At 45.7% G+C, this 63,875-nt stretch overlaps 2 protein-coding genes across 3 annotated transcripts; both read right to left on the bottom strand.

Annotated features, from left to right (window-relative positions):
* Positions 1 to 3,293: 3,293 nt before the first annotated feature.
* gid4 (GID complex subunit 4 homolog) lies at positions 3,294 to 53,425 on the bottom strand. Of its 2 annotated transcripts, XM_038820387.1 has the most exons (6): positions 53,207 to 53,425; positions 36,940 to 36,999; positions 32,270 to 32,377; positions 30,037 to 30,138; positions 6,156 to 6,291; positions 3,294 to 3,449 (listed from the first exon to the last, which is right to left on the bottom strand). In XM_038820387.1, the coding sequence occupies exons 1-6, from the start codon at positions 53,360 to 53,362 to the stop codon at positions 3,430 to 3,432; spliced, it is 582 nt and encodes a 193-aa protein (XP_038676315.1). In that variant the 5' UTR covers positions 53,363 to 53,425; the 3' UTR covers positions 3,294 to 3,429. The 2 variants fall into 2 exon arrangements, with proteins under 2 accessions (XP_038676315.1, XP_038676316.1); XM_038820388.1 differs by lacking the exon at positions 6,156 to 6,291 and having other exon boundaries at positions 3,295 to 3,449.
* Positions 53,426 to 57,605: 4,180 nt separating this feature from the next.
* On the bottom strand, positions 57,606 to 58,487 carry LOC119978960 (nucleosome assembly protein 1-like 1). Its single transcript, XM_038820910.1, has one exon. The coding sequence runs from the start codon at positions 58,485 to 58,487 to the stop codon at positions 57,606 to 57,608; it is 882 nt and encodes a 293-aa protein (XP_038676838.1).
* Between the last annotated feature and the right edge of the window lie 5,388 nt (positions 58,488 to 63,875).

Here is a 63,875-nt window from a genome sequence, read left to right as displayed (position 1 = left end):
CTTAATTCAGCTGAAGGTGCTGCATAGGGCGCACATGACTGGGGCCAGGATGAGCCGGTTCTTTGGGGGAGAGGACAGGTGTGGGAGGTGTTCGGGGGGCCCGGCGAACCACACGTTCTGGGCGTGTCCGGCGTTGATGGGGTTTTGGAATGGGGTGGCGGGGACTTTGTCCAGGGTGGTCGGTTCCAGGGTGGAGCCAGGCTGGGGCTCGCGATCTTTGGGGTGGCATCGGAGCCAGGAGTGCAGGAGGCGAGAGAGGCTGGTATCCTGGGTTCGGGATCTGTTAAGGGGGTTTGTTTTTGCGACGGTGTGTTTGCTATTTTCTTCTTTTTTGTATTGTTATTAAGTTATTAATTTATTGCTTTGTATTGGGGGGATTTCTCTTTCTGTTTATTTCTACGCTTTGTTTACTTCATTGTTGGGAGAAAATGTGTTGTTGAAAAATTTGAAGAAAAATTATTTAAAATAAATAAGGCGGCATACAGCATGCTTGCCTTCACTGGACGAGGTATTGAGTACAAGAGTCGGCAGGTCATGTTACAGTTGTATGGGACTTTGGTTAGGCCACATTTGGAATACTGCGTGCAGTTCTGTTCGCCACATTGCCAGAAGGATGTGGATGCTTTAGAGAGGGTGCAGAGGAGGTTCACCAGGATGTTGCTTGGTATGGAGGGTGCTAGCTATGAAGAAAGGTTGAGTAGATTAGGATTGTTTTCGTTGGAAAGACGGAGGTTGAGGGGGGTCCTGATTGGGGTCTACAAAATTATGAGAGATATGGACAGGGTGGATAGCAACAAACTTTTTCCAAGAGTGGGGGTGTCAATTACAAGGGTCACGATTTCAAGGTGATAGGGGAAAAGTTTAAGGGAGATGTGCGTGGAAAGTTTTTTACGCAGAGGGTGGTGGGTGCCTGGAACGCTTTGCCAGCGGAGGTGGTAGAGGCGGGCACGATAGCATCCCCGCTTGGGTCAATGTCTGTGTGGAGCCTCCACGTTCTCCCCATGTCAGTGTGTGTTTCCTCCGGGAGCTCCGGTTTCCTCCCACAAGTCTCGCAAAACGTGCTCGTTAGGCGAATTGGACATTCTGAATTCTCCCTCAGTCTACCTGAACAGGCGCCGAAGTGTGGCAACTAGAGGCTTTTCACAGTAACTTCATTGCAGTGTTAATGTAAACCTACTTATGACAATAATAAAGATTATTATTATAACTAATTCTATCCACATGACAGTAGGGAGGCAAAATTCCCCCGTCACTGTCATTATGTTTTTGCACCTCTTAGAAATTTGCCTCCATATTTGGTCTTCTATCTCCCTCTGACTGTTTGGGGGACTCCTAATAGTGTGATAGTGCCTCTTCTTGTTCTTCAGTTTGACCTATATAACCTGATTTAATGATGCTTCCAACATACCATCCCTCCACCCAGCTGCAATGGTTTTGCTAACCACTACTGTAATCTTCCACTTTTTAAAGCCTCTTTTTCATCTGAAAACCCGACGATCATGAATGCTCAGCTACCATTCATGTCATTTTCAAGTGATGTTTCAGTCATTACCAGACTATTATACAAATCTCTGTGTCCTCCATTTATTTGCCTTATTCATTAGATACCTTACATGTGCTATAAAGCACTGCTCAACTCCTTTGCGATGCAATTTTTAGGTCTCATTTCTCCCCCTTTCACACATACTCACTAATTTTCTGTCTTCCATTTCTAGATCAGCTTCTCTTCTTCTAAATCTACAATCAGATTCCCATCTCCATGCCAAGCTACTTTAAATCTTCATCAAACCTAAGCTCAATGTGCTGATTTCCTCGTTCATCTGGCTTGCACAGGTCTCACCTCAACAGGATCAAACCAATGGCCCCAAAATCTAAACCCTTTCATCTGCACCATCTCCCCAGTCATGCATCCATCTGCACAATCTCCCATTTCTGTACTCTCTGGCACAAGGAACAGGGAGTAGTTCAGAGTTAACAAATTGTTTATTAAGTTCTTTCCGAGCTCCCCAAAATGTGCCTACAGTACCTCATCCTATCCAGGTAATCAATTTTGACATGGACCACAATATCTGGCTGTTCACCCTCCCCTCTCAGACTGTTCTGCAGTTGCTCAGTGACATCCTTGATTCTGACACCAGGAGGCAAGATGCCAACTTAGAATCACTGCCATTATCACGGTCACGCTAATTGAAAAATCCTACTAAAAATGTGACTTCATCAGAAAACAATAGCATGACGTTCAGTTAAAATTAAAGAGCATGGAATTGGTGATAACCTTATGACATGGGGTGGCAATCAGCTGGGAACTAATTATTTGCAATCATTATTTGATTGGAGGAATGTGACAAATGGTGTTATTTAGGGATCAGTTCCGTGACTTAGCTTTTTTTTAAACCACGTATATTAATTGCTTGGATGAAGGAAGATGGCTGTATATCAAGAGTTTCCAGATTACACCAAGCTAAAAAAAAGTATAATAGGTTGGGAGCAGGAAGTTACAAGGAGACACAGGTAGATGAAATAAATGGCTGAAACTAATTGGATAGTTCTTCCAAAGTACTGGCACAGGCACGATGGGGTGACTGACCTCCTTCTGTACTGGATTATTCTATACTGGATGGAGTTCACTATGGAAAGAGGGAGATAATCTATTTGGGATCCAAGAAAGACAAATTGGTGTTCTTTCTTAATGATGATACCAGATGTTGCAAAGGAGGAAATAGATTTAGGGATCTATGTATACAATTATTGAAAAGCTAGCCGGCAGGCATGGAAAGAAATCAAAAAAAGGTTAATGGTATATTGACAATCATTCTCAGGACAAAAAGGCATAAAGTTGGATTGTGTTCCCGTGAGCAGAAAGTTAAGCAGTGATCTAATTATGCTGTTTAAAATGACAAAAGAGTTTTGATAGAGTGTATGCAGAGAAATTGTTTCCTCTCGTGGGAAATTTAAGAGCTAGGACCATCAGGAGTGTAAGCCATGAAGTACCTTTGCATACAACAGAGTTATTGAATTTGCATCCCAAAAAGCTGTGGATTCTGGGAGTAATTTGGAATTTTCTAAACGGAGATCAATAGATTTTTGTTAGGCAAGGATATCTGAAGATATGGAGAAAGGCTGGGTAAAGTTCAGCTGAGGTACAACATGAAAAGAATTCAATGGTGGAACAGACTCAAGGCCTCCTCCTGTTCCTACATTTATACCATCAATATAATGAGTCAGGATGAATTAATTGTAATATGTCGATGATTTCTGCAGTCCTGCATGAATGTACCAAGATTCATCTAAATTTAAATGTTTACTAGTTCTTCTCACCATTCTGAACTTCTGTGGTAATAATAGCCTTCTATTGAAGCTGTGGACTTTTGGAAGCAAATATAATAAAAGCCTGCGAAGGAAGCACCGCTGATGTCTTTGATTGTATGATCAGGGACCAGAAACTGTTCCTGTTGGCAGAGAAGAAAGAAAAACTGGGTACAATTAAATCAATTTACAGAATAATCTAACAATACATCATCAACAAGATTGTAATTTATTTCTCAATAGATCATACATGCTGAGAGTTTTGGAATTATTGCATTGAATGAATGAATCAAAGACAATTGCATTGGCCAAAAGGCTGATGACTGCAAAGGAAACATGGTACACTTTGCACATTTAGTACCAAACAAATGAGGAGACACTTGCATAGATTAGTGTAGTTAAAATACCCTGAAAAGCAATCTGCTTCTTGCATAGGTATGCTGTGAGGGAAAGCAACTAGTGCAGAGTACCAACATACAAAATCAACAAGTTTTAATGGTGGGGAAACATTACACTGAATTTCCCATATGAGAAGCAAAGTTACATAACAAAAGAAAATGAGAGAAAAGGTCCTCAAGAAAAATACATTTCTTTGATAAAGCAAAGATAAACTGTACAAGGGGACAAAATGCTTGCTTATGGCTGCAAAAGCGCATAGGTAACATTCTACATAACGGGGAAATAAACCTGTCCAATAAACGGAAACAGCAGCATGGTTATATATAAATCCACTCCGCTTCGTGATTTAATTCCCATCTAAATTACAGCATTTTAAACTTGAAATTAGAGAAAGTACTTTTTGCTTAAAGTAGTCTCCCAATATCTCACTGAAAAAAAGCTGTAAAACTTGGCTACCATTTATAAAATTGGAGTGGAAAGGGCAAGCAAAATGCTATGTACAAAAACAACAAAAGAAGGAACTTCCTGTATTTATGAAGCACCTCAACATATCCTCAAGAGTTCCCAGAACACTTCACAACCAATTTTAAATCCAGTCTCAGTTTTGCAGGCATAGATTAACATTTCATGTGTAGATCCTTTACCAGATCTCCAGTTGAAATGAAAGGTTCCTCGTAAAACATGAACATATTAGGTGTCAGATTGGGCTCAAATCAGAACACTTGTGCTGCTTAGTTAGAATATTCTTGGTTCAAATTCCAATCCAGAGATCCAAGCATTCACGTAACCACATTACTTTCAAACTGAGGGCATGCTCCAATGTTGGGAGGTGTCTGGCCAACATTTATCCCCAACCAACATCATTCCTGTTTGTTGTGTACAACCGGCTTATTTACAACATCACAAAAGTAACTACATTTCAAAAGTCCTTTCCTGGCTGTGAAGCACTTTGGGATATCCTAAAGTTAGGAAAGACACGGTATAAATGAAATTCCGCCTGTTCTTACTCTCTCGTTTTGGCTGCTGTTATACCAGTTGTGTTTGCAGTATTCGGTTTCCATTACAGATTTTTAGCACATTGTTTTTCTTTTAAGTATTTCATTTGTGTTTACCTCTATTCAACTGAACTTCCATTCTGCTGTAATATTGGTAGTGAAGCCCTCTTCTCCTAATCTTGTACCCTTCTGCCCAAACCCTTCACCTTGTGATATTATCTTCAAACCTCCGATATGGCTACTATTCTTTTTTGACCATTTTTTCAACCAATTTCCTTTGTGCTTCTGCAGTCTTAACTCAACGTTAAATTTAAATTGGATAATTAAAAATAATTCTGCCATCAAATTCCCACTTTCCTATGTTATTTACCTTAAAAAAATAATCCAATAATTTGAATTTAATTAGAAGAGTTAAAGTATAAGACCATAAGACATAGGAGTGGAAGTAAGGCCATTCGGCCCATCGAGTCCACTCCACCATTCAATCATGGTTATCACAATCTAAAAAATATTATATACTTTTTTTTAATTTAAAAGTGCTATTAGGAAATCTGGCACTTCAGGCCTTTTTCTCCTTGGAATCGCTCTGATAATGACAAGTGTTGAGATATTTAGGCATTAGAACTTTTCACGACAAAAATCTGTCTTGAATCTGTAGCTATGGTGCTTTTCTGTAAAATATTGCACCTCATATCCCCTTTTTTGAGTTTAAAGATCGTAACCATTGCAATTTGTAAAAGATGTTACTGATAAAAATATACTGAGAGATTTAGATTTGTAACATACAATGTTGCATCAATTATTTTGCCTGCCTAATTTACAAGGAACAACATGATCACATTGGTTATCATTGAATTGAAGTTCTGGACAAAAGTCACCTAAATCGGAAAATAGTTCAGTTTGTTTCAGAACTGATCTGGAACTATCTGAACTGGACAATCATTACAGAGCAGCTCCAAGCAGAAGAGGAGTCCTCCTAGTCAGCATTACCTGAGCAGCTTTGTAGGGAAAGGGACCTGAAATGGATGACCTCCACAAAACAATCAAATCGAATGTGGTAAATAAGGACAAAAGCCAGCCAAAGAAAACACCATTCAGCTTATTCAGCTCATTTCATCATGGACTTGCTTCAACTATCAGCTGTAGATCACCGATTTTAAAAAGGGGTGTTAAGCTCCTTTCCCTAAAAATAAATAAAGTAGTCCTGTTGCATCTATACTTCAATCCCCTTCTCACGTATTGATCTAGCTACAAAAAGGTTGTTAATTTATCATGAAACAATTCCCTTGTCTGGCAATCTATTCCACATGTCCACTGTCCTGGTGTGACACTTTAACAAATTATTTTTTGGACAAATTGGGAAAAGTACCATGAATAAAACATATTCACCTAGATTCCTTTCCCTCTAGTGTGTTTTTACTGTAATTAATACAGACTTTTAATTTATACACTTACTGTGCTGGCAGCCTTTGCGCACGAAGGATACTTTGAGGTCCTGTGTTTCGGGGTCGCAATCATGGAGGGAAGCTGCTGTGCATCGGCTGGTAGAGGCAGGCATGGCATCCACGTCGTGGAGCGGTTGTAGACGGGACTAAAAAGAGGTGTTGAGATTTATTTGAGTTGGAGGACTTTTACGGAGCAGTTGCAGAAGGATGAAGTCAAAACATTAATGAGTTCAACATCCTGGAAATCCTTTGCAATTGAGGCATTTTAGTAGAAAATTTAGTTTGTTTATGTTGTGAGGAAAAAAAGATCACCATGGTTCCACTGCACCAGTATTCCTTTGTGTACATAGTGCACACGTGGTAGTCATGGGATAACAGTGCCCCAAAATTGTGACTCTGGGTGACTCTCACTCCCTCCTAATGGAGAAGTGCCTTGCCTCTGGATGCCAGCCTGTTCCTCTCTTTCTTTCCACTTCCCTCCTGCTCTTTCCCCTCCCCCACAAAGCAAATATTAATTGTGGGTCAAATGAAATGGAGTTTCATAGAAAATGAGAATGGATGCAATTTATTGATGGTTCAAACATAAAGTCAGTTTGCCTCATCATAATGCAGCATCACATCTTGAAAACAAATCAGTAGTGACTGACAGTAAATATTGGAAGTTATGAGAAAAATCGACTGATTGTTAAAATGTTAAACTTTCTGACCAAAACAAGAAATTGCAATTCTGTTAAATAAAATACTCTCAAAGTCAAACATACCATCTCATTTATAAAAATAATATAAAAGCAGGAGTAAACCATTTGGCCCTTTTAGCCTGCTTCACCATTCTGTAAGATCATGGCTGATCAGCTGCCTCAGCTACATTTTCCCACACTATCCTTGTATCCAAAATGAGTCCGTCTCAGACTTGAATACATTCAACAACTTGAACACCCACAGCTTTCTTGTGTAGAATTCCAAAAATTTACAACTCCCTGAAGTGAAGAAATTTCTTCTCATCTCATTCCTAAGTGGCCAATCCTTTATTCTGAGACTCATAGTTCTAGATTCCCCAGTCAGGGGAAATATCCTTCCAGCATCTACCCTATCAAGCCTTAAAAATATTTATGTTTCAATAAGATCACCTCTCATTCTTCTACATTTTGAGGAATATAGGCCTAGTCTACTCAAGCTCTCCTCGTACGACAATCCCCATTACTCTAGGATTCAATCTTATGAAACTTTATTGCATACCCCCCAAAGATAGGAGATCGATCCTGTACAAATATTCCGATATCATACTGTCGAAGCCTTGTATTACACTAAAACTCCTTTGCTTTTACACTTCAATCCCTTTGTAATAATGGCTAACATACCATTTGCTTTCCTATTGCTTGCATTATGTGCATATCAACTCTCTGCGATTCATGTACAAGAACACTTAGGGACCTCTGAAAACCATCATATTCTAGTCTCACCAAGTGAAAAATATTATTTATTTCCCTCCCAAAATGGATAATTTCACATTTCTCTACATTATATTCCACCTACGATATTTCTTTGAATTCACGTAGCCTGCCTATGCAGCATCTTTGCATCCTTCTGCTATTTGTTTTCCCCAAAAGGCCGAAGACATAGGAGCAGGACGTAGACCATACAACCCATCAAGCCTGCTCCGCCATTCGATACAGTTATGGCTGATCTTGGGCTTCAACACCACTTCCCATATCCCTCAATTCCCTGAAGGACCAAATATCTGTTTAACCCATCCTCAAGTGCAGGTAGAGTATCCTTCACCTGTAAATCCGAAAACCCAACACATTCAACAACCACACCTTTTATGAACTTCATTGATTTTAGTGTGGTAAGTCAGTGACGCGATTCACAACACTATTTGAGTGAAGTGATTTCTCATCTCAGTCCTAAACCTTTATTCTGAGCTTGTGACCCATTGTCCTAGATACCCAGCCAGCAGAACAAATCTCTATGTATACCCTGTCAAGCCATTTCTGAATCTTTCGAGAATATAGGCCCAATTTACTGAACCTCTCATTATGGAGCAAACCGCTCATCCCAAGGATCAATCTAATGAACCTTTGCTGCACTGCTTCCAAAGCAAGTAAATCCTTCCTTAAACATGGAGGCCAAAACTGCAGTATCCCAAATGCAGCAAGACTTAATTGAATTTATTTTTGTACTCCAAATTCTCTTGCTATAAAACCAACATGCTGTTTTCCACATCAATTGCTTGTTCTACCTACAAGTGAACTTTGGGTCCTTGTACAAACACACCCAACCCCCTCTGAACATCAACATTTACAAATTTTATGCCTTTTAAAAACCATTCTGTTTTTTGATTCTTACAACCAAAGTAAATAATCTCACACTTCCCCACATTATAGTCCATCTGCCATCTTATTGCCCACTCACAAAACCTGTCTCTATCTCTTGCAGCTGCTGTGCCCTCCTGACACCTCCGACATTTCCACCTAGCTCTGCGTAGTCAGCAAACTCAGGTACATTACATCTTGTCTCTTCACCTCAATCATATAGACTGCAAATAGCTGAAGCCCCAGCAGTGATTCTTGCGGTACTTCACTAGTCACAGCCTAACATTAAAATGGCCCATTTGTGCTACCGTTTGCTTCCTGGTCATTTACCAATCCTCTATCCACGTTAATGTATTACCTCCAACTCCATGAGCCCTTCTCTAATCTACAACCTTTTGTGTGGCACTTTATCATAGAACATAGAACAGTACAGCACAGAACAGGCCCTTCGGCCCTCGATGTTGTGCCGAGCAATGATCACCCTACTCAAACCCACGTATCCACCCTATACCCGTAACCCAACAACCCCCCTCTTAACCTTACTTTTTAGGACACTACGGGCAATTTAGCATAGTAAATCCACCTAATCCGCACATCTTTGGACTGTGGGAGGAAACCGGAGCACCCGGAGGAAACCCACGCACACACGGGGAGGACGTGCAGACTCCGCACAGACAGTGACCCAGCCGGGAATCGAACTTGGAACCCTGGAGCTGTGAAGCATTTATGCTAACCACCATGCTACATTCTATTGGTTCCCCTTTATCTATTGCACTGGCTACATTCTCAAAACACTCTAGCTTGTCAAATACGATTTCCCTTTCATAAAACCATGCTCACTTTGTCTGGTTATACCATGATTTTCTAAGTGCATTGTTGAGATTTCCTTAACAGCTCCCGCTTTAAAAGGACTTAAGGACCCCAAACGGCGCTGATTTGACGATTCCCGGTGGATAAAGGGGTCTGGAGCAAAACCTCCCGGGATTTATGGTGCGGACTCGGAGTGGGGCGAGGAGAAAAACGGCAGCAGCTCCCCTGGAAAAGCGGGGGAAGGTGGACAAAATGGCGGCAGGTGGAGCCCCTGAGGAGTGGAGGCAGTGGGCGGAGGAGCAGCAGGCGGCCCTTCTGCGCTATTTTACGGAGCTGAAAGGGGAGTTGTTGGAATCCCTGAAGGTGACGACGAGTAAGCTGCTGGAGACCCAGACAACCCATGGTGCAGCGATACTTGAGTTGCAGCAGCAGGCCTCTGAACGCGAGGATGAGGTTTCGGCCCTCGTGGGGAAGGTGGAGATACACGAGGCGCTTCATAAAAAATGGCAAGATCGGTTCGAGGAGATGGAGTTTCGGTCACGGAGGAAGAACCTGCGGATCCTGGGCCTCGAGGAGGGGCTGGATGGGTCGGACCTGCTGGCCTATGTGGCCGTGATGCAGAACTCGCTGGTGGGGGCGGGATCCTTCCATCTGCCCCTGGAGCTGGAGGGGCCCCACAGAGTACTGGCCAGGCGGCCTAAGGCGAATGAACCCCCACGGGCGGTGCTGGTGCGGTTCCATCAGTTCAGTGACCGGGAGTGTGTTCTGCGATGGGCCAAGAAGGTGAGGAGTAGCAAGTGGGAGAATTCGGTAGTGCGTATCTACCAGGACTGGAGTGCGGAGGTGGCCAAGCGGAGAGCCGGGTTTAACCAGACGAAGGCGGTGCTCCACAGAAAGCAGGTGAAGTTCGGCATGTTGCCGCCTGCGCGCCTCCTACAAGGACCGGCATTACTACTTTGAGTCCCCAGAGGAAGCGTGGGCCTTTGTGCAGGCTGAAAAGTTGGACTCGAACTAGAGATTGGGGGCTGTGGGAGTTTTTCTATTTCTGTATCACTGTTTATGCTGTTGCTGGCTATTCTGTTTGTTTCTGTTTTTTCTCTCGCTTTAGGATGATTTTGGTTATGGTTTTGTGTTTTCAGGGGAGGTATTGGGGCTTGTGGTTGATCTGTGTCTTTGTTTGTACGGAGTTGGTGGATGGGTTGGGACTGCTGTTTGGGAGCTGCGTTGGTGGGGTGGGGCAGTGTGAAAGCGCAGGCTTTTCTCTAGTTTCCCGCGCTGCGGGACGAGGGGAGTGGAGCTGGTGGCGAGGTTATCAGATCCGTTTTCCCGTGCTGAAGCGGTGCCAAGGAGCTGATGCAGGGGAGGAGGGGGGACCTCATATCGGGAGGGGTCGGAGTTAGGGCGGGAGCTGCCGGGGTTAGCAGAAGTCAGCTGGCTCACGGGAGTACTGTGGAGGGAGCGTCGCAGCTAGGAGGGGTCCTAGCCTGGGGGGTGGGGGGTCGACGGGGGAGGGGGGGGGGGGGCGGGGTGCCCCCTGATCCGGCTGTTTACGTGGAACGTGAGGGGGTTGAATGGGCCGGTTAAGTGGGCCCGGGTGTTTTCGCATCTGAAGGGGCTGAAGGCGGACACGGCCATGCTCCAGGAGACCCACCTGAAGGTGGCGGACCTGGTCCGTCTGAGGAAGAGGTGGGTGGGGCAGGTTTTCCATTCAGGGCTCGACTCGAAGAACCGGGGGATGGCGATCCTGGTGGGGAAGAGGGTGGCATTTGAGGCGTCTGAGGTTGTGGCTGATAGTGGCGGCAGATATGTGATGGAGAGCGGAAAGCTGCAGGGGGAGAGGGTGGTGTTGGTAAATGTGTACGCCCCAAATTGGGATGATGCTGATTTCATGAGGCGTATGTTGGGCCGCATTCCTGGCCTGGAGGTGGGGGGCTTGATCATGGGGGGGGGGGGGACTTCAATACGGTGCTGGATCCCCTACTGGATCGTTCTAGTTCAAGGACAGTCAAGAGGCCGGCGGCGGACAAGGTGTTGAGGGGGTTTATGGACCAGATGGGAGGCGTGGATCCCTGGAGGTTTGGGAGGCCGAGGGCTCGGGAGTACTCTTTTTTCTCCCATGTCCACAGGGTTTATTCCCACATTGATTTCTTTGTTCTAAGTAGGGGACTGGTCCCGAGGGTGGAGGAGGCCGAGTATTCGGCTATTGCGATTTCGGACCATGCTCCGCATTGGGTGGATCTGGAGAAGGGGGAGGTGCGGGATCAGTGCCCGCTTTGGCGTCTGGACGTGGGGTTGTTGGCTGATGAGGAGGTGTGTAGGAGGGTTCGGGGATATATCAAGAGGTACCTCGAGGTCAATGATACTGGGGAGATCCAGGTGGGGATGGTGTGGGAGGCTCTGAAGGCAGTGATTAGGAAGGAGCTGATCTCCATCCGAACCCATAGGGAGAGGGGGGAGAGGAAGGGGAGGGAGAGACTGGTGGGGGAGCTGTCGAGTGTAGATAGGAGGTACGCGGAGGCCCCGGAGGAGGGATTGCTGGGGGAACGGCGTAGCTTGCAGGCCAAGTTTGATTTATTGACCTCCAGAAAGGTGGAAACACAGTGGAGGAAGGCGCTGGGAGCGGTCTATGAGTATGGAGAGAAGGCGAGCAGGATGCTGGCGCATCAGTTTCGTAAGCGGGACGCGGCTAGGGAGATTGGTGGAGTGAAGGATAGGGGTGGGAATGTGGTGCGGCAGGGGGCAGAGGTCAATGAGGTCTTTAGGGACTTTTACAGGGAACTCTACCGGTTGGAGCCGCCGGCGGTGGGAGGGGGAATGGAGAGCTTCTTGGACAGGCTGCGATTTCCAAGGGTGTAGGAGGAGCGGGTGGAGGTACTGGGGGCGCCGATCGAGTTGGAGGAGCTGGTCAGTGGGATTGGCCACATGCAGTCGGGGAAGGCGCCAGGACCGGATGGGTTCCCGGTTGAATTTTATAAGAAATACGCGGACCTGCTGGGGCCTTGTTGGTTAGGACCTTCAACGAGGCATGGGAGGGGGGGTGTTTTGCCCCCGACGATGTCTCGGGCGCTGATTTCCCTGATCCTGAAGCGTGATAAGGACCCCTTGCAGTGCGGATCATACAGGCCAATTTAACTGCAGAATGTGGACGCCAAGTTGCTGGCGAAGATCTTGGCCACTAGAATAGAGGACTGGGTGCCAGGGGTGGTACATGAAGATCAGACGGGGTTAGTGAAGGGGAGGCAGCTGAACACTAACGTGCGAAGGCTGCTAAATGTGATAATGATGCCGGCAGCAGAAGGAGGCGGAGATTGTGGTGGCATTGGATGCGGAGAAGGCCTTTGACAGGGTTGAGAGGGGGTACTTGTGGGAGGTGTTGGAGAGGTTCGGGTTTGGGGTGGGGTTTATTAAATGGGTGAGGTTGCTGTACGAGGCCCCGATGACGAGTATAGCGACAAATGGGAGGAGGTCCGAGTACTTCAGGTTCCACCGTGGGACGAGGCAGGGGTGCCCCCTGTCCCCCTTGCTTTTTACGTTGGCAATTGAGCCTCTTGCCATGGCTCTCAGGGAGTCGGGGAGGTGGAGGGGTTTTGTGCGAGGTGGGGAGGAGCACCGAGTGTCGCTGTATGCAGACGACTTGCTGCTGTATGTAGCAGACCCGGTGGGGGGAATGCCGGAGGTGATGGAGATTCTTGCTGAGTTCGGGAGTTTCTCGGACTATAAATTGAACCTGGGCAAGAGTGAGCTGTTTGTTGTACACCCGGGAGATCAGGAGGGGATTGATAGGCTCCCGCTAAAGAGGGCAGTGAGGAGTTTTAGGTACCTGGGGGTTCAGGTGGCTAGGAGCTGGGGGACTCTGCACAAGCTCAATTTTACTAGGTTGGTGGAGCAGATGGAGGAGGAATTTAAACGGTGGGATATGCTGCCGTTGTCGTTGGCGGGTAGAGTACAGTCCGTTAAAATGACGGTGCTCCCGAGGTTTTTGTTTTTGTTTCAGTGCCTCCCCATTTTCATTCCGAGGGCCTTTTTTAGGAGGGTGAACAGCAGCATTCTGGGATTTGTTTGGGCGCACAGGACTCCGAGGGTAAGGAGGGTAATTTTGGAGCGGGGCAGGGATAGATGGGGGCTGGCGCTGCCCAACCTCTCTGTGTACTATTGGGCGGCTAACGTCTCGATGGTACGTAAGTGGGTAATGGATGGGGAGGGGGCAGCATGGAAACGATGGAGATGGCATCCTGTGGAGGCACGAGCCTGAAGGCACTGGTAATGGCGCCGCTGCCGCTCCCTCCAACGAGGTACACCACGAGCCCGGTGGTGGCGGCTACCCTCAAAATTTGGGGGCAGTGGAGGCGACACAGGGGGGAAGTGGGGGGCACGGTGGAGGCCCCGCTGCGGGCTTATCCTCATCCAGTTTAAGGGGCTGCACCGGGCCCACATGTCCGGGTCTAGGATGAGTAGGTTCTTTGGGGGCGAAGACAGGTGTGTCAGGTGTTCGGGGAGCCCAGCGAACCATGCCCATATGTTCTGGGCATGCCCGGCACTGGAGGAGTTCTGGAAGGGGGTGGCGAGGACGGTGTCGAGGGTGGTAGGATCCAGGGTCAAGCCAGGCTGGGGACTCGCGATATTTGGGGTTGGGGTGGAGCTGGGAGTGCAGGAGGCGAAAGAGGCCGATGTTTTGGCCTTTGCGTCCATAGTAGCCCGGCGGAGGATCTTGCTGCAGTGGAAAGATACGAGACCTCCGAGCGTGGGGATCTGGATTAATGACATGGCGGGATTCATTAAGCTGGAGAGGGTAAAGTTCGCCCTGAGAGGGTTCTTTAAGAGGTGGCAGCCTTTCCTCGACTTTCTGGCTCAGCGATAAGGAACTAGGTCAGCAGTTTTAGGGGGATAGTGTTTAAGTTAATTTGTTTATTGTTAATTTATTTTGTTGTTTATTGGGCTTGGCTTGGGGGAGGTGGGGGGGTTTGTTATATGCGTTGTTACAGGTGCCGGGGGATGTTTATTATTGTCATTGCTATTATTGTTTTGTTGATATTTATTTTTCAAAAATCCCAATAAAAATTACTCACAAAAAAAAGAGATTGCCTCAATAATAGATTCCATCACTTTCCCGACAACTGTTGTCAGATTAACTGGCCTGTAGTTATGAGGGGCATAGACAGAGTGGGTAGTCAGGGACTTTTTCCCCAGGATAGAGGGGTCAATTAGTAGGGGGCACAGGTTTAAGGTGCGAGGCGCAAGGTTTAATGGAGATGTACAAGGTAAGTTTTTTTCCCACAGAGGGTAGTGGGTGCCTGGAACTCACTGCCGGAGGAGGTGGTGGAAGCAGGGACGATAGTGACGTTTAAGGGGCATCTTGACAAATACATGAATAGGATGGGAATAGAGGGATACAGACCCCTGTCTAGTTTAGACAGGCAGCATGGTCAGTGCAGGCTTGGAGGGCCGAAGGGCCTGTTCCTGTGCTGTACTTTTCTTTGTTCTTTGTAGTTCTTGGATTTCTCGCCCTTTCTTGACTAAATGTGTGACATTTTCTAACTTCAAATCTGCAGGGACCAGTCCAAAACCTAGGAATCTGGGGGAAACTTGGCTGTAGAGATAGTGGATGTTCTGGTTATCTCTTTTAGAACTAGGTTGTAAGTCAATAGACCTTGGAGATATTTTGAATTTTAGTTCCTTAGGTTTCTCCAGTACTCCTTCTCTGCTGATATTAATTTCCCTATTACTCTTAGCTGCTAGGTAATTCTCTATTACTGGTATGCAGCTTGTATCTTCTACTATACAAATTGTGAAAACAGACACAATGGCCGGGATATAACAGCTTTGTCGTTTGCGGGCACAAATCATGCAATGGATTTTGTTTATTGTCACGTGTACCGAGGTACAGTGAAAAGTATTTTTCTGCGAGTAGCTCAACAGATCATGAAGTACATTAAAAGAAAAGGAAATAAAAGAAAATACATAATAAGGCAACACAAGGTACACAATGTAACTACATAACACCGGTATCGGGTGAAGCATACAGGGGTGTAGTGTTAATCAGGTCAGTCCATAAGAGGGTCATTTAGGAGTCTGGCAACAGTGGGGAAGAAGCTGTTTTTGAGTCTGCTCATGCGAGTTCTCAGACTTTTGGATCTCCTGCCCGATGGAAGAAGTTGGAAGAGTGAGTAAGCCAGGTGGGAGGGGTCTTTGATTATGCTGCCTGCTTTCCCCAGGCAGCGGAAGGTGTAGATGAAGTCAATTGATCGGAGGCAGGTTCATGTGATGGACTGGGCTGTGTCCACGACTCGCTGAAGTTTCTTGCGGTCTTGGGCCGAGCAGTTGCCATACCAGACTGTGATGCAGCCAGATAGGATGCTTTCTATGGTGCATCCGTAAAAGTTGGTAAGAGTTAATGTGGACATGCCGAATTTCCTTAGTTTCCTGAGGAAGGAATCTCATGAGCTTTTCCCTCCTATTTATTAACTTCTTGTGGCCCTTTACTGGTTTCTAAACACCTCCAATCCTCAAACACGCTATTCTTTGCAACCTTGTAAGCCTCTTATTTTAATCTAATACTATAATCATCTTCCTGAGTAAGCTAGGGATTGATCTTTTTTGTGGAGATTTGTGTTGTTAGTAAACTTACATTAGATCTCGTCAGCTAAGTAATTGAAAGTTTGTAAATAGCTGAGGCCCAATCACTGGGTACCTTGCAGCATCCCATGAGTTACAACCTGTCAATATGAAAATTACTTGTTAACATTCACTCTGTTTTTTGTTGATTAACAAATTCTCAATCCATGCTAATCCATTACTCTCAATTCAATGAGCCCTAAATTTGTGTAATTAAAAAAAAAAATCCAAACACTCCTTCGCCACCTTACTAGTTATATCCTTAAAAACAAACAGATATGTCAAACATAATATCCCTTCCATAAATATGTGTTCGGTGTGACCTTCATTTTTTTCTAAATGGCCTGTTGTCATGTTCCTAATAAAATATTCTAGCATTTTCCCTAATATTGATGCCAAGCTAACGAGTCTATGATCTTTCCTCCCTGTGGATTCAAAGATTTGAGCGCATAATCTAGGCTGACACTGCAGTGAGTACTGAAGGAGTGCTAGATATTTTGGGGGTGCCATCTTTTGGATGAAACATTACACTGATTACCTGCTTAGATGGATGTATAAGACCAAACAATACTCCCTTTAAAGATCAGCAGGGAGTTCTTCTGATGTTTAAACCCGCATTTGCCTCTCAATCAACATAGATTAACTAGTATCCACTTCAATGCTGTGCACAAATTGGCTGCACTAAGCTACAAAACAACAGGCAACGACACATAAAATGTAACAATTAGCTATATGGCATGGGTTGCAGATGTAAAAGGTGCTATTTATATGCTTACTCCTAATTCTTGTGTTTATATATGCAATTAGTTCTTCCTTTGGCAGAATTCAGAAATTATGCTATTTTGAAATTCTCCCAACTTCCAAAGCAGAAAACATTCATATATACAGTGAAATAATATATTAGGACACAAACAGATACAGAAATCTGATCAAACAGATCTGATTGCATGGAGGACTCATGGGATCCAGTGATAAGACTCAATTTTAAAAACCTCTTATCTTAATCCTCCGAGAGCTGACAAAACTTTCCAACGGTACATTGAAGTTAGCATTTTCCACATAATGTCATAAACGCAAACAGGGATTTACTTTTCACTATGATTCCATGTTACATTTCAAAAAACAAATCTTTTATATTTTTTTGAGCTTGACAAAGAGTCCCAGAATCGATTGGGTTCTTGCTGATCCTGTTGTCAGCTGCAGATGTCTAATTTTTTGAAAAGTAACCAAATTAATAACTAAAAATAAAATTTTCAATCTGACCCAAAGGACAAAAACAGATCACTAAGAGCTATTTATAGCCTTAGGTGAAAGGCTGGGAGCAGCCATTCCCACACAGAAGAACTGAAATCCACCTACTCAACAATAGAATCAATGGGCAGGGTTTTGGGCGGGGGGGGGGGGTCATCTTTTTAATCCTTTACTTTATCCTTGCGCGCATTTCATAATTGTCTCTTTTCAGGACATATGCTTGGTAATATGGCCTTGGATGAGCCTGATTGGAGTTTTGCGATGAAGAGCTGAGTTAAATCATAAAGAAGCCTGGTGTGATTTGAGTCGAGGCGGTCGGTGTTGGCTGGGATGGGGCCCAGGTTGCAGTGGCATAGTTGCTGATGAGCAGGCCTACGACCAAGAAGTGCAGTGGGCATCGGGATGATGACCACCTCTGACAGTGTTGAGTCTGTATGATGAACTCGGCTCCGTGTTGCACATCTTTGGTGCTCACCTTGGGGAACCGTGAAGTATCCTTGAGAGACTGATGGAGGCGCAGGAGAGAATCCGTGTACCCCTTGATAGTGGATTTTCTCTGGTTAAGGCCAGACTTTGGTTCATTGAGATCCTGCTACATAGTGTGTTGCACATTCTGACGGATTCGGAAGGCAGGGCTGGACAATGAGTGTCCATGTGACTGGTTTCTGGTAGGAAGTGAGAGGTGCCTTCCTGACGGAGTTTGAAGATTGGCCGCCATACTTCAGTCATCCTGATTTGGAAGGCAGGCAGATCTGGTTTGATGGATCACAGCATATCCGGTTTTGAGGCCTGTGGCCAGTTTGCCCCTCCCCTCTCTACTATCCTGTAAAGTGAAGGTGTTTCATTCGTTGGAATCCTCGAGTACTCCTGAGAAGTGTTCGATGATCTGGTCATGACTTTGACATTTCAAGCAACATAGATGGTGTTATTATGCTGCGGTTCTTCAATAATTCTGGACGTTATTCCCTTATGATTATTTGTTGTCTTTTCTCCTGTAAGCAAGTGCGAGGTGTGAGCATGGGGGCAAAAGTTATATATTATCCTGCTTTTGCAAAAACCATATTAAGATGATTATGTGATTTATGGTCTGTGCAGTTTTACTCCTTTCTTTTCATGTGCAGTTATCCTTACGGTTACGGGAAGGTGAATATTTGGACACCTCTTCTCTCGTTGATAGTGAAGATGAGTGGAGCCACAGCAGTGTGATGAGTGGATGGTTGGTGTGCAGTTGGGTGGTAGGGTGAAGTCCTCACTGAGATTGAAGATAGTCCCCCAGTTAGAGCTAACCGTATCGGGCGTTTATTTAGATTTTTGTTCATAGAATTTACAGCGCAGGAGGCCATTCGGCCCATCGAGTCTGCACCGGCCCTTGGAAAGAGCACCCTACCCAAGCCCACACTTCCACCCAATTCCCGTAATCCAGTAACCCCACCCCACCTTTTGGACACTAAGGACAATTTAGCAGGCCAATCCACCTAACCTGCACATCTTTGCACTGTGGGAGGACACCGGAACAAACCCACGCAAACACAGGGAGAACGTCCAGACTCCGCACAGACAGTGACCCAAGCCGGGAATCGAACCTGGGACCCTGGAGCTGTGAAGCAACTATGCTAATCACTAAGCTGTTATTTTGAATTTAAGAATCTGTGCCTATCTCCTTCGATGGCCTGGGCAGATTATGTATCCTGGGAACGACTGGCTGCCTCCTGACTTTTCCTTGAGGTCCGTGTTGTTAGGGAAAGAGTGATGGCGCACATCAAGATGGATTCGGTTAATCATTGATTGACTTTTTGCTCGTGTGGGTGTTTTTCCCCCGAATGGCTTTTTTCTTCCTCTCTTCATCAAGGCGCTGTTATAAGTCCTGATTTGGTTTAGTGGTCCAATGGTGGGCCTTCCCAGGGCACCCGATTGTTGGATGTCTGGACGATTCTTTGGCTCTCGGTGATGGGGTTTCCCCAGTTGAGGTTAACGTAATCTTTTTTTTTTAAAGTAGCAGTGGGAGCGGTGCCCTTCTCTGGGTGTGGTTGAGGAGGTGCAGGACTGGTTGGGGTATAGGCTTTGGGGTGTTCTGGAGATCTTGGGGATGCTTTGAGTCTTTTGTGAGTCAGAGTATGCTGGGCTAGGCCAGGTCCAGTGCTATGGTTGGTGTCCTGTGGTCCCCTGGAGCTTGCCCTGGCCCTTCTCAAAGGCACTTATTAGGGATATCCTGAGTAGACTCTTCAGTGCACGGGTGCCTGGGTTGAGTCGAGATCTGTACTTCAGTTGATCTCCTGTTGCCCCCTCATGGTTTGTTTTGTTTGAAACAGTAGTTTTATTCCTCCTTCTCATCAACGAAGGTTACTGTGCACCAGGGGAATTCGGACTCATGGTTGAGCTCTGACACTTTGTTATCCAATGATCCACATCTGGTAGTACTCTGTCCCTTTTGTGGTGAGGATTTAATGGCACAGATCATAACACGTATAGCTGCTGGTTCTCTCTGCAAAATTGTATGAAATGATGCTGGTTCTGTCTGTTTCTGAGATTGGGGTATGTTGAGTAGTGTGGTATATATGTCACATTCTTATAGAACTGGGGTCTTGTGAATTTTCTCTGTTTTTTATTGTTAGGAATAAAGAATCTGTGATTATCCGGGGGAAGGAGGTGTCGGTGTGTCACTGGTGCCGCTGGCACTGCTGGGGTTGAGGGCAATATATATTGGTGCGCACCCAAACACGGCATGAAATATGTATCCTGATCTCTCAAGGTAACTGCAAGCAATTGCCACGTGGGATGATGCGAACCATTTTACAATGTTTTCCTGGCTTTATCCGGTTCTCCCTTCTTCTCCAGTTTGGGCTTTTAGAGGTGTCAAGTTATGTCTAATGATTGTATAGACCCAAAAAGAAAATGCTGGAAAATCTCAGCGGGTCTAGCAGCATCCGTAGGGAGAATATACAGCGAATGTTTCGAGTCCACATGACCCTTTGTCAAAGCTAAAGACAGAGAAAGTGGAAAATATTTATACTGTGGAGTAAGAATGAAAGATGAGTCACAGCCACAGAAACCCAGGGAAATGGGATGCTAATAGCCACAGAAAGCAAGGGGAAAGAGTGCTAATGGCATTCCCCAGAGAGAACAAAAGGTGTAAACGGCCAAACTGCAGAGAAACTGTGACAGATGTAGCTGCGGGGGAGGGGAAGGGGTAAGCAAAGGGTACGGATGGGTGGATAAAATGGGGGTGGGTTAAATATATATATATATAAAGACAAGAAAGAAAGAAATGGTAAAACACAGTTAAAATGAAATGGGATGAAAACAAATGGGTCGAGGTGGGGTAGAGCCAATCATCTGAAATTATTAAACTCGATGTTGAGACCAGAAGGCTGTAGAGTGCCTAACCAGCACCAGAAGGCTGTAGCGTGCCAACCGGTAAGGACTCCATTCCCTGTAAGGACTCCATTCCTTTCTCTCAACTCCTTCGTCTCCACCGCATTTGCTCCGATGATGCCACTTTCCAAAATGGCGCTTCGAAAATGTGTTACTTCTTCCTCAACCGTGATTTCCCACCTACAGTTGTGGACGGGGCCCGCAACAGTGTGCGGTCTCCCGTGCCACTACCCTCGCCCCCTCCACTCCCTCCCAGAACAAGGATAGTCCCCCCCATTCTCACATTTCATCCCATCAGCCTCCGTATGCAAAGCATAATCCTGCCATTTTCGGCAACTCCAGAGTGATGCCACTACCAAACACATCTTCCCTTCGCTCCCTCTGTCAGCATTCCGCAGAGACCGTTCCCTCCGAGACAATCTATTCCACTCCTCCACCATACCCAACACCTCTCCCAACACCCAGGGGACCTTCCCATGCAATCACAGAAGGTGTAACATCTGTCCCTTTACCTCTTCCATGCTTAACATCCCAAGCCCAAAACACTCATTCCAGGTTCAGCACCGTTTCACTTGCACCTCTTCCAATTTGGTCTATTGCATTCGCTGCTCCCAATGTGGTCTCCTCTATATCGGAGACCAAACACAGACTGGGTGATTGCTTTGCTGAGCATCTTCGGTCTGTGCTCATTCAGGACCTGGACCTTCCCGTTGCTTGCCATTTTGACGCAAGACCCTGTTCCCATGCCCACATGTCTGTCCTTGGCCTGCTGCAATGTTCCAGTGAAGCTGAACACAAACTGGAGGAACAACATCTCATTTTCCGGTTAGGCACAATACAACCTTCCGGTCTCAACATCGAATTCAACAACTTCAGATGATTAGCTCTACCCCACCACGACCAATTTGTTTTCATCTCATTTCATTTTAACTGTCTTTTACCATTTCTTTCTTTCTTAATATATAATAACCACCCCTCCCCCTACCTTATCCACCTTTCCTTACCCTTTCTCCTCTTTGCTTCCTGCTTCCCCTCTCCCCACATCTACAGTTCACCATCTGATGTTAGTTTCTCTGCTGTTTGGCCTTTCACATCTTTTGTTCTCTCTGGGGGTTGCCATTAGCACTCTTTCCCCTTGCTTTCTGTGGCCATTAGCACTCAGTTTCCCTGGGTTTCTGTGGCTCTGACTCATCTTTCATTCTCACTCCACAGTATAAATATTTCCCACTTTCTCTGTCTGTTAGCTTTGACAAAGTCATCGGACTCGAAACGTTAGCTCTTTTCTCTCCCTACAGATGCTGCCAGACCTGCTGAGATATTCTAGCATTTCCTCTTTCTATACTGGAGTAACACTAGTCTAAAGCTAAATCTTTAAATGGTGCATTCATACATACAAGCTTCTCCAAGATGAAATGAAATGAAACAAAATGAAAATTGCTTATTGTCACAAGTAGGCTTTAAATGAAGTTACTGTGGAAAGCCCTTAGTCACCACATTCCAGCGCCTGATCGGGGAGGCTGGTACGGGAATCTGCCTGTCTTCTGTGCAAAATCATATTCACAGCCTTGCAGACTGGTTACAATGGGTATAACACATCCCTAATGCTGGGAGCTGTTAGTTGAAATGGGAACTTGTTTCATTTGATTTGGGAATACCCCATAATATAGAATTATTGAAATAAAGTTAAAATGCTGGCTAGGCCGAGCGGAAGTGTGTGTACAGTTCTGGTCACATTAAAAAAAAAAGTACAAATTTTCTCAGGAGAGAGTGGAGATTTACAAGAATGTTGCCAGGGCTTGAACACTGCAGCTATGAGGAAAGATTGAATAGGCTGGGCTTGTCTTCCTTAGAACAAAGAAAGCAGGGGGGGCGGGACCTAATTGAGGAGTACAAAGTTACGAGGGACTGAGTTAGGATAGACAGGAAAGACCAATTTCCTTTACCCAAGAGGTCAATTACTATGGGGCATAGACTGAAGGTGATTGGCAGAAGGATTAGAGAGGACATGACAAAAAAAAGATTTTTCACCCAGCGGGTGCTGGTTGTATGAAATTCACTGCCTGGGTTGGTGGTTGAGGCCGAAAGAATCAACTCATTTAAAAGGTACCTGGATCAGCACGTGAGGTGCTGCGAGGTGCTAGAAAGTGGGGCTAAGTGGCGAGTTTATTTTACTCTTTTATTGCTGGCATAGACATGATGGGTAGAATGGCCTCTTTCTGTGCTATAACTTTTCTGTAGTTCTCAGGATCTTTTTTAGAAGTATTTTTATTAAAGTTTTGCAGAATTTTTCATAAAGTAACAGTGGTAGCCATAATAAAACAAACTAGAGTGAACATTAACATAGTGCAAAAAGAGAATATACAATAACAATTAAATAAACATTACCCCACGCGACCCACACCATCCTAATGAAGCACTCACCCCCTCCGCCCCCCCCCCCCCCCCCCATGGATTGCTGCTGCTGCTGACATTTTAATTTTCCCCGAGAAAGTCGATGAACGGCTGCCACCTCTGAGAGAACCCTAGCGTAGACCATCTTAAGACAAACTTTATTTTCTTGAGGCTGAGAAACCCAGCCATGTCGGTAACCCAAGTCTCTACACTCGGGGGCTTTGAGTCCCTCCACATTAATAAAATCCGTCTCCGGGCTACGAGGGAGGCAAAGACGTCGGCCTCTTTCACCCCCTGAAGTCCCGGGTCTTCTGACATTCCAAAGATCGCTATCTCTGGACTCAGCGCCACCCGTGTGTTAAGCACCTTGGACATTGCCCTCACGAACCCTTGCCAGAACATTCCAAGCTCCGGGCATGCCCAAAACATGTGGACATGGTTGGCAGGGCTGCCCTTGCACCTCAAACAACTGTCTTCTACCCCAAAAAACTTGCGCATTCTCGCTGCCGTCATGTGTGCCCGGTGGACCACATTAAATTGAATTAGACTGAGCCTGGCACATGATGAGGAGGAATTAACCCTGCCCAGGACCTCTGCCCACAGACCCGTTTCCAACTCCTCACCTAGCTCTTGCTTCCACTTGCCCTTGAGCTCCTCCACCGGGGTTTCCTCCACCTCCTGTAGTTCCTGGTAGATATCCGACACCCTCCCCTCCCCCACCCAGGTGCTGGAGACCACCCTGTCCTGTATCCTCAGTGACGGCAGCGTCGGAAAGGCCACTACTTGTTTTTTCAGGCAGGCTCGTAGTTGCAGATCTTTAAAGGCGTTTCCTGGCGGCAGGTTAAATTTGGCCTCGAGCACCTTCAAACTGGGAAAGCTTCCGTCTATGAACAGATATCCCATCCTTCTGATACCTACCCTCTGCCAGCTCTGGAACCCACCATCCATCCTACCCGGGACAAACCTGTGATTGTTGCATATCGGGGTCCAGTCCGACGCTCCCTCCACCCTCTTGTACCTCCTCCACTGTCCCCAGATCGGCAGTGTCGCCACCACCACTGGACTTGTGGAGTAACGGGTTGGCGAGAATGACAAAGGAGCTGCTATGAAAGCTCCCAGACTAGTACCTTTATATGATGCTGCCTCCAGCTACACCCCCCCCCCCCCCCCCCCCCCCCCCCCCCGGTGCTCCAACAGCAATCTCCTTACTGGCGGGGTCTTATTCGCCCACACAAAGCCGGGAATGATCCTACTCATCCGCTTAAAAAAGGCCTAAGGGATGAAGATGGGGAGGCACTGAAAGACAAACAAAAATATGGGGAGGAGTGTCATTTTCATGGTCTGCACCCTCCCTGCTAGTGACAGCGGGAGCATGTCCCACCTTTTAAAGTCCCCTTCCATTTGCTCCACCAACCGGGTCAGGTTGAGCCTGTGCAGAGCATCCCATTTCCTGGCCACCTGTATACCCAGGTAACGAAAACTTTTCTCTACCATCCTGAGCGGCAGTTCTTTGAGTCTCTCCTCCTGCCCCTTGGCCTGGATCACAAACAACTCGCTCTTTCCCATGTTGTTTGTACCCTGAGAAACTACCAAAATCCCTCAGGATCCGCAGAACCTCCCCCATCTCCTCCACAGCGTCCGAAATGTACAGGAGAAAATCATCCGCGTATAGCGAGACCCGATGTTCCACCCACCCCCCGAACCAGTCCTCACCAGTTTCTCGAGGCTCTCAGCACCATAGCTAGTGGTTCTATAGCTAGGGAAAATAGTAATGGGGAGAGGGGACACCCCTGCCTTGTTCCCCGGTGAAGCTCGAAGTATCCCGACCTCAGCTGGTTTGTACATACAATTGCTGATACAGCAATTTCACCCAGCCAATAAAGCCCTCACCAAACCCGAACCTTCCCAGCGTTTCCCAGAGGTACTCCCACTCCACCCAGTCAAAGGCTTTCTCTGCGTCCATCGCTATTGCCACCTCTGCCTCCCCATCCTCTGAGGGCATCATAATAATATTCAAAAGTCTCCGGACATTGGTATTGAGTTGTCTGCCTTAACAAACCCAATCTGGTCTTCCTCTATCACCCCGGGATGCAATCCTTAATTCTTGTGGCCAGAATCTTAGCTAGCAATTTGGCATCCACGTTTAAAAGCAAAATCGGCCTGTATGACCCGCAATGTTCCAGGTCCTTCCCTCGTTTGAGAATGAGTGAGATCAAAGCCTGTGACGTTGTTGGGGGGAGGGTTCCTTTCTCTCTAGCCTCATTAAAGGTCCTCATCAGGAGTGGGCTCAATATTTCCGAAAATTTCTTATAGAATTCTACCTGGTAACCGTCCGGCCCCAGGGCTTTACCTGATTGCATGCCCTCTACACCCTTGACAATCTCCTCCAATTCAATCGGGGCCCCCAGCCCCTCCACCAGGTCCTCTTCCACCTTTGGAAACTTCAACTGGTCCAAAAATTGCCTCATTCCTTCTGCTCCCGTCGGGGGCTCCGACTCGTATAGCTTACTATAGAATTCCTTAGAGACTCCTTTCACCCCCCCAGATCCAAGACCGTGTTACCCTCCTTATTCTTTACTCCCCCGATTTCCCTGGCCGCCTCCCTCTTGCGCAGTTGGTGTGCCAGCATTCTACTCGCTTTTTCCCCATACTCATAGACTGCCCCCCTTGCCTTCCTCAGCTGTGCAACCGCTTTCCCTGTGGTCAGCAGTTCAAATTCCACCTGCAGACTCCGCCGCTCTCTCAGTAGCCCCGCCTCGGGGGCCTCCGCGTATCTCCTGTCCACTCGGAGTATCTCCTCCACCAATCTCTCCCTCTCGGCTCTTTCTCTCTTTTCCCTATGGGATCGAATTGAGATGAGTTCCCCTCTGACAACTGCCTTCAGAGCCTCCCAGACCGTTGCCGCTGCTACCTCACCCGTATTGTTTGTTTCCAGGTAATCCTGGATGTTCCTGCTAATCCGTCCGCAAACCTCTTCCTCTGCCAGCAGCCCCACATCCAGGCTCCAGAGTGGGCACTGCCCTCTCTCCTCACTAAGACTCAGGTCCACCCAGTGCGGGGCATGGTCCGAGACTGTGATTGCTGAGTATTCTGTCCCCGCCACCTTTGGGATTAACACCCTGCTCAAGACAAAGAAGTCTATGCGTGAATAAACCTTATGAACGTGGGAGAAAAAACGAGAACTCCTTCACTGGTTCTCAGGATCTTAGCTGAAAACAACAACGCCCAACAGCATAAGATTCAGGAGCTGGAATTATTTTCAATATTTTTTGAGAGAAGTAGAAATCTAAGTCTATTAACATGCAAGAGAAGCTTTACCTTGAAATCATACATCCAACAGGCGCCTGATACAGTGACCACCTACCAATACGAAGGTCAACTCCATACCTCAAATTGCATCCAGGGCACAATTAGTACCCCCAAATTGCCATTTATTGGAACATTATGCCAGCAAACAGCCCTAATAAGAATGATTGGTCGACTAGAAAATGGAAAAAAGGGACAATGGTACCCTTTGTTGCTTGTTTTGACAACAAATTATTCTCACTCTGGGCAGGGATAACAAAATAAAGGTGTCAAAAATACAGAGCAAACAGGATTTCCTAAGTAATGTTTGATAATCAATTATACTCTGGAAAGTACAACTTTCAGTCTCGAAGAACTGTGAACTAACATAAAAAGCCCCATATTATATAGAGACAGGGATTCTGTGATTCTCTAATATAAGGAAGTGTAGATGGTATTTGGAAGAGTATATAGATAATATGTACTGTGGATTGCTAAATTGCTTTTGTCAACCAACCTGAAGTTATTCCTTTTTCAAGGACAAAAATCAATGTTTACCTATTTTGGCATTAACACATACAGGCGCGGTGATAAAGGGTGCAATTCACCCAAAAAATGACAAAGTGTCATTTTGGATGGGTTTGGCGGGTGTTTCCTGCTGGCTTTTTGGGCGATATGTGGGGTGGGGGGGGGGGGGGGGGGGGGGGTTCTCCCCAGTCTAGCGCACACTTAGGGCGCGATTCTCCGGATAAATTTCTACGTTCATTTGTGAAGGTTTTTTTCAGGGAGTTCTCCACCGCGAATCAATGACACTTGGTCACTTTTTGAGGCCCTGGGGAATTTCTCACTGGTTTAGCCCACACTTAGAATTTTCACCACTGGGAGCTGAACTCAGAGATCGGGCCGCCATTTTGAAAGGGGACCCTGATCTAAATGAGCTTGTGGGTCCCCCACCCATGGGAAATGTCACCCCGTACACACATGGGCATTACCCCACAGCCCCCAAGAGACGACACCCTGCTATGGGCTCCCTGGGGGCCCCCCTCTTCAGGCCCCTCCAAGACCCCTTACAGCATCTCCTCACTTCCAGGAGTCAACCCCAATCTCCCCAAGACCCCTACTCATCAGCCCTGCACACACCCACCCTTCAAACCCCCCTCCACCTTCCTTTCATGGGCATGGGCCCCCTCAGCCCCTGATCCTTGGCACTGCCACCGTGGCACCTTTGCACTAGCTCCCTGGCAGTGCTCCTGCCAGCTTGGCAGTGGGCAGTGTCAAAGTGCCCACTTCCAAGGGGATCCCTGGAGCTACCCTGCGCTGACCCAGGCATCTCCGATAGCCTGCCCACTCCCTGGTGCTGTTCTGACTGATCCACATTCTTGTGGACCAGTACCGGCTGGTGCCCGGCTGCAGCCTCACTGGGGCAGCTGGTGAATCGAGGGAATCCGATGTATCCCGGGTAAGTAGGCTTTACGATCTACTTCTGCGAGCGTTGTTTGGTCCTGTCCCTTTTGGGTTGAGTTCCGATTCCGACACCTCGTGAGACTTGGGCGCAACGATGACAGAGAATCACACCCGTAGAAATGTTTTCAATAGTGGGGAGCTGAACCGCCAGCGAGATTGGCTCCTCAGAAATAGGGGCACCGTTTTGAAAGGGTGCCCCAATCTCTAAATGAGCTTGAGCGTCCCCCACAACCCTACCCACAGACAATGCCACCCCCTCCCCAAGTGGGCAACCATGCTGCTATGAGGTCTCTAAGGGGCCTCCTTCCCTTTCAGTTCCCTCCACCCCCAACCTTTATAAAGCCCTTTCAGACCTCCCTTCACGGGCATGACCCCCCTCAGGCCCCAGCTCCTTTTCAGTGCCAATCTGGCACCTAGCCAGTGTGAACCGGTCACCCTGGCAGTGTCAGGCTGCATTGCCAGGGTTCCTAGGTTCTAGGAGTGCCAGGGTACTGCCTTGCCCCATCCTGGCCACGCAAGGGGCTCCAATGGACTCAGACTCACAAAGTGCCATTACGCTTGATCTCTGCTTGTGGAGATCAGAACTAATTGGCATCCAATTACAGGCCTAGCCAGTGCAGCCGGTGGCTCCACGGTGCTGGGAGAATGCGGCCTCAAATGGGCTGTGCATATTTAAATGAGCCATAATATGATTATCTGGATCACACCCAGCGAGGGCGTGATCCAGATTGTGCCAGGCACCATGGGTTAAGTGACTTGCGTGCAGTTTTGCACCTGGCATGAAGCCCAATTTGGGCCTCCTCTGTGATGCACCTGCTGAGCCCAGATCAGCGCCAGATGCAACACAGTAGGAAAATTGCACCCATGACCTGGCTTTTCTCCCACAAAGTGGTCCCCATGTCAGTTGGCATTTTTTTTGAGGGGATTAGAACCCCTGGGTTGGGGACAGTAGAGTAGATGAAATTGAAGTATATGTCAGAACAAATTAAAGTTAAGGTTTATGAAAAATAGACCACTACCAAGATTCATTTCAGAGCAGCAACAACAAATGCCTGGTCACAGGTCATGTAGCCCCCTTTGAGAGGGACTTTTTTTTTGCTGTAAAAGGACCGAGGAAATGAATGTTACTTCTGACCTTTTTCTCGAAGTTTTGTCTTCTATTCTTTCTGCAAACTTACATAACACAGCACTTCTATGCTTTGTACATCATATAATTGGATTAAACATAAGGATTCGCCTGAAAACATGCATTCCTCACAATACACATCTATGCAAGTGCTCTTCAGGATAAGAAAACCTCCCTGGGTTATCATCTCCCTTCTTTGGGAGAGCATTTCGATGTGCATTTTTTGGGCTATTGAGGGGGTGAAGTTCCTCAGAGCTTCTTGGGCATCACTGTCGTAACTTCAGTGGATGTCCTGCTAATGCACAAATGTAGGATTTACACCAAAGTCACAGTGGCAGAGCAGAAGTGCCATGGAAAGTCACCCCGACACTGTTCTACATTTAGTATTTTTCAGACATATATTTGGTGCAAATTATAGTGATCCAGTTCAGCAGCCTAAAGAAAAAAATCTGTTGTTCTTTAAAACAAAAATATTAACAGCCCGGAGTGATGTAGCCATACAACATGCTAGTGCACAAACTCTGCTGCATTGCAGATTTGATAGAACAATTCATTTTCTATCACAGGATCTCCAGCTTGAACAAATCAACCCGAACAATCTGCACATAATATCGGCAAAGAAGTTTAAACAACATTTCTCCTGCTTGCAGAACTCTTTCCAGTATCATTAGAAAATATTGCCTCATAAAGACAGCAATTATACCAGTAATTATTCATTTGATAATTGCATTATCAAGTGTACAGAGACACATGGGTCATGAAGTCCCCAGCTTCAATCCCTCACTATGCCAAGTCAGTCGGTGAGGGCATTGCAATTGGGAAAATTAATCGAAGTTCTTGCTCCTGATCACTATCTAGTGACTGCATTGGGAATGTGCATCTCTGTGGACAAGACCTTGGTGCATTTGAATTGTCAAATAGCCTGGCACATTGTTCCCAAGGTATCATAGCACGTCAGCATTTAAGAGAGGAAATGTAACTACCAAGATCCGATCATCTATTAAGTCAGGTTGTTGGATTATGCAAGAGGCCAAGGAAAGGCTTTAAATTTGTCCCTTGGAAGATCAGTACAAGTTTATCAGGCCATTTTCCTGCTCACAGCAGCAATCTTAGCGATCTGAAAAAGTATTCTGAAATCTTTACCCTGGCTTCACTCGGTTATGCAGCAAATTAAAATTACAGTGCTAGAATTGGGTCACAGATCCTCTTTATTTGCCTGTTAGGATAACACATAGGTTTCAACACACATACTTAATAATCTGTGTTACCTTCCACCTCATGAAGACAAAATCACTGTTCTTTAACTCTTCATAATCAAACTCATCCGAGTTAAATGTTTTTGCATATTGGTAAAATGCCAAAAATTTCCCCTGTAAAAAATAATAATAATAATAACAAAAAGGTAAACAGATTCAAAAGCCAAAGCACTGCATACACAACACTAAAATCCTACAGCATAGGAGACATAAGGATTGAAGATGCAAAATTCTTGTCACTGTGCAGGAAGGTTAAAATTCAGAAACGGGCCTAAAATGACAGAGCAAGGCTTCAATAAGAAAATAACACTGCTAAGTGGTAACATTTGTGATTTTCTTAAGTACTACAGTCTGCTTTGCTACTTAGGAGAACTAATTCAAACTTTAATTGAAAATTTTCTTCCAAGAAGTTTCTCAACCAAATAATGTTCGAAGCTGTAAAGATTGAGTCACATCACAGACATAACCACTTCAACTTTTGCCATGTTTTGAAGTATCAAAACAGGAAGAGCCACCAAAGAACAAGTTATCCTATGCGTGATTCTGTCAGACTAACCATAACCCGATTCCTATAGCATGACTGATTTATTTGTTAAATTTCACTTTCCAGAGGTGCTGGGTTTTTCCATAAATTTTCTGGATAAAATTCTTTCAACGTGCTCACTTGCAGTCTTATAAAAATGCCCAATTTAGCTCCCAAAAATGTTTAACACTCCTGATTCAAGCTAAGTTTCTGGTACTTTTGCACGGTTGAAATGCAATGTTTTTTCTTGGAACTCAAGAACCAGCAACTTTCTAACAAACATCATTCTTTCCATATAACAGAATCAGTTATACAGCAAAAGTGGACTTTTTCATGAAGATCACAAAAACCTCATGGGACACTCCTTTTTGTAACAAAGGACAAATGAAGCACTTCTGACAGCAAGGAGGTAAAGATACTGCCTGGTGTAACATTGAGCTGCACTGTCCAGAAGGTTCCAGGTTTGTCCAGTTAGGTAATATCAGACAAGGCAGCAATTGAGGGGCATTAGTAGAGGTTACATCTCAGCTTACTATCCCTGGGTTAGAGAGCACTAGATTGTAATTTTGAGTTCATCTTGAGATAAACATCTTATGCTTCTCAAAACTTAAGTTTAGTTGCAGGAGAAAGTAGGTTGAAAGACCAGCAATTTCCTCCAGATCAGCCAATGTCACTCTTTAGTTAGGTACACAGCTGGAATCATTCTTTCTCAAGCATAGTCTTTCATGGAGAAATGACTGACCCACCTCAGAAACTGCTCACATTTGTGTCAGTAGTGTATGGAGACAGATAACCCACCACCTATAAAAATTGCAGGAAAGCCCCACCATCTATCCCTCCAAGGCACACAGGTAACATGTCTATTATCACTGTCACATGTTATTAAGTATCTACCAAAACGTTAGCACCAATTGACAGTAACACGTTAGAAGTATGTATTAAAAAGTTAGTACTAATTGAGTCATATTTACAAGAAATGGCTGATAAAATAGAAAATTACAGAAACTCTTCTGTGGTTGAGGCTGACACACATTGTTGCAAGAATGGTACTTTCTTGTATTTCTTGCACATCCAGTCCTATATACCTCACCTAGAGTGATCAACCACGTTCATGTAAAACAATCCAAAACACAATGGGCTCAGTTTTAGCAGATTAGATGTTAACATTTTAATAATCTACCTTAACCTACCAACCCTCTGCATTTAATGGAGCAGGCAGCCAACCTGCTCACAGGAGGCAGGTTGGCAATTAAAATATTTTAATGGCCATAAGTTAACCTGCTTTGCAGGTTTTACTGTGGTTGGGCAGGTTTCTCAGACATTAGGAAACCTGGCAGCTGAAGGAAGCATGGAGAACACAATTGCCTTTACAGCACTGCTTGTGAGCCAGGAGGAGTGCTCCCCCTTTTACACCCTCCCCTCCTCCACACAAGCTCCCCAGCACCCATACAGAGATTCCCAGGATCAGGAATTGGATGTACCTGCTTGTGTGGCCTCTTCTGGAATCCTCTCTGCCTGATTGAAAGTGAAGGCCAGCAGACCGATAGCAAGGGAAGTTTTAAACTACAACAGATGCACACTGGAATTAAACCTCCGTAGGAAATGGAGAGACCTGGACTTCAAGGTTTCTTGCCCCAAAACTCCCACCCTATGTAACAGATTGTTAATATTCAGGCCAATGTCTTTAAAAAAAGATCAAAGTGTAAAACATTTCTTACTTACCCAATGTTTTCTATCCACATCTTCATCTGCATCCCACTTTCTTGTTAAAAATGGATGTTTTTTACTGATGATTTCTCCTTCAAAGAAGGTAGTAAGAGTTGGATATTCCTGTAACATTTAAAGTTGAAAAAATATGTAAAATGATGTCATTTCATTATCAACTCTCACACAAAATCAGCCCTCATTATTATTTTTATTGGCAAAGACTATTTCCTAACTGTTAGATCAACAGCATAGACGTTATAAACTGTTGGCACCGATCAGGGATAAGAACAGATTAATGTCCTCTGAAAAGTTAGCTCCTCTATGATGTTGTGGGATTTGTCAAGGTCCTATAAGCGATTTACAACATAAAGAGGATATTGCTAATTGTATGTTAATTATATTAAGATACATAGGTGCAGGACATTGTTTAATTTTTTAAAAATAAATTTAGAGTACCCAATTATTTTTCCAATTAAGGGGCAATTTAGTGTGGCCAATTTGCCTACCCAGCACATCTTTGGGTTGTGGGGGTGAAACCCACGCAGACACGGGGAGAATGTGCAAACTCCACACAGACAGTGACCCAGGGCCGGGATTCGAACCTGGGTTCTCAGCGCCGTAGGTAGCAATGCTAACCACTGTGCCACCGTGCTGCCTGGCATTGTTTAATTAAGTACTTTACACACATATAAATAGGAGATCACGGCTGGTGGGCACTATGGGGGCTGAAGTGCTTCCTCAGCCCCCAAAATTACATTGTAATTTAATTTAATTTAATAATGGTGCTTTATTATTTTTTTCTTCATTTAAAGTGCCCCTTAGGGACTTGTTTTACTGGCTTCTTTCCCCAATTGGTTAACTTGTTAAATGTGTTTAACCGATCTACTCAAAAGAGTATAAATGGGGCACAGCAAGGTAACTGGGGTTGGAGGAGAAGGATGAGACAGAACAAAGTGAATAGCTAGGTGTCTTGGTTTTGACTTCACCAACAGGCTTGGATTTGATTAACAGATAAAAGTTTCTACTTCGGGTAAAGTTTAGACTTAATTACTTTTTAATCAGAGTTTGGAAATAGTGCACGGAATGGACCACCAAGGGATTGTGATGGTCCATTTGTCAAAATATCAGTTTTCTTTGCTTTGGGTAGATACTAAATTGAATATACATCTCCACTTAATATTAAATCCCCATTTGTAGGGGCGGCACGTGGCACTGTTGCCTGTGGTGCTGAGGACCCGGGTTCAACCCAAAGATGTGCAGGGTAGGTGAATTCGCCACACTAAATTGCCCCTTAATTGGGAAAAAAAATAATTGGGTACTCTAAATTTAAAAGACAAAATCCCAATTTGTACCAATGCTAATAGTTCAAACAAAGAATTCCTGCCACCATTGTCAAATTGCATTGAAACGCTGTAAAATCAGCCTCCATACGGACTATCATCACTACTCCCAGAAGATACTAGCTGCACTGTCACTCGAGATTAGCGGCTACTATTGTCTTGAAAGCTGATTCTTTAAGTAAACCTAACCAGGAACTACAAACAGCTCCCATCAATAAATGGAGTGGGTCATTCAGATTGCTGGTCCTTGTATGGTTTGTATTATGTGCTATTTTGACCCAAGCTGTATGGGCAACTGACTGTCTGATTCTGTAAATGTTGATCACGAGACTCCTCAACAATTGTCAACTCAGTCCTGCTCCAATAGCAGTAGTGAATGATCCTTAACTTCTATACCATGGCTTCCTCAATGGAGAAAATAACTTGCTACCTTGGTCCAGGCTGCTCAACAGACCAGTAGGTACTCCGTACTTCACTAAAAAAACATCCTCCTGTAAGGAGAGGATTAACGAGACTGACTTGAAATTTATTAATGTTACACTACAATTGATTGTACTAAATTTACCTATTAAACAGGGACATTTAGCCCATTTAAAGCTTTTAAAAATCCAAAGTGCTGGAAATATTCAGCAGGTTTGGTAATCTGTGGAGAGTGCAATAGAGTTAATGTTTTGAGTCTTATGCAGAACTGGTAGAAATGTGATGGGTTTTATGACATTGAAGGGGATGAAAAGTCTTTTAGGATATAGACGAGAGAGGAAATGGAAAAAATGTCCTCAAACAAAAAGCAACGGTCAATGATAGTAATAAAGACAAAGCATTTATCCAGAGCAAGGGTGAATGGCAGAATGGGAAGTTCTGTCCAAAAGCAAAAACATTAGGACCTGCACAAAAGAAAACAATCAAAAAGGGGACAGAGTTCATGCTCTGAAATTGTTGAACTCAGTGTTGAGCCCAGAAGATTAGAGGAGGTGCTGTTAATCCAGCTTGTGTTGAGTCTAAGTGAACACTGCAACAAGCCAAGGACAGAACTGTGAGCGTGAGAACAAGGTGATGAATTAAAATGGCAAACAACAGAAGGTCATGGTCATGGTTGAACAGGTGTGCCAAAAAGTGGTCACCGATCTGCGTTTTGTCTCCCCAGTGAAGTGGAAACTGCATTGTGAGCAGCAGTTCCAGTGTACTAAACTGAAAGAAGTACAAGTAAATTGCTGCTTCATCTGAGAGGAGTGTTTGGGGCATTTGATAATGAGGAAAGGGAAGAGGTAAAATGGGCAGCTATTACACCCTCTGCGATTGCATAGGAAAGGAACAAGGTGTTGAGATGATCAAGGAGTGGACCCGGGTATCATGGAGGAAATGGTTCCTTCGAATACTGACTGTGGTGGGGTGGGGACGGCGAGGGTAGGGGGCTATAAGGGAAGACGTTTGGTGCTGGAAATGCTAGAGGATGATCTATTAACACGCAAACTATTTCCATATTTAATTGAGGACAAGGGGAACCACTATCACAATTTTGGGAGAGGGGAGCAGTGAGTGAAGTGTGGGAAATGGTTGAGGACCCTGTCAACGACATTATTTGGGTGGTGGGGGTGTGTGAAATCCTTGGTTGAGGACAATGGGAGACACATCAGAGGTGCTATTGTGGAAGGTTGTTGCATCAGACTCAACAGAGATGGATAAATTTGGAGAATGCAATGGACTCCTTGCAGGGTACGAGGAGGTATAGGCAGTGGCATAGTGGTATTGTCACTGGACTAGTAAACCAGAGACCCAGAATAATGTTCTAGGGACACAGGTTCAAATCTCGCCATTGCAGATAGTGAAATTAGAATTCAATAAAGATCTGGAATTAAACGTCTAACTTTTTATTTATTTTAAATTTAGAGTACCCAATTCATTTTTTCCAATTAAGGGGCAATTTAGCGTGGTCAATCCACCTATCCTGCATATCTTTGGGTTGTGGGGGCGAAACCCACGCAAACACGGGGAGAATGTGCAAACTCCACACGGACAGTGACCCAGAGCCGGGATCGAACCTGGGACCTCGGCGCCATGAGGCAGCAGTGCTAACCACTGCACCACCGTGCTGCCCGGAATTATACACCTAATGATAAAAATGAAACCATTGCTGATTGTTGTAAAAACCCATCTGGTTCATGAATGTCCTTCAGGGAAGGAAATCTGCCCTCCTTATCTAACCTGGCATGTACGTGACTCCAGATCCACAGCAACGTGGTTGACTAACTGCCCCCTCAAGGGCAATTAGGGATGGGCAATAAATGCTGGCTCCGCCTTCAACTTCTATGTCCCATGAACAAAAAAAAATATATAGTCTAAGTAGCTGTGTTGGTGTTTTTTTACTACAATTAACACTCCATTTGCCTTTTCACGGCAAGTTTGTCATTTCATCTTGCCTGCCTTCTTTCTATCCTATCCCTGACCTTTACTTCAGTTCTTCCTCCCGCTCTCCCACACTCAGCAGGATAACATTTCTACCTTCCTTTTGTTCTGAAGAAGCCAAACGAGACTTGAAACGTTAACTCTGTTTCTCTCTCATAAATGCTACCAGATCTGCTGAGTATTTCCAGCACTGTTTTTAATTTTAAATTTCATCTACACCAGATGAGAGTACTTTTGCTCATGTCTTTAATTGTCTTGTGAGAACATGTCAAGAGTGCAGAATCAGTTTCATTGTCCCAGGTTTTTCATAGTTCTAGTGGCTGAACATACCACTATGTGCAATGCTGATCCATACAAATCAGAAGGACAAGATTAGATTTCTAATCTGTGCCAAGTTGGCCAAGTTCAATCAAGCTATTACCTGTGGCACAACAATTCCCTCAATTCCTCTTGGCTAAGGAGGAGAAAAAGAATAAGTACAAATCCCAATTACAATCAGAAGTCTCTGCTGAAAACAACACATATGGTATTTGGGCAACAACAGGATGGGCTTCACTGTGATGCTTCACTTTATCAAACGGTCTACCGATACTCCCTATCCAGACTAATACTTGAAGAATGGCAAACCAAGAGCAATGGGCACTCTGGAACCGTAAACCAGCAAGTCAGCCCCATTGGGAGGAGACACAAATTGGGACAACAATATTTACTGATTCAAGGCACACCACACTCTACACAGAGCTTTGTTCTGCAATGCTGGTAGAACACGCTTGGAAATGTTCAACTTTCCTGGCAACTTACTGTATATTGCAAGTCAGAAGTAAATATGCTGAAATGTAACTGAAAAGTGAAGCTAATTGAACAATTGAAGAATTTTGTTCATTGTTTTTTTTGTGGCAGATTATTGTATATCATTCAGCATCACTTCTCTGAATGACTTACCTCAGTGAGTCCCTTGATCTTTAGGTATCCACAGAGAAAGGAGTTTTCCATGTCAACGTGCTACAAAAATAAACAAACGGTTATTCAGAATTTGCTTTGTTTGCACTTACCAAAACAATAAGAGCCATGGAAAATTATTTAGATGGACGAGGGGATTAGGGGAATGTTTTGAAGCAGAGATATTAAGTGCTTAAACATTTTGCCACGTGAAGTGATTGAAGAGAAAATGCCATTGGATAAACATAAGAAAGAGTAAAATTGTGCAGAGCATTGGTATTTGTCTTGCATTAATCTAGCAAATATCCTGCACAGACATGATGGATAGAATAGCCTTCTACGCGTTAGTGATCCCCAATGATGCTCAAGAAATGTGCAATGTTTTCTCCTCCTGCAAATGCTGAACTATACCAGGGACAATTCCACACTTATCACCTCAGATTTGCTGCAAACCACGAGCAATAGAAGTTATAAGATTAAAACCCATAAGGCCCATCCAATTTATCTCAGTGTTCATGTTCCTTATCAGCGAATAGTTATGATTAGATTAAGCACCTTGGTCCCACTATTTCTTCATGCCTTCTTCCTTAATCCATCTATTCAATTTAATCCTGAATACTAATAGTTACTGCCTTAAGCACTAGCCCTGAAAATAAATTTAAAAGTTTCACAACTGCATATGGAGAAGTTTCTCCTGCCTTCGCCTCTACATTTCTTCCATTTAATCATGGAATGCCTAACCTGTCTGACCACTATTTTAAATATCGTAACATCTTCCAGTAATCTGCGTTCATCTCAAAAAGGCTCAATTAAGTCTCTTGATATTTGTATTCCCTCAGACCAGGTACGGTATCCTGACATCTGCATTCCAAACTCTTCAAAGCCTCTTTATCCATGGTTTTGGACAAAAGGCATCCACAATGGAAAGTTCCGCCACGGTATTCATAGCTTCTGCTGAAAGCTTAAAATTTCACTTTACAACTATTGAGCTGAAACTGTCCTTTACTATAAACTTAACTACACAAACAACTTCCACATTTTAAATGGACAAAGCTGCCAAATTGTACTTTTGGGTGTTTCTTCCCATCTTATGTAAATGCAGTACAAACATATCATGTGTCGTCCTGCTAGTTAAGTAATTTGGTTTCATTTCAGAAGCGTACTAAGAGTCACAGACTATATCACTGGCAGAAACAGCCTATTACACCACCTATACAATAACAAATTGGAATGAGTTGCAAGTATAATGATACAGATGTAAGCCTCAAGAACCACTGTGCCAGACCGCAACCCCATCTTTCCACCACCATGATCAGAGAGGCCGCTTTGTCAAATGTCATGTATACCTTTGCCGTAACTCATTTTCCTCAAGTCCAATTTTTCCCCAAACCATCCCACAGCAGGGGTAACTCTTGAAGTGAAGTTGCAAAACCATTTCCACTGTGTACAAGTGTTATTGCATGCATTATTTCACGGTGATGACTGACGGCTGGAAAATGCGAGAAGTTCCGAAAACAGTTGGCTAGTAACAAATTATAAAGCCGTCACTCAGCCAAGCAATTTGTATGGTACTACAAACTGGAAAAATGCAAAGCAAAGGTAGGATGGTTTACAAACCGTAGCAGGATCTAGTTGCCCACTTATTCAATCTAGTGCATTTCAAAACTCAACAGGTAGTGGTTAAGTTCATAAGCATTTTAGCAATGTGGAATCCACCAAAACAGACTTGTAGATAGTATAATGTTGGCATTGCTGTTCATATTAGTATCTTACTTGAAGTCAAATGGATATACTTTTAGCAATGGCTTTGAAATTCATTTTTTTGAAAAAGAAAAGTTTGATCTGATGCTTCCCAATGGGCACAATTGGGTATGGCATAAAATGGCAATGGCACAAAATCAATGACCAGAGGCTACAAATTCATATCCTCCACTACAACTTCTGAAATTGAATGTGTGGGTATGGAAGCAAACCAGATTGTTGCAAAAATTCAACCAATGTCCAACAGGCAAGAGAACCTGGCACTCTTGCATGGTGTGGCCAACATGCAGACAATGGGGGTTGGTTCTTCAGAAGTAGTCAATGAATACACTCAGTTGTACAAATAATTGCTTCAAATAGAAGGTTTAATTAATCAAGGTAAATAGGGCTGGAAAATAAATGCCACCCCATATTTCTGACATCCAGAGAATAAAATGTCTGTGGTACAGTGTAAAAGAGCCAAAACAGGACTCAGCATCTGAAGGTACACAACAGTAGCACTGGTGCTGCAGATTAACAACCTCTTATAAGTAATTTCAACAAGCTATGTACTGCAGCTATATATAAATCTTCAAAAACAGAGCTTCTGGCAAGGAGTGACAATCTAGTAAAGGAGTCAAGAAGGTCTGAAAATTACTACAGCAAATTGTCTGCAATTTGTAATGTTGTCAATCCTGTTTAATAACCATCTGTACGAGCAGCCAGGGCTATTCTTAACAACTGTACTCTCACTTTTTGCAGGTTAAGTAATTTCCTTGCAAAGGAAGTCAGATAAAAGTTGTTCTAAATGGCAGAAGATATGAACGGCATTAAAAAGGAAGAGCAATGTCAGTGAATATCTGTAAGTGATGCAATATCCTTTTAAATTGAAAAACTTTGGAGAAAAGCCAAAGCTTCAAAACCAAAACTGAAAATAGGAGACAAATAAAATAACAGTTATATGACATTAATTTGGGGCTTTAAAAGGCTGTAGCCTATAGGATGAAGGAAAAACAAAGTTTTGACATCAACATTGTTTTCTGGGGTACAGTCAAATGCAAAAGAAATTTATGTAAAATTTAATTTATAAAAAATATTTCAAGAATGGTCAGTCTTCCACTTTTGGTACCCAAACATTGGGAGAGCCACAGCTGTCCTAAAATTCATACAAGTGTTCCCCTTCATTCATGTGACAACTCCAATTCCCATACAAGTCAGCCTTCAGATTTGTTAAGTGAGGCTGCCAAGTTATGAAAATGTATTTATATATTGAATTGAAATGAAAATTGCTGTCACATCCACTACACATCATGAAGATTTGTGCTTTGCCAAATGTAGTTCAAAAACAGGTCAGAATGGAAACGCTGCTCAAATTCCCAGCTTTTTACTACTGTTCCAAAAAACGGTTGGCAGAGGACAACATGCCAAATTATCAAGTTCAACTTGCAAAGAAACAAGAGTGTTGAGGGTGGTGGGCTGGAAAAAGATTGTGGTACAAGGCAGGGTTTCACTACACTGCATTGTTTTTTTTTTAAATAATTTTTATTGAAAGAGTTTTTCCATACAAACATTTACCCCTACTAATTTTTAAATTATTTACAACACAATCCCTCTAGGCAAATGTCCCTCCCTCGCCCGCCCTCTCGCGCGCACCAGTCCTCCTCCCCCCCCCCCCCCCCCCCCCCAGACAACCTTAACAAACAAGGCAGCCTACAGTTTCAGACATGAGCAGCGAGCAGACTTGCCCGCGTTACAGTCGTGCATGTCCTCCCACGACCCTTGCTGCCCCCTCCCTCCCCTCCCTCCCCCCCCTCCCCCCCCCCCCTCCCGGGTTGCTGCTGCCACGACCCCGAACGTCTATCTCTGATCTAAAAAGTCAAGGAAAGGTTGCCACCGCCTGGCGAATCCCTGTACCGACCCTCTCAGGGCAAATTTGATCCTTTCTAGCTGAATATAGCTAGCCATATCGTTAATCCAAGTTTCAACGCTTGGAGGCCTCGCGTCCTTCCATTGAATTAATATCCTTCGTCGAGCCACTAGGGACGCAAAGGCCAGTATTCCGGCCTCCCTAGCCTCCTGTACCCCCGGTTCTACCCCGACCCCAAAGATCGCAAGCCCCCATCCTGGTTTGACCCTGGACCCCACCACCTTCGACACCGTCCTTGCCACCCCCTTCCAGAACCCTTCCAGCACCGGACATGCCCAGAACATATGCACATGGTTCGCTGGGCTTCCCAGACATCTGACACACCTGTCCTCACCCCCAAAGAACCGGCTCATCCTTGTCCCCGTCATGTGAGCTCTATGCAGCACCTTAAATTGAATGAGGCTCAGTCTCGCACACGAGGAGGAAGAGTTGACCTTCTCCAGTGCATCCGCCCACATCCCGTCTTCTATCTGCTCTCCCAGCTCCCCTTCCCACTTGGCTTTCAGCTCCTCCCCTGATGCTGCTTCCGCCTCCTGCATTATCTTGTAGATGTCTGATATCTTCCCCCCTCCGACCCAGACCCCCGAGAGCACCCTATCACTCGCCCCCTTACTGGGGAGCAGGGGGAACCCCTCCACCTGCCGCCTAGCAAATGCCTTCACGTGTAAATATCTGAACATGTTTCCCGGGGGGAGCTCAAACTTCTCCTCCAGCCCTCCCAGGCTCGCAAACCTCCCCTCTATAAACAGGTCCTTCAGCTGCCGTATGCCCACCCTGTACCAGCTCTGAAATCCCCTGTCGATGTTCCCCGGGATGAATCTATGGTTCCCTCTTATTGGCGCCGCCAACAGACCTCCCATTTCCCCCCTATGTCGCCTCCACTGCCCCCATATCTTGAGGGTGGCCGCCACCACCGGGCTCGTGGTGTACCTCGTGGGGGGGAGCGGCCATGGTGCCGTTACTAGGGCCCCCAGGCTTGTGTTGCCACAGGACGCCCTCTCCATTCGTTTCCAAGCTGCCCCCTCCCCTTCCATCATCCACTTGCGCACCATTGACACATTTGCCGCCCAGTAGTACCCCGAGAGATTGGGCAGTGCCAGCCCTCCACTGTCCCTACTCCGCTCCAAAAAGACCCTCCTCACCCTTGGGGTGCCATGCGCCCACACGTAGCTCATGATGCTACTCGTCACCTTTTTGAAGAAGGCCCTAGGGAGGAAGATGGGCAAGCACTGAAATAAAAACAAGAACCTTGGGAGGACCGTCATTTTGATTGACTGCACCCTCCCCGCCAGCGACAACGGTACCATGTCCCACCTCTTAAATTCCTCCTCCATCTGTTCCACCAGCCTGGAAAAGTTCAACTTGTGGAGGGTCCCCCAGTTCCTTGCCACCTGCACCCCTAAGTACCTAAAGCTCTTTCCTGCTCGCTTGAAGGGGAGTCTCCCAATACCCTCTCCCTGGTCCCCCGGGTGTATCACAAAAACCTCGCTTTTGCCCAAATTTAGTTTGTACCCCGAAAAGTCCCCAAACTCTGCTAATAGTTCCATTATCTCCGGCATTCCCCCTTCTGGGTCTGCCACGTACAGCAGTAGATCATCCGCATACAGCGATACTCGATGTTCCTCCCCTCCCCTAGTCAGTCCTCTCCACCCCCCTGAACCCCTCAGTGCCATCGCCAACGGTTCAATCGCCAGTGCGAAAAGTAGGGGGGATAGGGGACATCCCTGCCTGGTCCCTCGGTGGAGCCCGAAATACTCCGACCTCCTCCCGTTTGTCACTACACTCGCCATCGGGGCCGAGTAGAGCAACTTCACCCACTTAATAAACCCTTCCCCAAACCCAAACCGTTCCAACGTCTCCCACAGGTACTCCCACTCCACCCTATCGAATGCCTTCTCCGCGTCCAGCGCTACCACTATCTCAGCCTCCCCCTCCACTGCCGGCATCATAATTACATTCAGCAGTCTCCGCACGTTCGTGTTGAGCTGCCGCCCCTTCACGAACCCCGTCTGGTCCTCATGGATTACCCCTGGCACACAATCCTCTATTCTAGCTGCCAGGATCTTTGCCAGCAACTTGGCATCCACGTTCAGAAGCGAGATAGGCCTGTAGGACCCGCACTGCACGGGGTCTTTATCCCGCTTCAATATCAGGGAGATCAGAGCCTGCGACATTGTCGGGGGCAGAACCCCCCCCTCTCGCGCCTCATTAAAGGCTCGTACCAGCACCGGTCCCACCAAGTCCACATTTTTCTTATAGAATTCCACCGGGAACCCATCTGGCCCCGGCCCCTTCCCCGCTTGCATCTGACCTATTCCCTTGACTAGCTCCTCTAGCCCTATTGGCGCCCCCAGCCCTTCTACCAGCCCCTCCTGGACCCTTGGGAACCTCAATTTGTTTAGGAAGTCCTCCATTCCCCCTCTCCTCGTCGGCGGCTCAGACCGATACAACTCCTTGTAAAAATCCCTGAAGACCCCGTTCACTTCTTGCCCCTTCTGCACTACCTTCCCGCCCCTCTCCTTCACTCCCCCAATCTCCCTAGCCGCATCTCGTTTGCGAAGCTGGTGTGCCAGCATCCTGCTCGCCTTTTCCCCATACTCATAGACCGCGCCCTGTGCCCTTCTCCACTGCGTCTCTGCCTTCCTGGTGGTCAGCAGGTCGAACTTGACCTGCAGGCTGCGCCGTTCTCCCAGCAGCCCCTCCTCTGGTGCCTCCGCATATCTCCTATCCACTTCCAATAGCTCCCCCACCAGCCTCTCCCTCTCCTGCCTCTCCTTTCTTTCTCTGTGCGTCCTTATGGAGATCAGCTCTCCCCTGATCACTGCCTTCAGGGCCTCCCAGACCATCCCCACCTGCACCTCACCCGTGTCATTCAAGTCCAGATAGCTCTCAATGCTCTTCCGGACCCTTTTACACACCTCGTCATCCGCTAACAGCCCCACATCCAGCCGCCACAGCGGGCGCTGGTCCCGCGCCTCCCCCATTTCCACATCCACCCAATGCGGTGCATGATCAGAGATCGCAATGGCCGAGTACTCAGCTTCCCGTACCCTCGGGATCAGCCCCCTGCTCAACACGAAGAAATCGATTCTGGAGTACACTCTATGGACATGGGAGAAAAAGGAATACTCCCTCGCCCTCGGCCTACCAAACCTCCATGGGTCTACTCCTCCCATCTGCTCCATGTACCCCCTCAGCACTTCTGCCGCTGCCGGCCTCCTATTGGTCCTTGAGCTCGATCTGTCTAGCCCGGGGTCCAGCACTGTGTTAAAGTCCCCCCCCATGATCAAGCCCCCTGCCTCCAGTCCCGGAATGAGGCCCAATAGGCGCCTCATAAAACCCGCGTCATCCCAGTTCGGGGCATATACGTTGACCATCACCACTTTCTCCCCCTGCAGCTTACCCTTCACCATCACATACCTACCCTCCTTATCCGCCACCACCTCCTCCGCCACGAACGACACCCTCTTTCCCACCAGAATCGCCACCCCCCGGTTCTTTGCGTCCAATCCAGAGTGGAACACCTGTCCCACCCACCCCCTTCTCAGGCGAACCTGGTCCACTACCTTCAAATGGGTCTCCTGTAACATTGCTACATCAGCCTTCAGTCCCTTCAGGTGTGAGAATACCCTTGATCTCTTGACCGGCCCATTCAACCCCCTCACGTTCCAAGTGATCAGCCGGGTCGCGGGACGACCCGCCCCCTTCCCCTGCCGATTAGCCATGTCCTGTTCCCTGCTCGCCCCGGGTCGACCCTCCCCTTCTGACCCGCTCCCCATGACGATGTCCCCCTCCCCCCACCTCTCCAGTCCTCCACTTCCCGTTTCTGGTCTTTTCAGCAGCAACCCGGTGTCCCTCCCTAACCCCCCTCCCCCCCCCCCCCCAGGCTAGGACCCCTCCTAGCCGCGATGTACACTCCATCGTACTCCCGTAAGTCAGCTGGTTCACGCTGGCCCGGCTGCTCCTGCCACACTCCGACTCCCCCCGGCTCGGGGGGGGGGGGGGGGCCTCCCCCCTCTTGCCACTCCTCCCTGGCCCCGCTCCAGCGCGGGAAAGGTCGCCATTGCTAGCCACGCCCCGCACTCCTCCCCTCCCCCCTCCTCTGCCCCGCGCGCGGGAAAACAGAGGAAAGCCCGCGCTTTCGCCCTGCCACACCCCACCCCACCATCTTCAGTTCCACCCCCGTCCCCGTCCATGCCTGTAAAAGAACCCCCCCTAGGAGCCCATATCCCCGATCTGCTCTCCCCCCCGTCCCACCTCCCCAACTTAACATTATAAATAACAGATAAATAACAAATAACAATGTACTTAACAGTCGCCCTCTACCAAACAGCATAAATAACCATAAATAACCATGAATAACCACAATAACAATAACTAAGGGAAGTTGGCAAAGGGGGAAAAAACATCAGAAGAAAAACCACAGCAAGAGTTCAAAATCCAAACAAAGAATTCAGCTGAAAGTACCCGAGCGGCTACGGCCGCCAAGTATCCCCTGGGTCTAATTCGAGTCCAGTTTCTCTTCCTGTACAAAGGCCCACGCCTCCTCTGGGGACTCAAAATAGTGGTGTTGGTTCCTGTAGGTGACCCACAAGCGCGCTGGCTGCAGCATTCCGAACCTGATCCGTTTTGCATGTAGCACCGCCTTCGTCCGGTTGTACCGGGCCCGCCGCTTTGCCACCTCCGCACTCCAGTCCTGGTAGACCCTCACCGTCGAATTCTCCCACTTGCTGCTCCTTTCCCTCTTGGCCCACTCCAGCACTCTCTCACGATCGCTGAGTCGCTGGAACCGCACCAGCACCGCCCTCGGGGGCTCATTTGCTCTTGGCCTCCTAGCCATGACCCTGTAGGCCTCTTCCAGCTCCAGGGGCGAAGGGACGGCCCCTGCCCCCATCAGGGAGCTCAGCATTTCTGCTACATATCCCGGGAGGTCTGACCCCTCCAGGCCTTCTGCCAGGCCCAAGATCCTCAGGTTCTTCCGCCTCATTCGGGTATCCAGCTCCTCAAAACGGCTCTGCCATTTCAGGTGGAGTGCCTCGTGCACCTCTACCTTTCCCACGAGGACCGTGGCCTCCTCCTCCCTCACAGTCATCTCCTGTTGCAGCTCCCGAATCGACGCCTCTTGGGTCGCCTGGGCTCCCATCAGCCTGGTGGTCGTCGCATTCATTGACTCCAAGAGCTCCATTTTCAGCTCCGTAAAGAAGCGCAGGAGAGCGGCCTGCTGCTCCTCCGCCCATTTCCTCCATTCCTCGGGTGCGCCACCGGCCGCCATTTTGGTCTTCTTCCCCCGCTTTTTTTTGGGAGCTGCTGTTGCTTTCTTTACCACCCCACTCCGGGTACCGACCATAAAGTTGGTCTGGTTCTCTTCAGGGAGCCTTCCCCCACCGGGATTTGTCCTTACAGCGCCGTTGGGGCCCTCCAATCGGCCCGAAAACACCTTTGTAGCAGGAGCAGCCAAACGTGCGACTTAGCTGGTCATAGCCGCAACCGGAAGTCCCCACTACACTGCATTGTTGACAATCATTACTGCAGTTATCTTAATGTTTTCATCCAAGTTGAGTCAACAAAAGCTCAGCTAGCAGAGTATTACAGCCATTTCAGTTGAATTCTGCACCTTGGCCAAGGGAAAGGAGGGAGATAAAAATCTCATCCATGATTTCCATATCATCTTCCAATGAACAATTCCAGAAGCATGTGATCAGGATGAGCTGTGATGCCCTCCATAATTCAACATAATTCAACAGCCTATCAAAAATCACTGTCTAATGTCACATGTTAACTTGGTGTTGTACAGCTCGTAGCTGTGAAACCATATTTTATCATGAATGAGCACCTTCAGGTTAAAATAGTTATAGGTGACACGGAACTTGGGCATTAAAAATATTTGTACTTCCTAAAAAAAAATGTTTGCACTATAGGGTGATGGGAAGCCAAAGGAGTTTCAGATGTTTTCTGACCATGCGAAAGAATTGGATAGTGGAGGAGATTGGGTGAATTATTAATAGTGAGGCTGCAGGGAGGAGGAAGCGAAGGCACAATAACTTGGAACAAGAGTGACGTCAAAGGAACAGTGACAATAGTAGCATTGATAAAATAGATCAAAGGCAAACAAAAATTGATCAAGTTTTGATGAAGACTATTTCTCCTTGGAAAAACACAGTGAAGCAGATTACAACCAAAGGAAGACACATAGCTTTCTTGAATAACATTCTATTACTGGTGGTCATGAGGTGTGCCAATGCAGTCTAGCACTAACTGAACAGATTTTCTTTCCCCGTGACACCATTCCGGTCCACTTGGAACTTCTCTGCAAGAGCAGAATCCAGATTGTTAATTCATCACCAGGTGAATTCCAGGCACAAATACATTGCATCTCTCTATAAAACACAACAGATTGAAATACAGTCATAGAACATAGAACATAGAACAGTACAGCACAGAACAGGCCCTTCGGCCCTCGATGTTGTGCCGAGCAATGATGCCATGTCAAAACTCTGCACAGGGATATCCAACCTGACCATATTCAATCTACAAAGCCAAATCACTCAGTTCTATTTGGATTTACATTTATTTGTTGACTTGTTCAATTTAAATTTTGAGCCGTGACAAGTTTGAAGTGCTGCTGCCTGATTGGTAGATAAGTACTAAGCCAGAACACCAAGATGTGTTAATACCAGCAACTTCAGATATTCAAAAAAAACACTGAACAAGATTTAAATTGCAGATCCTAGTTTTCAATTAAAGGTTTTACCAGAGTGCAGCAGATGGCTAGTTTTAAATCTCTACTGGCACCAGACCAATAATTAAGTGATTTACATGATGCAGATTATTCACTCCTGCACCTTCCTGGCTAACATTCAAGTAATATTCTTTTGCTTCAATTATAGCAACCTGCAGGAACTTGCTGAAGAATTCAACATTCACAGTGCAGGAATGATATAATGCATTACTCCCATTGGGGTATTTTGATGTATATTCAACCCAATTATATAGAGGCTGCTGCCTTGGGCCAAACTCTCAAGATCCCTCCAAATAAACTACAACTCATCAAGAACTCCCATCATCTGCATCCTATCATGCCTCAAGTAATTTCTCTATTATATGTGTCCTTGCAAAGCTTCACTTTGCCTTCCAATGATAATCATCTTTCCCTACATCAGCCCCACATTCCAGGCGAATGTCTGCCCTTTCAACTCCAAATTGTTAGCATTCTCGCTCATTCAAAAGTTTATTGAAAAAAATACTTACTTCTTGATATTTGTTCACCGTTAATATTTCTTCTAACATTCCTCCACATTCTTTTTTATCTATGTGATGTACTTTGGGATGTCTTATTATTTTAGAGGCTCTATATAAATAGATGTTGTTTCTGACCATTAGAAGATCCTAGGTGCAAAACGAATTGTAGGTTCCACAGCATCAGTCTATCAATGCCCTCAATGGTTGAAGGTGGACGGTGTGTCCAAAATTGCTTCACCAGATACTGAGCAGGTTAGCTTGGCAAGAGTCAAGAAAGGCCTGAGCGTCTTTATCTGCTTAGCACTATCCAAAAACAACTCTCAGTTGGTCTATTATGGACATTGTGTCGACTGCAACACTGACTTATTTAACCGACTGCAATGCTGTCAAAGTTGTCATGTCCTGTTTACAAATCTCTGTATCGTAAATGAAATGCACCTTTTATTGGAATTAAGGACATAAAATTTGAAGGACACCCGTAATAACTTCAGTCACAAATGCACATGCTATTATGCTTCCAACCATAAAATTCATAAACACTAACCATGAGTGGATTACACCACATGAAGTTCAGAATGCCACTTTCTGATTTGACCGAGGCCAATCAGAGAAAATGAGCAAAACACCTTTCAACTGGCCATGTTAAAAATTAAATTCAAACTTCTTTTTACTTATTTAGGTTTGGCTCGCCAGGGTCTATTTAGTGAAGTCATATGAAGCAATCCAAAAATCAGCAAAAACAAACATCTTAAGCAGGTCTGATTTTAATGAGTTACCCCATTATATTCACTTGCTCGACAAGATCTTGTCACAACACCGGAGGTTGAATGTATACCTCAAGCAGCAGAATAGGTCCAAGCAAAAGATTCTCAAATTCACCGCAATCACCAGTAATAAGGCCATATTGATAACAAAACGAATCCTGACAAAATATCATAAATCTGAAATATAATCCCTCATTCGCTTCTCCACAGATGCTACCTGACGAGCTGAGTATTTTCGGCATTTTCTTTTATTTTTCAGATTTCAGCAGTATTTTGCATTTTGTTTGACTGTTTCATTCACTATCACTTATCTTCCAAATGTGGCAACTTTGAAATTCTGCTCTTCTTTTTGATGTGACTTTTCTTTCTCTTCCACCCAGGTCAGCTTCATTGCTATCCCATCCTGTGTTCCTTAAAACATGCATTCACAGCTATTCTCAGCAACTGTCTCTCATTCTGACTTGCTCAACAGGGATTGTAGTTTAATGCCATGTTTTATTTTGTATCAAGCCATCCTCACACTCACCTCTGTGACAGTGTAACTCTAAGGAATCTTGCAGTTTCAAAAGATTCACCCTCTCCCCTGGGTGCCACTGCATTAATGTTCTCAAACTTTCTCTTCACCGGGACAGACTCACTTTATTTAACTGCTACCCTGGCCTCCAGATCCTTTCTATGGGTTCTGATGAAGAGTCACAGACCTCAAATATTAACCCTATTAACATCCTCTCTACAGATGTTGCCTGACTTAATATCCTCACCACAGATGCTGCCTGACTTGACGTTTCCAGTATCTGCAGCATTTTGTTTTATGATAAAAGCACACCTGCTCTGATCAGTACCAGCTAATCTGATGAAAGATGGCAACATTGCAAAAATATAGTTGCACAAGAAAAAACAAAAAGGGATGAGTAAAAGAAGATGGTTGATAGAATAATAGAAGATACTCAGTGGAAGGATAGGGAATGTTTATAATTTGATAACTTGATTAAAAGATAGGACAAGATAGATAATGGGAATTTCAAGATGGTTTTCCACCAAACCCCCGACAGACAGATCCACAAGTGTCTTAGATAGAGCACAGAAGGCCATTTAACCAGTTGGGAACGTTCTTCGGCAGAGCTATTAAGCTACTCCCCTGGTCTTTCCCCAAAGCGCTGTAATATTTTTCCCCACGTTTTTGTCCAATTTTCATTTGAATGTTACTATTGAATTTTAATTTAGAGTACCCAATTCATTTTTTTCAAATAAGGGGCAATTTGGCATGGCCAATCCACATTTCCTCCCTTCCCACCACCCTCCTTTTCCTTCTCTCCCTACCACCCCCCCCCCCCTCCTTTCCCTTCTCTTGGTACAGAGGCGAGGGTATCTGGTCTCTCCAACCCAAAGTTTAGTGCTTGTACAGTTTGTTTTTTGTACAACTATGTTGCAAACTGTTTTAATAATCAGAGTATCCTACCCCCTCCCCCCTCTCTGTACGTTGGTACAGTTTGGCATTGTATATATTTTTTACTGTTTTAATAAAAAGATATGGCCAATCCACCTACCCTGAACATCTTTGGGTTGTGGGGGCGAAGCACACACAAACATGGGGAGAATGTGCAGACTCCACACGGACAGTGACCCAGAGCCGGGATCGAACCTGGGACCTTGGTGTCATGAGGCAGCAGTGCTATCCTCTGCGCTCCCTTGCTGCACAAGACGACCAGATTCCCCACATAACTGAAAGCCCCATCCAGGGTACCTTGCCAGTAAATCTCTTCTGCACCCTCTCCCTGACCTTTATATGCTTCCCAAAATGTAGTGCCCCAAACTGAATGCAAGACTTCAGTAGAGTCCTGAACACTGTATAATAAAGGTTTAGCACTTTAATAAAGACATGCAGATATTGAAGTGATTTTACAAAGAGGCAAGGCAACGGTCAGTAGATATTTGAAAGCCATGGCAAGATGGATACTCCATATGCCGGATAGTGGTGACACATATTGGCATTGAGACAGTGATATCAGAGGAAATCTGCATTGCACATTTCTACAGTTGTAAGAATAAGGATCGGTAGGATAGAGTGAGGTAAACTGAAATGTCTGGTCAAGGTTGATGTGCAAATTTCTGACAGAACTAATGGCAAGCCTTGCAGGGATACAAGGAAATGGAAATCCAGTGGGCTGGGAGAGCTATAAAACAAAGAAAGTATTGAGCAGTATAAAAAGGAAGTATGAAAAAAAAAACTTGCATACAATATCAAAATTAACAGCAAAAGTTTTTATAAACAGATTGAGACTGGTAAATAGCTATGTGAGCTCTTTGCAGCAAGACGAAAGTGATACTCCAATTGATGAGAAGGAAATGGCAGATGTTAAACGAATCCTGTGCATTGACGTTTACATTGAGTAAGATTTTAAACATCAGTGGTACAATAGAAAAAAATAAATCAAGGGATAAAATATAAATAAATAATGATGAAAATAAAAGAACATATGACAGACAAATCTCCAGGACCTGATGGTTTCCATAAGAGGATACTAAAGAAAAGGTGCAGAAATTGTTTTTTCCTAAATATAAATTTGGAGTACCCAATCTTTTTTTTCCAAATCACCTACCCTGCACATCTTTGTGTTTTGGGGGCGAGACCCACGCAGGCACGGGGAGAATGTGCAAACTCCACACGAACAGTGACCCGGGGCCGGGATTGAAACCAGGTCCTCGGCACTGTGAATGTTGTCTGTGCAGACTACCAGGTGGCATTGGATAAGGTTCAGGACAAGGAATTATTAGCAAAAATGAAAGTGTGCTGAATTGTAGGCAACTTAAGAGTTGAGTTGAAGGTAAGGAACACAGAATAGGGGATAAAGGTAATCTATTCTGATTGCAGGGATGTGACAAATGGTGTTCCCCAGGTATCTGTACCGGAACCTCAGCTTTTTAATTATCTAAAACCAAGAAAGGTAGAGTCAAAAAGCCATGTTTGGCTAAGGAAGGACATACAGTGAATTGTAAATGAGAGTAGAAAGTTACTAAGAGTTAGACAGATTAAGCACATGGATCAATGTGTGGCAAATGGAGTTTAATGTGGAGAAGTGAGAGCTTGGATCCAAGTAAGACAATTCAAAATATTTTCTTCTTAGTGGCAGACAAAGATGAGTGGAAGAATAAAGAGATTTACGTATCCATGCACTAAAAGCTAAGGGATAGGTATAGAAAGTAGTCAAAAAAGGGTAATTAAATATTAATCTTTATCTCCAGGGAAGGCTGAAACACAAAGTAGATTGTACGGAGTCTTGGCAAAATCACCATCTAGAATAATGCTCCCAAATCTGGGCACCACATTGCTTGAAGGATAGATTAGTCTTTGAGGAGGTACATCACAAATTCACCAGAAAGATAGCTCAAAGAGTTGAGAGGAATGGCTGCATAAACTTGGTTTGTATTCTCTTTACATTAGTATGTTGCAGAAGATCTAACTGAGATAACTAAAATGATTTACTAGGTTAGAAACAACAAAACTCTCCTGGTGAAATCCAAAACAAGGGGGCCCAATATTAAAATTAGAGTGAGGTGATTCATGAGTGAAATCAGATAGCATTTTTCCCACAAAAAGTGATGTAGATCTGGGCTAATAGAAATACTCAAAACTGAGAATTAGAGATATTTATTGGGTAAAAGTTTAGAAAATATGGATAAATCAGCAGGGTAATCAGATTAATCATGATCAGAATTAAATATGATCAGATTAAATGATGGAACAGGTTCTAGGGGCTGAATGACTCATTGCTCTGGGCCACAGAGGCAAATTTAGAGCTGCCACGATAGAAACAAATTAGGTTAAGTCAGCAACAGAACATAAATTCAGTTCACATTTAATTACAAAGTTGATCTTTTTTTAGATTGTTCAAATGTCACTCAGTGAATGCCAATTAGGTCGACAGGTAAAGGAAGACACAAACTTCCAATGACATATATGTACATAATGTGGAGATGCCAGCGTTGGACTGGGGTGAGCACAGTAAGAAGTCTTACAATGCCAGGTTAAGTCCAACAAGTGTGTTTCGAATCACTAGCTTTTGGCACACTGCTCCTTCCTCAGATGAATATCTGTGTAAGCAGTGGGTGTGTGTGTCCGGATACATGTGCAGCAAGGAAATCAATAAGAATGAGAGCACCAAACTGTAAATCTCCCGATATTATAAGAGTTGAGGGGGCTATATTGGAAACTGTTGCATCGACATGCTGTCAGACCAGCTGAGGGTTTCCAACATTTGCTGATTTGGTTCCCAACAACATTCTAGTGAAAAATGCATTAATTGGTAACTTCTGAAATGACGAGTGACAGAGCAGACAGCTATCATTGGCAGGCAGGGACTGGGTAATGAAGGGTTCAGAAAAGAAGTTGGTTTAATTAATGATCGAAAGGGTCCAACTTTGCTTTGATCTTTCTGACAAGCGCGGAGTTATCAACGGGGCAACATGGTGGTAGTATTCGCAGGAAAGGAGTGAAACAGATTGCAAACCCAATGTCAACACTGAAGTTTCGGAGTGACACTGATCATCACCTGAACGAGCGAAGAGAGGGTTAGAGGTTGATGTGCAATTATAACTTTACCTGGAGCACCACTTCCACGTCATAAGAGTTGCCTTTACTCTTCTGATGCCCCCTGAACTTGGAGCCGCTGTACAGGAGCGTGGTGGCGACTCCAGGTTGCTGGGTGTTGATGGGAGGCGGCGGGATGAGCGAGGCCGACTCGGTGCGGACCGGCATCGCGCGATGTCACCCCGGCCCAGCCTCTGAGAGCGGGGAGAAGGGGGGGGGGGGGGGGGGGGTAAGGGAGGGAGGAGGGGAAGGCGCTAGGGAAATCAGCTTAGATATTGCAATATATCCGGCCCAGCACAACCTGCGTCGCCGCCGCTTCTCCTTCACAATCCCTGACAACGCGAGATGGCCGCAGTCCTCCCACTGCCGACGCAAGAGAGCAGCACCGCCTCCTCCCATTGGCCGCTGTCCGCCATCGCCGGTGGCCCGGAAGCATTGCGCCTTCCCATTGGCGGGAGGACGAGGAACAAGGTCACCGCTGGGCGACGATGAAAGCTCGGTCAGTGCGCACGCGCCGCCCCCCTCGAGCATCATGGGAGTTGTAGTCCTTCCGCGCCGACCCGTCAGCTCCCCTTGAACAAGGACAGAATTGGCGGCTTTTCCATTCGTGGGAGCGGGGCACCTCTGCAAAAAGCAATTATTTCACGAGATGAAATCTTACTGAACACCTGAACAGCTCTGCACGTCACATCTACATTTTGTTCAGAATAAAAACCTTAAATTATCCCGCTCGTGCCTCGAACACAGTTAAAGATCCCAAGGTGCTTCACAGCAACCTTATAAAGCAAACAATTCCACATTGTGGTATTAGGACGAAAGTTCGGTCAAGAGCTAGGATCAAAGGAAGTACAGGAGTAACAGATATAGGTCACCCTTTTTCGTCCAGTCCTGCAGTATGCAAGTTGTGTGTAGGATCCTTATTTCGTGTGAGATCTAAATACGATTAACGGGATCCAAAAACGTGCTGCAAAAGTCGTGCACATATCAGTATGGGAAATACACCAATGTCACATCCTTTAAGAAACGTTTTTATTGGCATTTTCCAATTTTATAGAGTGAAACTTTTGTGTCCGATATTTGCAATTTCTACAGTTTCTTATTTACATATATCTTCTCCCCTTCTTCCTTGGTATCCCCGGTTTTCTATTGCTGAGCTCCTATTCTCTTCCCCACCCCTATTCCGCGATTTTTGTTGCAGGCCTTGTGGGTTGGGTTGGGGGGGGGGGCTTCCTGCCCCCTCTCCTCCCACTTCCCCCCTCCATGTTTCTCCCCGTGCCCCCCCCCCCCCCCAAGGGTTTCCTCCTCATTTCCTCCCCTCTTCCCCCTTTGTACCTCCTTGTATTGTGTGTTCTTGCCTGCTCTCCCCCGTCTCTCCATCTTTCTCTAGTCGCTGTTGGTCTCGAACAGGTCTTGGATCAGCCCGATGAATTGCCCCCACGCTTTGTGGAAACTCTCTTCGGACCCTTGGATGATGTACTTGATCTTCTCCAGATGGAGAAATTCCACCAGTTCTGCCAGCTGTAGGTGGTGCTGCTGATCGCCAGCCAATGTCACATCCTTGATCAAAGATTTGAAATGGAAATCAATACAGCATAAATGGGAGAAAAACAGACTGACTGTGTCCTACAAAATGTGAAACGGACTGGTGGGCAACAGAAACATGTACCTGGTGCCCTCTGGCAATGACAACAACACAAGGTAGCCATCCCACACAAAATCCAAAGACCATTTATTTCCAAGATAGTGTACTTACAATCTTTACTCCCAATGGACAACTCAACAACGGAAGAAGCTGCCAAAGGAAATTGTCGCATCTCTTGAAATCTTCAAGCCTATCCTATATTATTTCCATTTAAAGAACTTAATTATCACGACTACCATTTCAGCACTTAGCTAACACTCCCCATGGTAAACAATGACAGCTAGAATAAGGACATGTGTCTGCGATGCCAAACAGCAAAAGCAGAAGTGAAGAAAGCAGTAAAGAGTAGTTTATGGAGATACTGTGGTGAATTATAAACACTAATAATCCACACTGTATTGTTCAACATGTGTTGAGCCTGTACCTTGTATCAGATCATGCGCGGCTCTACCCATAGAGGATGAGGAGCTTGTACTGGGCTCCACCCTTGGCTCCGCCCATGGCTCCTCCCCCAACCAGAAGTATAAAGGTTGCTGTTGTGAGCCTGCCTGCCATTTCATCAAGAATTCATCTTGTCACAGACAGGCTCTGTTGTAAGGCGATTAAAACCACTGTTCGCTTCTAACCACGTGTCGCATGAATTGATGGTCTCATCGGGTACATTCAGAGCTTAGGCCTTGGCAGCCAAAGGCATGGCCATCAATGATAGTGTGATTATAATCAGGGATGATCATTGATATCATTTGGTTGCAAGGAACCTACATCAGAGTAGAAGAAGCAAGCCATCATTTCATCAAAGGTTACAACCTCCTGTGCTGCCATCTGTTATATTCTGTGTTATGGCTGTGGCAAACATCTACACAGAACATCTAGTTCTTTGTTTAGTATGATAGTTTATTAACAAGATGAACACGTGGAAAGGGAGCTAACAATTATAATGCAAACAGTAACTAATAATTGAATTCTGTGAATTCTCCTGGAGCTAAGACGTACTGTTAGGTAATTTGGAAATTCTGAATTCTCCCTCTGTACCTGAACAGGCGATGGAATGTGGCTACTAGGGGCTTTTCACAGTAACTTCATTGCAGTGTTAATATAAGCCTACTTGTGACAATAAAAATTATTATTACTTCTAGTGCGACTGTCCTCCAGTATGACTTACTACCAACTGCCAAATATCTCGAGTCACATGGTAGATCTATATCACCCACCTGATGGTTGGAGGTCGAGTTGATAACAATATAAATTAATAGCTAACTATCTACAAAACTGTGCACAGGCATATCACCACATCCCCCTTCCTTTGGAAGCGTTAACATTTACAAATGTAACTGCTTTACAAAACATGATCTGCATAATAATTTTAAATAGGTCACATATGCAAATGAAACTGTGCTTTGTAAAGCATGATGTGCATGATGATTTGAAACGTGCCCCTTCTGCACAGTTTATTGCATGTTCAAAACAACATTGTCTTGTTGGTCTCCTGAACATTGACCAGATGCTTGATTTCGCTTCATCTTTCGGAAGATCGGTTTTCTGGCTGGTCTTTGAGTCGCCATCTCTTTCAGACTTTTGAAGTTATGCTTCCTGATCCGTGTGTTTTCTTGTATATTGACCTTCTTGTCGATGCTTGTGTCTTCACTGTTGTGGCTGCTTCCCAGTCAACCAATTGTGTCCTGTGACTCTCTTACCCTTTCTTTTCTCTTTTATTATCAGCCCTTTCCTTCTCCTTTTCTTCTTAACTGTAGTGGCGTTCTTCTTGTTACTGGACTCCGCCAAGCGATTAGCTGTTTCTGGATCCCTTATTGCAATGGCTGCTTTTGGATATTTTATTGTGAAAACTGATTCTGACTCTTCTGCCACAATGGCTGACTCTGGAGCTTTTGCTGGATTAAGGAGTTTTGGTTGATCCATGGTGCTTCCGTTCGAACGCTGTGCTGCATGCCCATCATTCCTCTTATGAGGAAAGGCTGATGGACTTGAGGTTGTTTTCGTTAGAGAGAAGAAGGTTAAGAGGTGACTTAATAGAGGCATACAAAATGATCAGAGGGTTAGATAGGGTGGACAGCGAGAGCCTTCTCCCGCGGATGGAGGTGGCTAGCACGAGGGGACATAGCCTTAAATTGAGGGGTAATAGATATAGGACAGAGGTCAGAGGTGGGTTTTTTACGCAAAGAGTGGTGAGGCCGTGGAATGCCCTACCTGCAACAGTAGTGAACATGCCAACATTGAGGGCATTTAAAAATTTATTGGATAAGCATATGGATGATAAGGGCATAGTGTAGGTTAGATGGCCTTTAGATTTTTTCCATGTCGGTGCAACATCGAGGGCCGAAGGGCCTGTACTGCGCTGTATCGTTCTATGTTCTATGTTCTATGTTCTAACTGGTCAGCCATCCACTGTCGGCATAGTTTTGGACGCTTTTGCAGTTACTGGCAAGTCTGTGACTTCAGGAATGATCTGCCAACCCTCACATTCCGGTATCTTAACTGGATCAATGTTCTCAACAGTAGGCGTTGTTTCTTCACTTTGTGTTTTAACCTCAATGAGTGGCTTATCTCCATCTGATATGACGATATATGCTTCATCTTTCGTTGGAGAATTGGACGAAAATGTATCCATCTGTTCTTCCTTCAAGTCTTTTGGTGACTGGCCTCGCGTATTGGCGAATCCACTGCAGGAACCATTCCGTGGGCATAGGATGATTCATCGTACATCCCTGGAGCCAATTTCTCCAAAATGAGGTGTGTTTCTTCAGTTACCAGTCAGTTTGCAGTTGATTTGCTCGCATCAGATTTATCTGCTGTTGCAATCTCACTTTCAGCCTCTGCACATGCCATCTTAGAGCTTTCACACTTATCATTGTCCTGTGCAGATTGGGTGCTGCTTGTGGTCACCTTGTCACTACTGCCAAATGAACTAAATAGACTTTCATAGTCTTCCTCTTCTGGCTCAACGTCTGATTCTTCCCTTTCATCATCGTAATCATAGTCATCGTAATTATCATCATCGTAATCACCATCATCTGCAATGGCTTCTCCAGTAAAGTATGACATTGCTTGTGGAATTATGTTTTCCTGCAAGAAATGGCCAATTTCAAAGTCAGCAGCGAGTCTTGCTGCAGAACCTTCATCTAACGCTCCATGCTCTGGAAAATCAGGAGGATTGAAGAAATTGAAGAAAGAGTCTTTTGGTACAGTTTTCGTAACTGTTCTACCAGTGCCCCTACCCTTATGCTTCTGCTTCGTTTTAATGGTTTTCAATGAGATGTATTTTTCATTCTTCCAGTCGATGTTGCAGCCTGTGCATCCCGTGAGTGTTAGTTCATCAAAGAAGAAAAAATCTAACTGTTCAGGCTGAGACTCCATCTTGTATGTTTTTGTCACTACCTTATTTGTGAAATACTCATTTGGCTCAAACGTAAACTCCAGAATAAAGCTCATTGGCTGTCCTGGATCTGAACATTTTACCTTTACATCTTGCAGATCCTTCTCCTCATGCTCCTGTATCATGTCACTGAGCGAATCCACATTTTTGAAGATTGTTAACCAGAATTCTGGAATTCCCTTTGGCTCTTCCATCCCTTCATCTGGTTTATCTTCCTCCACTTTAACTTTTGCTATTATCTCATCAGATAACTGCACCATTATACCTCATTGTGAGTCACAATGATCCTCTGTCGCCGCGCTGTCTGGAATGTACAGCTGGTCAACTAGGTTCAGGGCCTCACATGTGACCACTCCAATGATGGACTTGTGTTCTGTGTCCACAATGGAAAATGCCATGATGTGACTTCTGTTGTCTACCCATGCTTCTAGCTCACATGCTCCCAAGCTCTCAGCGTCGCAGTCTCATTCCCATTGTAGTCTTTCAGTAGTTTTGTTTCATTTTAACCCGCAGCCTGTTCAAATTGGCCCTCGCTCTGGCATTCAGCATCACTGGAATTCTCCATCTGCCTTCGATGGAATCAACATCACCATCACTATTGCTGCAATTGGTCAGTAAGACTTCTTCACTCTGCATGGGCAGCAAGGTAGCACAGAGGTTTGTACTGTTGCTTCACAGTGGTAGGGTCCCAGGTTCGATTCCTGGCTTGGGTCACCGTCTGTGCGGAGTCTGTACGTTCTCCACATGCCCGCATGGATTTCCTCTGGTTGCTTCGGTTTCCTCCCACAAGTCCCGAAAGACATGCTGTTAGGGATATTGGACATTCTGAATTCTCCCTCTGTGTACCCGAACAGACGCCAGAATCTGGGGACGAGGGGCTTTGCACAGCTACTTCATTGCAGTGTTAATGTAAGCCTACTTGTGACAATAAAGATTATTCTTATTATATTTGGACTCATTGTATCCTGAGTCAAAATCAGATCAACGAAGAACAGATCTTTAATGGACATCTCATCGATCACGTTGACTGATCCTGTTTGGTCCACTGTTGGACGTGAAAAGCATTGCTTGGCAAAATGATTTGTTTTGCCACACTTGGAACAAATGCTGGACATTACTGTGGCCCGTGGCGATTGCCACATCGCTGCATAAAATGGCGGATCCGGTTGGCCACTTAAAATGGCCGCCCGCACTGAGACCATGGGCGGCATTCTCCCCTACCCTGCGTGAAGGAGGGTGCCGGCGTAGGGGAGTAGCGCCAACCACTCAGGGGTTGGGCCTCCCCAAAGGTGGGGAATTCTCCCCATCTTTGGGGGCCAGCCCCGCGCCGGAGCGGTTTGCACCAGAAGACAGGCGCAAAAAACCGGCGCCCCCGGCAGCGGGGCTGGCCGAAAGGCTTTCGCCGGTCGGCGCATGCGCGATTTGGGGTTCTCTTCCGCTTCCGCCATGGCGAAGTGCACCCAGGGCACTGGCCCGGAGTCTGAGCGGGGGGCCCCGATCGCGGGCCAGGCCACCGTGGGGGCACCCCCCGGAGTTCAATCGCCCCCTGCCCCCCCCCCCCAGGACCCCGGGGCCCGCTCGCGCCGCTGATCCCGCCGTTCCAGAGGTGGTTCAAACCTCGGCGGCGGGAGAGGCCTCCCAGCGGCGGGACTTCGGCCCATCCAGACCGGAGAATCACCGCAGGGCCCTCTCCGATCGGAGTGGCGAGATTCCTGCCACCGCCACTTCCCGGGTGGCGGAGAATCTCTGCCACGGCGGGGGTGGGATTTTCGGCGGCCCCAGGCGATTCTCCGACCCTGCTGGGGGTCGGCGAATTTCGCCCCACATTTCTATTCAACTGCCTCACAGTGCTTATGACGCCGGCGTCTTCTTCCAGATTGGCGGCAAAATTTTTTAACTTGAGCATACTGATGTGCTGTGCAGGTAGCTCACTTGCATCACAAACCTTGATCGCGATTTCTAATTGAAGCTCTTCTTCCCTCAATAGTCTCATGTACCTTATCCTTTGATATCCCTAACATTATCTGATCACAGATCATCGACGACTTTAACGTACTAAAATTGCACAACTGCGCCTTCAACCCCAAGTCTGTTAAAAAACTATCAAAGGATTCCTGTATGAAATACATAACGCTCAAACGTTTGATTTTTCTTCGGAGAGCAATGCTGATCAAAGTACTTTATTATGTCATCGAAGTTCTTGCTTTCCACTTCACTGTCGAACGCGAATGTATTATGAATTTCTATTACTTGAAGACCTGCTACCGTGAGCAGCTACGCAATATGCCTCTCGTCAGGCTGTGCCAGCAGGCTAAGCGCTGCAATATAGAGTCTGAACAGCTGCTAAGAAAAAATGCCAATTCTCACCGACATTACATTACTAGTGAGCTGAAGCTGGTGGGGTGCCTTCAGACCTTCCATCTCTAACTTCACAGTCTTTCCATGCATTGCGTTTCAGTTGCCTGTAGTTTACCAGGTAGGTGGAAATATTTTCTTTTTTCTTTCTTCGGACTGTTTCGTCCCGTCTTCTCCGTTGTTATCTTCAACTGTTGGTACCATGTTATCTTCTGTGTTATGGTAGTGCTAAAAATCCACACGGACTATCTAATTCTTTGACGAGTAAGATAGTTTATTAACAAGATGAACACGGGAAAAGATAACTAACAAAGTATAATACAAATGGTAACTAATAATTGAATTCAGTAAATTCTCTTGGAGCTACTTCTAGTGTGGCTGTCCTCTAGTACGACTTACTACCAACTGCTGAATATTTTGAGTCACATGGTAGATCTCTATTGCCACCTGCTGGTTGGAGGTCGAATCCTTAACTGTATACATTAATAGATGACTACGTACAAAACTGTGCACAGGCATATCACCACACCACGTACATGCCAAATGTGGCCATGTCACTTAGGTCTGAACCATCATTGCTTAAGTAAATCACCTGGCAATGGCCACTTTCTCTGACTCCCTTGTGGTTGGTGAATTCCGCATAGTCAATGTCTACAAGTCCCTCCCCAAGTACCAGTTGGGGGACAGCAAGTCTTGCCCACCCTCCCCCATCCAGCCACCTTTGTGGGGACTTTAACAGCCACCATTGACACCGGGGTAACTCAGTACTGGACAGTGACGGTGACGGGCTTGCAAAGTCGGCATCCGGAAACGATTTGACACTTATACACCCCAACAGCGAGGAACATTCCATTCAGCCAGATGACACCATTTGGCACACTTGCCTTGTCCTGAAGCTGTCACTGTCACAGTATCGGAATACTGTTGAACAAGCGAAGGTTCAGAGTTCACCGTGGACAGGCAAGAAGTAAATGGAAAAGACAAACCAATGGACTCCCCAAGGCTCAGTATTGGCTCCAACCCTGTTCAGCTTGTCCACAAATGATCTTCCAAAAACTACCTCCCAATTATTCATATATGCCGACGATATCGGCCTCGCAACTCAAGCCCCCGACTTCGACACCGTGGACTGGACCCGAAGCGAGGACTTGTCAAAACTTGAACAATACTGCAACACTTGTCGACTCAAGCCAAACCTGCAGAAACAGTGTCCAGCTTATTCTATCTTCACAAGTCAAAAGCCAATAAAGAGCTTACCATCCAAATGAATGGCAAGATAAAGCACCATTCAACTCCAACATACTTTAGGAGTGACCTTAGGTACAACATTGACATTCTGGAAACATCTAAAAACAACTTTGCCAAGGTGAAGTCCAGAAACAACTTGATTTCCAAACCAGCCGGCCGAACATGGAGTGCTGCTACCACCACCCTCCGAACCTCAGCACTCGCACTCTGATACTCAGTAGCAGAATACTGCACCCTGTTTTGGCAAGATCATCACCCACACACCGAGTTTTAAAAAAAAATTTAGATTACCCAATTAAGGGGCAATTTAGTGTGGCCAATCCACCTACTCGGCACATTTTTTGGTTGTGGGGGCGAAACCCACGCAGACACGGGGAGAATGTGCAAACTCCACACGGACAGTGACCCAGAGACGGGATCGAACCTGGGACCTCAGCGCCGTGAGGCAGCTGTGCTAACCACTAGGCCACCGTGCTGCCCCACCCACACACATAGTTGACACCCAACTGAATGCTTCCATGCGTATCATTACTGGAATAGTATGTCCAATCCAACACCACTCCCTTGGCTCACTGTCTTGGCAAACATGACTCCACATATCCGTCAACTTGCAACAACCCACAAAACTAGAGGAAAATTTTGCAATATCCCACCTGCCACTTCATGCTGATCTCTTCAGCCCACCCAAGGTACGACTCCCATCAAGAGGGCCAATCTGGAAAAACCCTCTCACACACGACAAATGAATGGGAATCATTGGACATGACAAACAAGTACCTGGCCACAAACCCACCCTAACAGCTGCCTGGTTTCAACCTTCCAAGGGAAGTTTGGTCCACCCGTAACAAATTCAAGACCAACCAATGCCCCTGCTTAGCTAACATCCACAGATGGGGAATTAGTGTCAGCCTCCTATGTGTCGGTGGGAGAGAGAGAACTATGCATCTCGTCATAGAAGAATGTCCAATCCACAGACTCAGCGGAGGCCTATCCACACTCAATGCAGCAAGACCAAAAGAAACGGCTTGGTGAAGCGACTTTGCACTCAGTAAATAAATAAAATCAAAGATGCTCCAGAGACCAAAATTGGAGGAGCACAAATATTTCAGAGAGATATGGGACCAAGTTCCAATACAGCTGCAACACTGGCGTTTACCTGAGAATGTGGAAAATTGCAGGTTTATCCTGTACACAAAAAGCAGGACAAATGCAATCCAGCTAATTCTCACCCCATCAGTCTACACTCAATTAGCAGCAAAGTAATGGAATGAGCTGTTGGTAGTGTTATCAAGTAACGCTTACACAGCAATAACCTAATCGCTAATGCTCAGCTTGGAAACTGCCATTTAGGGCCACTTGGCTCCTGACCTCATCACAGTATTTAAGCTTGGGGTGATGAGTGGTAAGTAGCATTCGTGCCACAGAAGTGCCAGGCAAAGACTATCTCCAAGAAGAGATAATCTAACCATCTCCCCTTGGCCATTCAATGACACCACCATTGCTGAATCCCTCACTATCAACACTCTGGGGGTTACCATTGACCAGAACCTGAACTGGACTCACCAGAATATACTGTGGCCCTCCTGAATCCCCAAAGCCTGTCCACCATCCACAGGGCACAGGTTAGGAGTGTGATGGAATACTCTCCACTTGCCTGGATGAGCTCCAACAATATTCAAAGAAGTTTGACACCATCTAGGCAACCAACTTGATCAGCACCTGATTCACCATCTTGTACTTCTACAACTGAAGCACGGTGTGTACCATCTACATTCTACAAGGTACACTTCGGGAATCACCAAGCCTTCTTAGACAACAGCTTCCAAACCCCAACCCTACCACCGAGAAAGACAAGGGCAGCAGACACATGGGAATACCATCAATTACAAGTTGCCCTCCGAACCATTCACCATCCTGACTTGGAATTATATTGTTATTGCTTCATTGTTGCTGTGCCAAAAATCTGGAACTCTTCCTCACAGCACTGGGCTACCTACATGATTTGAACAGCAGTGGATTAAGAAGACATCTTAATCCATTTGTCC

The sequence above is a fragment of the Scyliorhinus canicula genome, chromosome 15, assembly GCF_902713615.1.
Source record: "Scyliorhinus canicula chromosome 15, sScyCan1.1, whole genome shotgun sequence".
Lineage (NCBI taxonomy): Eukaryota > Metazoa > Chordata > Chondrichthyes > Carcharhiniformes > Scyliorhinidae > Scyliorhinus > Scyliorhinus canicula.
This window is presented reverse-complemented; position numbering and strand designations above follow the sequence as displayed.

Coding starts and splice junctions, on each gene's coding strand:
- gid4 (XM_038820387.1), bottom strand. CDS start 53,362: ATGCCGGTCCGCACCGAGTCGGCCTCGCTCATCCCGCCGCCTCCCATC. Junction 37,000..53,206: donor ACGTGGAAGTGGTGCTCCAG/GTAAAGTTATAA, acceptor TTATTTTTGTAG/CACGTTGACATGGAAAACTC. Junction 3,450..6,155: donor GCGCAAAGGCTGCCAGCACA/GTAAGTGTATAA, acceptor CTCTGCCAACAG/GAACAGTTTCTGGTCCCTGA.
- LOC119978960 (XM_038820910.1), bottom strand. CDS start 58,487: ATGGTGCAGTTATCTGATGAGATAATAGCAAAAGTTAAAGTGGAGGAA.